General features: G+C 34.3%; 3 protein-coding genes across 15 annotated transcripts; 1 reads left to right on the forward strand and 2 right to left on the reverse strand.

Annotated features, from left to right (window-relative positions):
- Positions 1–5,275: 5,275 nt before the first annotated feature.
- Positions 5,276–13,213, reverse strand: LOC141667007 (uncharacterized). 13 transcript variants are annotated; one of them, XM_074473284.1, is made up of 9 exons: positions 13,057–13,213; positions 12,882–12,933; positions 10,972–11,101; positions 8,982–9,067; positions 8,453–8,625; positions 7,258–7,366; positions 6,483–6,704; positions 6,284–6,402; positions 5,276–5,732 (listed from the first exon to the last, which is right to left on the reverse strand). In XM_074473284.1, the coding sequence occupies exons 3-9, from the start codon at positions 10,993–10,995 to the stop codon at positions 5,404–5,406; spliced, it is 1,062 nt and encodes a 353-aa protein (XP_074329385.1). In that variant the 5' UTR covers positions 10,996–11,101; positions 12,882–12,933; positions 13,057–13,213; the 3' UTR covers positions 5,276–5,403. The 13 variants fall into 13 exon arrangements, with proteins under 13 accessions (XP_074329385.1, XP_074329389.1, XP_074329394.1 ...); XM_074473288.1 differs by having other exon boundaries at positions 10,972–11,129; XM_074473293.1 differs by having other exon boundaries at positions 6,483–6,692; positions 10,972–11,257.
- A 917-nt stretch (positions 13,214–14,130) lies between these two features.
- Positions 14,131–15,699, forward strand: LOC141663629 (CENP-B homolog protein 2-like). The gene has a single exon (XM_074469417.1). It carries the CDS (start codon positions 14,131–14,133, stop codon positions 15,697–15,699), a length of 1,569 nt encoding a protein of 522 aa, XP_074325518.1.
- Positions 15,700–20,572: 4,873 nt separating this feature from the next.
- LOC141667010 (C2 and GRAM domain-containing protein At1g03370-like) lies at positions 20,573–28,172 on the reverse strand. The gene is made up of 9 exons (XM_074473297.1): positions 27,326–28,172; positions 25,650–26,870; positions 25,096–25,278; positions 24,641–24,924; positions 24,428–24,544; positions 23,981–24,243; positions 22,959–23,202; positions 21,710–21,982; positions 20,573–21,595 (listed from the first exon to the last, which is right to left on the reverse strand). The coding sequence occupies exons 1-9, from the start codon at positions 27,672–27,674 to the stop codon at positions 21,401–21,403; spliced, it is 3,129 nt and encodes a 1,042-aa protein (XP_074329398.1). The 5' UTR covers positions 27,675–28,172; the 3' UTR covers positions 20,573–21,400.
- Between the last annotated feature and the right edge of the window lie 43,917 nt (positions 28,173–72,089).

The raw sequence follows: 72,089 nt of genomic DNA on the forward strand, positions 1-72,089 counted from the left end.
ATCTCCAGCAATGAGACATTGCGGGAGGTACCTACCACAATGAAACAATGCGGCAGAATTCTTATTTTTATATAATTTCTAAAATTCTTGTTTTTATTTAATTTCTAAAATAACAAAAAATCATATTTTAATGAATTAATTTTTTTCCCGATAATAACGGAGTTAGAAAATATATAATTAATTTTAACAACCATTTGTTCTATATTTTCTAATTTTATTACTACTTCCCATTTATTATCAATTGTATAATGAGTTAAAAATTTAAAAATAAAAAACCTAAGATAGTACTGAAACGTATGAATGCACTATTGCAATTATGATTGTTTATTGATCGAAAGATGTCATCTTTTCTAAAACTTTTTGAGTAAATTCTAATCAAATTATTTTAATTTGAATTTTAATTATGTCAAAATTATGTATAATAACACATTTGTACTTTTCAATGAAGTTATGATGAATTAAATATTTTTTATAAACAATTTTTAATTTTAAAAAAATAAATGAGGACAAAATAATAATAAAAATCCCTCCCGCAATGCGTCATTGCGGGAGGTGTTGGGCCTAGCCCCAACATATATAAAATATTGAGGCAGGTGGTTAAAGAGCCACCTACAACAATGTTTCATTGCACTAGCAGCAATTAGAGATGCACAAAAGGCCCACCGGGCCGGGACTTGACCCGGCCTTAAAAAACCCGGGCTTTGACCGGGTCGGGCTTTTCGGGCTTGACCGGGCCGGGCTGGGCCGGGCTTTCCGGAAATTTCAAAGCCCGTTTGGGCCCTCGAGGCGGGCCTAACCGGGCTTTTTTTCGGGCCGGATCGGATCGGATCGGGCCGGGCTTTTTTCTAATTTAAATCGGATCTAGTATTATTAGAGATTCCGAAAAAATGAAACAATGATGTAGGTCGCATAGGGTATTTTTTTTATTTGTTACGAAAAAATGTTTAGCATTCCGGGGTCTGAGTTGTTTTATATTTTTTATAGGTAACGAAAAATCGATAATTTTTTTTTTTTAGTTTTCCACATTTTCAATTTTTAGCAATATATTCGTTTACTATAAATTAAAAATTGATAAATTAAATTAGACAAGTACAAGAAAAATAAAAAAAACATAAAACTCACAATATTAAAAAAACATAAACTCACAATATTCCCTTATAATAAAAATTCAAAAATACTATTTCGAACAAATAATTAAAAAATAATTTTTCACTCAAAAATTTTAAATTCAATATTTAATTTAAATATTTTTGTTTAAAATATTAATTCAAAAATATGAAAATATAAGTTCGAAAAAATATTTAAAAATTCATTTTTAACAAAAAAAAATTAGAAAAACAAAGCGGGCAAGAACCGTTACATTTAAAACGTTCTCCAGCAATATTTTATTGCACTAGCCGCAATGAAACAATATTGTAGGTGGCACAGGATATTTTTTTTATTTGTTACGAAAAAATGTTTAGCATTCGAGGGACTGAGTTGTTTTATATTTTTTTATAGGTAACGAAAAATTGATAAAATCTCATTTTTTTAGTTTTCCACATTTTCAATTTTTAGCATTATATTCGTTTACTATAAATTAAAAATTGATAAATTAAATTGGACAAGTACAAGAAAAATAAAAAAATATAAAACTCACAATATTAAAAAAAACATAAAATTCAAAATATTCCGTTATAATAAAAATTCAAAAATACTATTTCGAACAAATAATTAAAAAATACTTTTTCACTCAAAAATTTTAAATTCAATATTTAATTAAAATGTTTTAGTTTAAAATATTAATTCAAAAATATCAAAATATAAGTTCGAAAAAATATTTAAAAATTTATTTTTAACAAAAAAAATAAATTAGAACAAATAAAGGGGGCAAGAACAGTTAAATTTAAAACAACGTCCTCCAACAATGTTTCATTGCACTAGCGACAATGAAACAATGTTGTAGGTGACAGAGATATTTTTTTTATTACGAAAAAATGTTTAGCATTCTTATAGGTAACGAAAAATCGATAAAATTTTATTTTTTTTAGTTTTCCACATTTTCAATTTTTAGCATTATATTCTTTTATTATAGATTTAAAATTGATAAATTAAATTGGATAAGTACAAGAAAAATAAAAAAAACATAAAACTCACAATATTAAAAAAACACAAAACTCACAATATTCTGTTATCATAAAAATTCGAAAATACTATTTCGAACAAATAATTAAAAAAATACCTTTTCACTCAAAACTTTTAAATTCAATACTTAATTTAAATATTTTAGTTTAAAATATTAATTCAAAAATATTAAAATATAAGTTCGAAAAAATATTTAAAAATTTATTTTTAACAAATAAAGCGGGCAAGAACCGTTACATATAAAACAGCGTCATCCAGCAATGTTTCATTGCACTAGCTGCAATGAAACAATGGTGACAGATGTATTTTTTTTATTTGTTACGAAAAAAAGTTTAGCATTCCGAGGGTTGTTTTATATTTTTATAGGTAACGAAAAATCGATAAAATTTCATTTTTTTTTAGTTTTCCACATTTTCAATTTTTAGCATTATATTCCTTTATTATAAATTAAAAATTGATAAATTAAATTGGATAAGTACACGAAAAATAAAAAAAACATAAAACTCACAATATTAAAAAAAATACAAAACTGACAATATTCCGTTATAATAAAAATTCAAAAATACTATTTCGAACAAATAATTAAAAAATACTTTTTAACTCAAAAATTTTAAATTCAATATTTAATTTAAATTTTTTAGTTTAAAATATTAATTCAAAAATATCAAAATATAAGTTCGAAATAATATTTAAAAATTTATTTTTAACAAAATAAATAAATTAAAAAAAATAAAGCGGGCAAGAACCGTTATATTTAAAACAGTGTCCTCCAGCAATGTCAATGCCTCAATGCGGCAAATGGTTGCTAGATCCACCTGGGGCTATGGAAGGGCACCCTATATATATATATATATATATATATATATCTTGACATACATATTGTTCGATCGTTGAGATATATTTAATAAAAAATCAGAAAAATATTCATAATAATACAATATATGAAATAATAAATTTTGAATTTGTTTAAGCTGAACCGAGCCGAACTCAAATCGAACATAGTCGACCGATTTCGAGCCGAACTCGAGCCGAACATGTTAAAAGCTCGGGTCGAGCTCATTTCCTTAACGAACATATTTTTGTGTTCGAGTTCAAATTCAAGCCCTTAACGAGCCTAGATCGCGTTTCTTTACGAACAGTTCTGCCTAAAGTAGTGTAAATATATCTTTTTACTCTTGGGTTACGAAAAAACCAATGTAAATCGAGGGGTTCGAGGACAAAAAGATCCGTTTGTAATCCTTGAGAAACAAAAAAGAGCGCTTTTGAACTAAATGACCATATTGATATTTTTGTGCAAATCTTAAAACTTAAAAGGTATTTAGGCCTAAAATATAATATAGTAGTAAATTATTGTTGAGAGTGTCCCACATCATTTATCCGAGAATGGGAGTTGCATATTGCTAGTTAAACTTAAAATATAATATAGTAATAAATTATTGTTAGTAGTTTACTATATCATTTGTGGAAGAGACATATTTCTAGTTACAACTAACTCCGTTAGCACGGAGTTAAAGCAAAAAAATTTTTTTTTGACGGTTGGAACTTTTTTTTTGAAAATGAGCTATCAAAAATTTGGTAAAAAATAGTTTTAAAATGATTTGACATGGGTGATGTGCCACTTTAAACTGTAATAATTAATAAAATTGATGTAAATGTATGGAAAATTCATCTTATTAATTATATGATAATCGATCAAAATATGTCACGTGATATTTTAAAATCATTTTGAAATCCAATTTTAAGTAGCTAGCATTTCCCTTCAAAAATAAATGGAGCAATTAAATATAGAAACTTACCTTATATAATCTTGAAACAACTTTTTGAATGTAAAACGGTCTTGATAATATAGGGAAAGACGTGGACAAGCAAACCACAGCAGGGATATGCCTCCTACCGGACGTTCCTGTGTAGTTTAGCTTTTACGTTTCTTTCTCCTCTGTTAACTTTTTTTTATCAGAACAAATGCGATCGAAAACTAAACCGAACTTTAATAATTTCGAAATTTGATTGACGTAAAAAATGACCTGACCAAGGAAAGAAAAAGTAGAATGAGCACTAACAAAACAAGTAATGTAGAGCCCCCATGTATGTTGGTTGTTTTGGAGGCCAGTAAACTTACCATCTTACTCGACGTCTCAACGTCGCAAAACCCGTGCACAATTAACCAATCCCTCACAAATGGTTCACCACCATACATACTCTCACTCTTCTTTCTCCTCTTGTTTGCTTCAAAATCAAATCAGTGTTCACTTCACAGTTGCTTCAACATGCCATTCTCATGTATCGTTGATTTGGTTTTGAGTTTTTTTGGGGTGAGTATGGTTAAAGTGTGACTTTTTGAGGAGATTAAGTATATTTTTTATTTTTGGTATGTTAAACTCAGTTTTTAGTTAAGGGCTCTTCATAGTTGGAGATGCTCTAAATAATTTAAATTTTTGATCTCTTATTATTATCGATAAAAGATAAATATTGTCCTTCAAAATTATAGATTACTTATTACGAGTTTTCTAATGTGTTTCCAAGTCCACACAATAAATATTAATTTTCATGAATTTTTTTCCATTTTGATTGATCCTTTAATTATAAATTCTGATCCTTGGACTTAAATAAAAGATTATAAAGTATTATTACTTGAAGTCTATGTTGACTATATGAGTTTTAAGACTAAATGATGAGTGCAATTATATTAGTTATCATTGCATCCTGGTTTGTACAAAATAGCCGGTGACACTGTAAAAATACACTACGATATAGCACCCAACACAGGGATTGATTGAATAGAATATGTCTCCGCATATTTAACAAATTCCAGGGCCTGTAATCTAATCATGATATTCTGCAGCATGATAGATAAAGCTATGTCCCTAGCTAGCTGTAGATTCATTATATTGCAAAATATGAAAAAGGACTAGTTACTGTAATTTGAATAAGTGGTGCCAAATAATGTCACAATTCGTTTTAACAAAATTAAAAAAAAAACTTGTAATTATAATTTGGGAGGGAGACACAAAATACCAATAGTTTCAATGAATTGAGAGGGAGACACGGTACCAAGTCACATGTCCATCTGCGCAATGCATATTAGACAAAATACCAATATTCAATAATATAATATAAATACTACTAAAATACTTACTATAAATACTCTTAATTAACCAAAGACACATTTATAATTTATAATATAGTACAAGTTACAATGATTTTATGATATAATAATTGCGATTCAACAAATAAACATTACTACTTAAGTCTGGAAAGAAAACATTACAATCTATAATTTTAACCGCCATCCTGGGAAATGTCGTTCATGTTAGAATCGATCCTAGGAACTTCAGCAGAATTGGAATTCGACATAGGTTCAGGCATAATATCATTTAGGTCAAAATCTCTAGGAACTACGTTTAGATCAAAATCTCTAGGAATTCTAGCAGAATTAGAAACTGATGACTGCATTGGAATAACGACATCAACCTGTCCTACAAGATCCCCGCCTACTATGTCGACATCATCAATATTCACGTCTTCACCTACTTTTTCTTCCATTGCATTTCTAAGCTTTCCATGACGATGTCGAAACATTCCCCACAAAAAATCGTGCCTGTACCACTCTGTATTTAATAAGAAAAAAAAAATCAATATAATCAAGCACTAGCTGTATATATGATCCAATAATTCATCAAATGAGTTTTTTACTTTTATCTTCCTGTCACATTTGAAGCAGTCGTACAACTGATATGATGATCCAAGTAATACTATAATACTATAACAGAGCGAAATGAAAGACGACCTTGCTCCCTTACGTTCAATATACTTTTGTTCGTTTCATAATCTTTGAAAATAAATCTACCAGTGCATATACTCAAAAAGTAAGCAAAACAAGTAAGCATGTGGAAAAAGTTACTATAGATTATATACGTGAACTGATTTTGGCATTAGAAAGGACTAATTTTGGCAGAAATACTGACATTTAAATGTTAAAATATAATGACCCTGTTGAATATAGTGACCACTAGATTAACTTAACACTAATTTGGATAAAGTAAAAAGTTCTCTATTTGAAAAACGGAGAGGATATCTCTTTAACATATAAGAAAAATGATGTAAAAAGTTGCATAACATAATTAATAGATGCAGCAGGATAAAGAAACTTGAAACTCACCAGAATAATCTTTGTGCAAAACTTTAGAAGAAAATACAAGCAAGTCCACTTCATCAATGCAGCTTCTCAGAAAAAACTGGTCAGATAACTGCTCCATGAGAAAAATGTACTCGTCCAACCTTCAAAATGAAAGAAATTACCAAGATAACTACTTGAAGGAAGAAATTCTCGAATAACATTACATGGTGTAAAAGCATACCTATTCTTGTTGTCAGGAAAAAAATAGAATCCCATGTCTCCCTCTCCAGGATCACATCCCTTAAAAGCAGTTCTCAAGAAATCCGCGTACAAGCAGGGCTCAAACTCGAGAACTTTTGGAATATTTTCAGAATATTCTTTCACCTTTGGAAGAGCATGTAATGTTGGATGAGCCCCAAGATAGATACTAGCAGTCTTCTCATATTTCAATCTGAAGGTTCCCCTGATTTTTTTAATTATAAATAATTATTCTAGATAATGGTTTAATATAAAGCGATATGACAAGGCTTAAAAACTACATATATACGGTAAGGACAATTAACTACTTGAGATACAATATATACATTAAATAGTACATGCAAATCTGCCATCCATCTCAGGAAGCAACATACAAAACATTAGGCACCCTTACAATAACATATACTAAGTTATTCAGATAATTACGTAAAAACATGAACCGTAACGGTATTTCACAATGAGCTAACAAAAATTTCTGAATAAAATAAAATGATTACTTCCTGAAACTGATAGCATACATAAGGGAACTCATCAGTATAAGAGGTCCTGAGAAAAATATCCGATCTTATCCAATGACTTTATCTTTAATCATTTTTATTTTATATGATGGAACTTTAAATTACTTTATGGAATTTAATAGTGTGGATAGACTTGGTGTGCCTACTGCATAGTACAACAAATTCTAGCATGAAAAATAGAGCCATCACAAAAGTATTGAGCCAAGGAATATGTGGCCGACATATAATAAAACTACTTACATCCAGGAAGGAACTGGAGAACAATTGCTGGGAAAAGTTCCCTCGACTGTATGCACATCATTCTCTGCAGACAAATTCTTCGGTTCAGCCTCTCTAGAAAACTCAACACCTGAATAATAGACATTGCCTCCAAATCATAATTCTAAGATGAATTTCAACAGAAGCAATTAATGTACTAAAATCATTATTTGAACAATTCATACTTTTGTGAAACTTTTTCTGTTGGAAACTAAAACCTCAATTGTCTTGGTGGTTTTTAAAAAAAATCCCGTACTTTTATCATAGTGTCTGGACTAAGGAAATAAAGAAGCTTGTACAAATCTAATATTCCAGTGGACATGCATTTGTTGTCTACAACAGAAGACTAAAAATTTAAAATTAAAAGCCTAATTATAATTTAGCTAAACATTTTATGTTGAGACCCCAACCATCCACTTAAGTACTCCCTTCGTCCCTTTTTAGTTGTAAAATTTGACTTTGTTTCGGTCAAATTGACCAAAGTTTGACCGAAGTTTATTACTCCCTCTGTCCCAACCATTTCTTTACACTTTCCTTTTTGGGATGTCCTGTCAAATTCTTTACATTTCAAAACTTACTAAAAATAGTAAATGGGTCCCACCACTTTCCCACTTTTTTTGTCTTTTCACACTATTTTTACTCCACTATCTCCATTTTATATATTAAAAATCAATGGGTCCCACTACTCCACTCACTTTTCTTTCTCTTTTTCACTACTTTATACATATTTCTTAACCTCCGTGCCCAAATCAAATGTAAACTATTGGCCGGGACGGAGGGAGTAATATTTTATAACTCGACCAAAGTTTGACTGAAGTTTATTAATATTTTATAACTCAACAAAATAAAAAAAAAATTACATCATTCGGAAGTACATTTAATCTACTTTAATATATAATTTTCAGTTTTTTTAGATAATATAAAACTAATGTTTAATCCTTGGTCAAAAATTGGTCAGTCTGACTTCTATAAAATGAAATATGACAACTAAAAAGGGACGGAGGAAGTATATTCCATCGGTTTTCTTTTGATCAACAATTATGGACCAATAAGACTATGGATCTGCATTTCATATGGCCTAATCAGGGATCTAAACAATTACCGGAGAGGAAAGGAACAAAGACAAACGTATTTCTCCCCTATACACGCAAAATAATACATAGGAAACATCCTGTACCTTTTGCTTTCTTCAACGATGTATCATTCTCGGTGTTCTCAGATCTAATAGGGTGTGATTGCTCAACATGTTTCGAAGGACAAGAAGAATCCACAGGAATATTATTTGGAGGTGAAGCCATATCATGGTCAGCTACGGATTTAGATGACCTGCTATGGTTTCTCGTGCAATAGCTGAAAACAAAGAAACATATTAAACAAATTCATGATAAAATTAATGCTACAAAAAAATCAATATAATTAATCAAAATGAAGTTATTACTAAAAATTCTCATGTTATAGCCATTTTATGAATATCTAAAATATAAACTATTCATTCATAAGGGATTAAGGGGGGTAAGCACAGTCAATAACTAAAAGTATGAACTTCATGAAGTAAAGTTTGATGTCACTCAACGAACTAGGACTTTCTTTTCTATTGAAACAAAGTTCATAATTCTTTCCCTTGAAGACAATTTCTTAGTATAAATAGTGTGTATGTATATATACACATATATATATATAAAGAGAGAGAGAGAGAGAGCACATACCGGTGCTCAACACCACATTTGCACTTATGGCAAGTAGTTGGTTCTTCCAACTGCCCTATATTACCAAATGTGCCACGTAGTTCACGCTGAAAGTTGGCCAGTAAATTATCAGCAACAATCAGATGACGTTAAAATCACAAATATATATATATATATGTTGCTAAATAGAACACAACAATAGCTGAATTGTTTCCAAACCATCACTCAGTTCGGACCTGTAAATGGACCGGGTTCAGATCAGATCAGCAATAATTCATACCAGAATCCATTGTCGGATTAATGATGGACCGATCCAAGTCCGGCCCACTAGTGTCACGGATCGAAGATCCTTTACAATTGCATTTTCAGTAAATATATAAACTTAAAATTCACAACATCTTTAATCAGAGCACTCATCAACAAACATTAAAAAATTATATGAAAATAAAAGAGGAAAACGAATAATGCAGCAATACCGAAATCTTAATAAGAACTAAAGTTCACATCCACTTTCGAAAATATGGTTATTCGTATGTAGACCTCGGCACCTCGCAATTTGATCATGTTGTGTACTTCCGTGTTTTGAAAGCTAGACACGAACACGACATGAAACGGGTCTATGCATGTCAAACCCAAATACAAACACGACACAAATAAAAAAATAAAAGACACTAAAGTACACGAACTTTGTCGTGCGTGTACACGAAACAAAGCGAAATGAAACAAACACGAAAAAAATTACCACGATACACAAATATGTTGTTTAATCATCACAATTTCAAACTAAAAATATAAGACAAAAAAAATAAACAGCAGTAATATAAAAATTTGCATCAATGAAACAGCTATGTCTTAAGATGGTCAATAACAAGAAGTAATCCACAAGCTAGAGTACACGATTATAATAGATACCGAATAAATGGACACTATTTAGTGCGATACAATGAAATGAGCAACAAATTTCACTCTAGATTACCAACAAGAACAAAATCACACCGAGAAATTAATGCGAGAACATAAAACTGAAGATTACCTCATTACGAGTTTTAGAATTGGAATATATAACTCAAGATGTTACTCAACAAATTATATTAAAATAAACTAACACAAGAAATTCACATTAAAATTAAAATCTAACTCAACAAACATGTTATTGCCGAAATATAACCAGTCAATATATACATACACTCAACAACGATATAATAAATATAATTCTAAACATACAGACCGGAAATTATTCCATTTACCGAAAATTTAGATTTAGGTTGTCCGGCCATCACTAATAATGGTTGTTGATATTTTGATTTTTGTTCTCGATTTGGTGAGTTCTTGTATGGAGCTAGAAAGGAATGGGAAGAATGTCGTGGCTGCGGCAATGTATATTATATATATAGATAAATAAAACCCTAATGGACTAATAACATACCAAGGCCCATAAACAATTTGGCTGATCATATATAAACTAAATCCTAACAGACTAAGGCCCAATAACAGCTGGGTTCATCATATATAAACTATATAACTAAAGGCCCAAGCCATAGAGGCAAGTGCAAGGCTAAGTCCCTGCATAACGGGATGCGTATGAGACCATGATAAAGAGAAATTTGATTGGTCAATTGATATAGATTAGGGCTAGTCATAGAAGGGGCCTAAATCACTATCTAAGGAATAAATCCAACTTGGAAATATGGATGAGTGTGAGAGGGAGCTCCAAAATCGCAAAATCTTGGGGACACATTGTATAAGAATCCACACTCTGATTTGGACATAACAATCACTTATTACTAATATTATTATACATAACTTTTACTTGATTCAAAAATAATAGTTTGATACTAATGTAAACGACAAGCACAATTAAAATATAAACAAAACAAACTTAAACTTTATTTATGTCCACATTATTGATAATTTTACAAGACTTTAACCCAAACAATTATTCCTTATTACCAAAAAATAAGAAAAAAAAACAAAACTAACAATTTGTTTTAGTTTGAAATATTATTCTTACCAGCGTCCGGTAACCCTTCTGCATCCGGTAACCCTTCTGCTTCTTCTTCTTCTTTCTATCACAGTTATTCTCTTCTTTCCATGATCAATGACTTCAATACAATCTTCCGTAGAAAGATAAACCCGATCCACTTGAAAAATAGTTAAGAAGTTAACTTTCTGAGGCAGAGAGAGAGAGAGAGAGACTTCATCCACATGACAGTAGATTCAAGTTTTTACAAAATTGACATGATATCATTCCACTTTAAGCTGCTCCATTAGCAATCTATCTTCAGAATTGTCAGAGTCTACAGATGGACTCAAAGTAATAAAAAAAAGTTATAGTTAAGGCTACTTTACGCCAATCAAAAACTTGTTTTTGCATATTGGGAAAGTAAAAAAAAAATGTTTAGTTTGGGCTAAGAGACACTTGCATATATATTACCTACCTTAATGGTTTCTATCTCAATATAAGAAATTGCTATATAATTTTACGAGGAGATTTATACGGCACATGTTTTCCTTCACTAATCTTAGTTGTTCATAATTAAGTTTTTAAATCCATTATTTTAAAAAAATTAGAACACGGCGACACCATTTGGCACATATACAAGTACACGACATTTTTTATTTAAATTCATTAAATATGTAAGTGAATTTAAGGGGCAAGATACTGAGCTAAAAAATGAAAAGAGAGCGAAAATTTAGGGGCTATGAATTGAGCTAAATGACTCTGAAGCTCTTAAATTATTAAACCTTTTTTATTGACGTTTCATCATTGACATTTTTATTAGGTTATATATGCTCCCTATCATGTTTCAATGTTTTATTTTCTTGTTATATTTCCTTTACTTATTTATTTCCAAGTATTATTTTCCTGTTAAATTTGTTTTCTTTTAATCAAAAAACACGCAGCAAAACCCGGTCTTGCCCTTTTTCAGAATCTGCGCCTTCAAACAGCATGCGTCATATGTATTTCTTTAATAATGGAAACAGTTTAATATTCACATTTATATTCCAAATTATAAAAATTTTATGGTCAGAAATTTAGATAGTTCGACTGGCTCCATTTAAACTGGAAAAAATAACCAGAAAATAATGTGGACTGGATACCCTCTAGATTTCGTTTTATACACCATACATACACACATACACATCTACAAATATACTTGTGGTGTTTTACTTTACTATCTTCCATCCCCCCTCCATCTGTCCACATCCCTTCCATCGTCTACTCACATATGCTAACATATACAAAGTCACCTTCAAAGCACCGATAGATCTGCAACTATTACTGCAGGGATGCTTTCTGCGGAGAACTTCTAATATTTTTTGGCAGGCTAAAATTAATTTCAAGCAACAACAAAGTATTCGGTTTCAAGACCAAGAATCGGGCACAGTTTCACGTCGTTTCCCAGGTACTGCCTCTTTAATAGCTGAGTCGGAGTAACACAGCCAGCAATGGATATGAATCCTTTTTAAAGGATTAGAAGTGGCTCAATCGATCATTAATCCTCATCCCAAATAATCCAGTACAGTTGAAAATATGATACATGAGGAAACGTACAATATATAGGGGTGACTTGCTCCTTCAGAATATATGAGTTTCCACCAGAATCATATACGGAAAAGGTGATATATATCCCAAATTACATAAACTCTAATTTCCCCAAAACCGACGGCAACGGTTATTTATGCTTCTTTTAATCTATAACAATAAGTTTGATGTCTTATCTATGATGAACAACATTTGGACCAATCTCGTGTAATGCTGGGTAGTATTTCAATTAAGCGAAAATTGTAATGGATTTTTAGTAGCATGAGTTTCTACAATAAAAATAATATCAAAAAAATCATTATATTTATTTAAACAACAACAACAAAAATAAATATCATAAATCTGGCATTAAAAAAAGAAGAAGGAAGAATTACCTTGAAAGTATATGTGGATGGGGCGATTCATGGAGCATTTTCTTCATTGTTTCTGCAAGTATCAGTTAGATTTTACAATTAAAGAATTCAGAGATCAAACTTAAACAGACATATGTATAGAGACGCACATGAAAAATCCAGATTATATAAGTGAATAGAGTCTCGAAATTGACACCTTATATATACATTATAAAAAGGTGAGTGAGAGACTGAAAATTAAGCGTCGGCGACGGGGACGGCGGCGGCAGCAGCATCGTATACAAAAGAGAGAACATCTATGATCTATCCTCGACAAACCCTATGTATGTTTGATGTTTTCATTTATATGCAGCCGCATACATTCATGTTTTCACCATTTTGTTTAAAATGAAGGCCAAAAATACCCTTTTTTTTAAATTTGTGACCAAAATATCAAATTTGAGAAATGCGGCCAAAAATACCGACGGAATACCCTTTCTCAGATTGGGTATTTGAAATACGCTTTCTCATACAGTTATACGCCCGATTACCCATTCTCATATTGGGTATATGCCCGATTACCCATTCTCAGACCGAGTATTTCAACCAGTTTTTTTTAAAAAGTTGAAATACGTTTTCTGAGATTGGGTATATGAAATACGCTTTTTAAGATTTAGTATATACCCGAATACCCATTCTCAGATTGGGTATTTCAACTAATTTTTTTTTGTTTTTCTTTTTAAAATGTTTTTTTACAAAAATAAAAATAATTTTTTTTTTGAGATACCCAATCTGATAATGGATATTTGATTGGTAAAAATGACCAGGATATTGAAAATACAGTAAAACCTCTATAAATTAATATAGTTGGGACCGAAGAATTCTATTAATTTAGAGAGGTATTAATTAATCGATAAATTAATAATTATTAATTTATAGAGAATTTTCGGTAGCAAATAAAATTAACTTTTGATTAAATTTTTATTCACATAAATTTAAATAAAATGAATTGTACAATTTATATTTTATACTTAATTCAATTAATTCAATGTATATGAATTTAGAAAGTCAATGTAATGTACAATATATTAGATTCAAAGTCCATGTAGTGTATAAGTTAAATTCGTTTTTACATAGAAAATATTCAATTTATATTAGGAAAATTCAAAGTACATAAATTAATTTAATTCATTGTATTTTACATAGAAAGTATTCAATGTATGTGTAGTCATAAAATATATTATATATACCGTATATACTAGATTGGGGGGAAAATTATACAAACAAAACAATGGCTTCTCATCTAAAAGGTGTCACAAAATCAACAATGACGGATGAAGCAAGAAAAGCATTATGTGAATATAAAAGAGAAAATTCATCATGCACTCAAAAAGATCTCCAGTTGTGGCTCGAGAATAAGTTTCATCTAAAAGTTAGTCAAGGTACAATATCAAATACACTGAAAAGGTCAGCAGACTATCTTGCAGCTAATTACTTGGAGAAAAGAAAAGATATTAAGCGACATAAACCAGCAAAATATCCAGATATGGAGAAGGTTCTCTATGAATGGTTTCTCCAGTACCAAAATCGTGTTAATATGACAGGAGAGCTAATTTTAGAGAAGGCAAAAGAGACCATGAAAATTTTATACCCTCAACAAGATCAGGAGCACACTTTTTCTCAAGGTTGGCTTGAGAAATTCAAGTTAAGACATGGTATTAAGTCATTTCGTCGCTTTGGAGAAAGTGGTTTTGTTGATGTACAGGACATGGAGAAGAAACTGGAGTCCATAAGGGAAAAAATAAACCAGTTCCCTATGAAAGATGTTTTTAACATGGACGAAACTGGTTTGTTTTACAGGTTACAAGCTGATCACTCTCTTGCTACGAAACAACTTGAAGGAAGAAAACAAGACAAAGAAAGGCTCACGGTTGTTATATGTTGCAATGAAGATGGTTCTGAAAAAATTCCTTTATGGATTATTGGAAAGTATGCAAAGCCACGGTGCTTCAAGAATGTTAACATGGGCAGCTTGAATTGTCATTATCGTGCAAACAAAAGAGCTTGGATGACTAGTGTACTTTTTGATGAATACATTCGTTGGTTTGATAGCCAAATGCAAGGCAGAAGAATTTTGTTTGTGGTAGATAACTGTCCAGCACATCCAAAAAATATTGAAGGACTACAAAATGTTGAGTTGTACTTCTTGCCACCTAACATGACATCAAAAATCCAACCTTGTGATGCAGGAATTATAAGAGCTTTCAAGATGCACTATCGCATGAGATTTTATCGTGGGTTATTAGAAGGTTATGAGTTGGGACAATCTGATCCAGGAAAGATTAATGTTTTGGATGCTATCAATTATGCAGTCGCGACGTGGACGACAAATGTAAAACAAGAGTCAATAGCAAGATGCTTTCAACATTGCAAAATTCGTTCCATAGATGAAGTTTCGAGCAATTTAAATGAACATACAACTCCGGAAGAATACATTCATGAACTTGAGGTGATGATTAAGGATCTAGGTTATCGTAATAAAATGGATGTTAATAACTTCTTAGATTATCCGGGTGAAAATGAATCATGTTCCGAGGTCCAGAGTATAGAAGAGATTGCAAACACCATCCTTGAAAATAGTGTTGAAGATGATCTTGAAGACGATACAACACCGTTGGAGCCGGTTACACGTAAAGAAGCACTCAAGGCATCAAAAATGCTTAATAACTTTTTGATGCAACATGAAAGCACCACACCCGAGCTTTTGGATGCAATAAGGAAGATTAGAGATGAGTTTCATGTTGATTTAAATTATATGAAAAAGCAAACTACAATTGAATCATATTTTACAAAGATGTAATAGCTATATTTTTATGAATATAAGGGAATTATTAATTTATAGTTTTATTGGGACCATATTTTTATACAGGGTTTTCAAAAAAATTATTATCTTATTATCTTATCGAAATTGATCATTTTTTGAACTGGCCCAAGTCGGGACCGGACAAAATTATTAATTTAGAGAGATTATTAATTAATCGAGTATTAATTTACAGAGGTTTTACTGTAGGTATTCTTGTCACTTAGTCCTAAAAAAATGTTATTTTTGTCATTATTTCTTTTGTTTACTACTGTTTTGTTGTTTAGATACCCACAATTTTCATTTACTTTAATTTTACCATTTTACATGGAATAAAAATTATTATATTTATCGTAGACTGCAGTTAGGTTACCGAATTGATTTTCCCATCTTTTTTCAAATGATGCCCACTGAAATTCGATACATTTTAATTTTTAAAAGCATAAATATGCATCCATATTGTGTTACAAGCATTCCAGAAATCGCTAGGCGTGCCAGGGCGGTGAGAATACATTCGAGAGATTAATCGGCAAGTCGGAGATTAATCGGACCGATTAATCAGAATATTAATCGGAAAAATATAAATATTTTTTTTTAATTTTTATAACTATATAATGATCAATATGTCAAATATTTATTTGAAAAAAGAAATTATAATGGTATTAAACAATATCTACACATTTGACATGCGTTATATACTAATTAATATTAACTATATTTTAATTCACATTTTTAAATTAATTATAATATGTTATTTTTATATTTTAGGTGAGAAAATATATATATTAGATTATTTGTTATTTCTTAGCAATACTTTATATTATAAATTGACATGATATTGTGTGAAATTATAAAATTAATGAATTAAAATTATAAAAACGTAAAAAAATATTTTTTTAATTATTTTCTGCCTAGACCGTCTAGTACCGATTTTTGACCGCATAGTCCGCCTAATCCCGATTTTGACCCGATTTTTTGTAAAAACGCCTAAATCACCGCCTAGGTCCGAGTCGGGCCGTTTTATCACCGCCTAGCGCCTAGGCGCCACCTATACCGATTTTTTAAACACTGGTTATAAGCGATGTTATTAGTATAATTTATGTTTATATGAGATATTAGTATATTTTATCATATTCATTATAAATTCTAATTTTGATTATATATACCTCTTAAAAAATATTATTTTTTTATAATTTTATATGTTACTTGCAGGATTCGAACCTTATAACTCTTAAATAATACTAATTTTACAAGTATCCTATTTTAAATATAATGGAATTGATAGAAGATTAATTTTAGGTGTCATATTTTAAATATAATATTAAGTGTCATAATATAAGTGTCTTATTTTAAATATAATAAAATTGATAGGTGAGTAATTTTAGGCGTATTGTTTTAAATATAATATTAAGTGTCCTATTTTAAATATAATAGAACGAACAACAACCAATAACCGAACTTTTAATATTTTGTTTTTAATATAATAATATAGATATCTTCAATATTAATTCAGGTATCTTGTATTTTTCTATACTATAACATACTACGTTATTTTAACCCGTATATAGATATTCATAATTATTTTTTTCTATATTAAAATAATAAGAAATTTGATAAAATTTAATATAAATGTTTAATTTAGTTAGTAATTGGTGAAATTTGAATAAAAAAATTTGATTGGTCGAATTTAAGATAAATGTTTAATTTAATATATATTTGGCTAAACATATAATTTAAGAAAAATTAAAAGAAATTGTTGTGTCCCGACTATCTTCTGTGACGCTATGTGAGGGGGTCTTGTTACGAAATTAGGTGGTTTGGCTAAATGGTGCTAGGCTTCTTTTTTTTCTTTCACCTCATATTTTGAAAACACTCTGAATTAAATGGGACAAAATCCAGCGGATATAACTCTAGCCGCCTCCCTTTTTTCATCCTCTCTCTTAGGATTTGTCTATTTTCAAGTAAATCGAGGGGTTTCCACTAGTTTTCTCCGATGGAAAGCCCTAACCCCTTCATTCTCTGTTATTCTCGTTTATTTCCTTTCAATAAAATCCAATTTTTTGGGTGTTTGTGCGTATCTTCTTTTGGAGTGTGTGTTTTGTCTCTCATTTTAGAGTGTTTGTTATATTTTTATTTAGTCATGCTTGGGTTTATCTGGTGATGGATCTGTTGAGAACGAATTTATTGATATTTTTGGTGATCTGCAAAGCCTGCATCAGATCTGGGACGGTGGTGATTATTGTAAGAGCTCATCTTTCACAACTAAATATTGTTCATCTTTCATGGGTTTATACTTTCAGCATGTCTATAGCTGGTATCCGACATGTAGATAGCTGGGGTGTCTTCGCAATGTCTATAGCTGGTGGCCGGCATGTAGATAGCTGGGGTGCCGATTCTCCAATCTCATTTTATGCGATTGGTGTTTCTGAACACTGGGTTAACCATAATTTTTATGTGATATGGTCAATTGCGATGTTGCTATTTTCAGAGATGCTGCTGCAATTTGGATCGCTTGGGATGTCTTTGATTTCGTTTTTAATTTCAAGAATTTTTAAATTCTATGTGTTAAACGATCAGGAAACAAATCATCTAATTATTTTTAGTATGTTATTTATTTTATCACCTGGTTGTATCGACAGTTGTGGCTTTGTCCCGACTGTACTATATTCAATTTAATAAGAATTTTCTGCATTTGTAAAAAAAAAAAGGGACAAAATCCATTTTTAGGCCATTTTCAACGCCCACTTCAAACATAACATGTGACAAAATTACCTTTTAGGATATTTTCAATATCCACTTTAAATTTTATATTACTTTATTTTTAATTTTTTAAATAGAGTAATATAGTATCAACAATACATATAAATTTATCTTAAATATAAAGAAAAACTTTGAAGATGCGCCATAGAGATAAAAAAAAGTATGCAAGTACATGCCGGTTTAAAAAAGAAAAAAAAATTTATTTAATAATATACCTATTACATTTGCAGTGCGTCTATTGTATGGAACAATATATATAAATTATGCATGAAGAAGAATTTGTAATGACCGGCGATGAAATAGTAATTATTTTTCGTGGGAACGATGAAATAGTGATTTGAATTCAAAGAAAATGTGAAATTTGTAAAAAGATAAAATAAAGTTATTGTTGGAGGCACGGGCACGGGCACCCCTAGTCTTCTAGCCATTCAGGTCACACACGGTTTTTGGAAGAGAAAATTGATAGAAAAACTAAGACTCTATTCATTTGGGTTGGACATTAGGAGCTGTTCAAATTTCACAACCTGGGCTTGAGGGGCTTCTAAAAGAACTAATATTTAATAGGCCTATTAAGTTCTAATGTTTGGGTTAACTTCAAAAAACCTTCCCAAAAATTTCTTAATTTATTTCTTATTCTTGCACTATAATTCTAAATTTGAACGGTTCTAATTTTCAAAAGTTTTTTATTCTAATAACACTGAATCATACCCAAATATGATAGAGCTATGATTTCTTGCCATTAACAAATCTTGATGCCAGGTATTGTAAAGTATTAAACCTTCGGTTAAGGTTGCATACAACAACCAAAAGCTAAGTGCACACAAGAAATAAATTTCGTCCATATAGTAACATAGCAATAACTAAAGATAAAGAAAAGTAATAAAAGGGAGGAAAATATCAACAAAAGGGAGGGAAATGATACAAGATTTTAGAGGGAAACTTTATATAATATAAAATTCACTTAGCAAATGAGGAAAAATTTAGAATTCTTAAATTTTTAGGGAATGATGAGTGTGTTAGAATTAGTTTTTGTTGTAATTTCTTTAAAATTTAACTTAAGAGGGTAGATAGAGAAGTTATTAGAGTTGCTTTAAGATGGAGAATTAGATTTTTAAGGGATAACAAAGGGTTTAGTAGGGTTTCATCCAATTCAAATTGGGCACTATTTCACCACCAAGTGTGCCTGATACCTTGTATGTTATTTTTCAACTCCTATAGCCCTTTTTTTCTAGTTTATTTTTTTAATTTTTATATACAAATTGACGTCTCAAAAAGTTATATTTCATAATTTTTATTCATCACACTTACATATTTAATTTAATCACACTTATATCTATAATAAAATATTATTTTTCTAATCATGCATTTGGCCTCATGGTAAAGATGAATGAATTCATAGTTTCAAATTTAATATATTTTAAAATTAATTGAAATACAATTTTAAAATTTAATTTATACTCCCTCTGTCCATTTATTTCTATACACTTTCCTTTATGTTATATCCCATTTAATTCTATACATTTCAAAACTTACCAAAAATAGTAAAAAAATTATAATATAGTAGTAAAAATTAACTACACCTACTCACATCCAATAATTTCCTCCCCTCCACTAACTTTATACATTAAATATTGATTAACCTCACTAATTTACCTACTTTTTTTACTTATTCTCTCAACATTTCACTTTTTATTAATCTCCGTAGTCAAATCAAATATATACTTCTCAATACCGAGGGAGTAAGTAACTTACTTTTAATTGAAAAAATATTTTGTTAGAAATCTTACCACCTCAACCTTCATCCACACCTCAACCTTCATCCAAACAAGATGATAGACTTGCCCTTTCTTTTCAATCCATCCCTTAACAATCCAACATTTCCCATACTAACCCAACTTAACCCTTAACATATCCTAAAAGAAAAATGAGCAATAATTTATAGTCATAAATTCTAAATAGAACGGAGGAAAAGTATATAATCATACATCTTTTACTTGATAGAGCATTCAAATTCCTTTCTATCATTCCAGTTTCATTCTTCTCAACCAAATAGAGCACTATGATCTCTATTTCTTGTTGTGTGTAAACGTCATCCGTTCTTGATGCTCTCAAGGAAGACCAACAACATAATGGCTGTTGCAAAACACTTAACAGTAACATACAGAACTGAAAGAGATGTTCAAAAATCTTACAAGCATAAACTTCTGAATTTGTGTAAAGTCAGCCAAACCCCAATAATTAAAGGAGAAGGCCTCAGCTCCATGCCTGAACTCAATTTTGCATCACAACCTATACATATTGCAAGAACTAATGCGTAATGTCACCTAAACAAGTATACTCAATATCTGCGCCTGTTGTGTAAATAAAAACAAAAAAATTATAACCACTGTAATGTATTGAAATGAATATATACTCTACAACATGAACTACATGGCTGACCATAATCAAGGCCAAAAGAATATGCACACGTATGTATCTGTGTGATTGTTGCTGTTTTTGTGTGTGCAAGGTTTATTTGATGTCTCATATGGCCTTGCACATCTGTAGAGCAGAACACGAGAAAAAGTTCAGACTTCATGACAGTACAGACCCTTCAAGACCGAGCTAGATGATCAACTATAATGCCGAGAAGTGCTGCATTATTGTACTTCCTTCTGATCAAGCTAAATAAGCTCTCTGAAGCTCGGCTGTGAAGTTTCACTAATATAAATAGAAGCAACACACATGTCTGGCATTCTGTACCGCAAAATCGAATTCTAGTTCAAAACCATGCTCTCTGCCATTAAACATTGATCCAGCAAGATACCATCCGACACCAGTCACGTATATTAAGGCAGATGCTTCTCGCTTCAATTCTAGTGTTAGTTTCACTAGCAGAAGACATGGATACATTGATTACTAACTCCTCCCCAATCAAGATCACAGATCTACATTAAATTATCTACATTCCTGATACAAATTCCTTCTCGACCGTACTAAACATGACTGTTAGACGCCCTTGCAGAGTTGTGAGGATGTTCTTTGTGATCCTGTTCTTATATTTGGTACTTTTCAACCATGCGACACCAATATAGACTTGAACATTGCATCCCATGGATCTTGAGGGAAGATCCTCGAGTTGGTACCTCAGGTTAAGCTGCAAATGGAGATCACATACGACTAAATTATAACAAAAAAGTTTTTTGCTACATCCATAAGGGGATTGTAGCACAATCTGAATACTTTAAGTTGTCATGTAACAGATTCTTACATTGAAATAGTCACCCAACGGAACTCCATGGAGGGTCATTATTTCTTCAATAAGCCAACCTTTTCTATCAAGCAGGCGAGTTTTTTGTTGTGTACTTGTCACTTCTCCTCTATGTCGAGTGATACCTTTATTAAACTTGTAATAAACCTGCCTCATGAAAACATCAAGCTTTTCATTTTCCCAAGGAGTATGAGAATAATTTAGACAACCAGCTCTCTCCATAACTCTTTCATCCAGATCTCCCCCACCGAATATCTCCATGACATAAGCAGTCTGCAGAGACCAATAACATACAAAACTATGGTGAAATTCAGAAAATGTTAACAGATACATATAGTAAGCAAACACCTTGTACCGCAAATTGACACATTATACACCCCCACAACGTAAGGAAATTACACAAATTGGTCATGATTCTAATCACTAATGTCGATTGTCGACTACTTCAATCTGTACTTTGAACCAAAAAAAAAGTTGAACATTTTAAACAATCATATATTACGGGGCCACAACTCAGAAGTCAGAACCTCTATTGCTCCAAAACTCCGACTCTTCGATCAAAATGGTATTACCCTGTTGACATGAAACAACAGAGATTCCGTATCCAGTCCTTAGATGGGAGATTGGACACTTTCCCCCAGTGAAAAGATGATTTTATAGATGAACCAGGGATCCTAAAAGATGAGGAGAAGAAGCGTCGGCATTGGCATAAAACTGTAAATGAAAAAGTGTGAAGGTGTCTATTGATGATAGACTGTAGTGGCAATGGGTCGTTAATATTTAAATTTATTTTAGGCTAAACCACTAAAGTAAATAAGTAATGTGTTTTTCTATATAATACCTATTTGTTGCTAATTTTTATGTATCGTACTACATTATTATATTGTATAGAAAATGGTTATATGAGCTTACAAATTATATCAAAGTATTAGGCATTGAAAATGAAAATTTTATAGATACCTTAGGTTTTAAACTTTTTTTTTAAAAAAGGAACATGTTGTGGCTCCATATCTGTTAAAATCAAGGACGGGCTCGTGGCATCAGTTTTTAGAAATCTCGAAGCTGACATTCGGATTATAATTGACTAGTAAACCCAGGTGCGAGCAACATAGGTCACAACTAAATAGCTACACACAAACCACACCAGCTAAAATGATGAATATGGGGGGAGAGAGAGAGAGGGGGGGGGGGAGGGAGAGAGAGAGAGAGAGAGAGAGAGAGAGAGAGAGAGAGAGAGAGAGAGACTCACAGGAACTGAGAGAACCGAAGAATAAACCACAGACATGGGTGTGTCGACATCCACAAAGCCTAAGAATGACCCACTCTCCTCACTCTGAAGACTTCTGGTATCAGATTCTTCCTCAGATGCATCCATGCTTTTATCAGCAGGTTCTTCTTCAACTAAGAGACTACTAGTTTTGTTTTCCTCATCAACTATTTGTACCTTCTGCTCTGGACTCAAGGCTCTTGCTTTCCAGAGGGCCATAATTGTCCTATCATCAATAATTCCTCACATAGTTATTACACGTGTGTGTAAATTTGCATCAATACTTTATCCAAAAAGTTTAGAAGCAGAAAATGCAATTACTTCATAATGTTGCATGCCCTTTCACTATTTCAATCACCATGAGTTTAATGAGGATCTGGTTAAACATATATGACTACCTTTTTAAAATGGGTAGTGTTCCAGGAGTGGCACCAGAGGACAGGAAAGGAATATATACAACATGAAGTCTTAAAGAAGATTCTTAAAGCACAAAAGAAACAGACACCGGACTAAAATGTTTTACAAATAAGATGTAAGCTATTAAATACTCTGTTCCAAAATAGAAGATCAGTTAAACTTTTAATGCTGACATATTATTCAAATTGAAAAATTAATTCCTACTAAAAAATTTCAGTAGTCACAAATAATACTAGCAGCTACAGCATATATTTCCTTCAAAAATCATAACAATCACTTTAGGTAAGAATGAAACTGTCTCAAATAAATAATTCTTCACGGATATTATTTTCCAGTTAGAGTACATAGGACAACAGTAAATGACGCAAGTTCGTTCAGTAAATTGTAACCTACTATGATAGCCCTGTGGATACCCCTCAGTTAAGGGTTCGACCCTCCATGGATTGTGGAGGCATGTGTGGGGGAGTATTTAAATTTTTGCAATTGCCCATTATCAAAGAAATGATTTTTTTTTATTTTTGCAATTGCCCTTTTATCAAAGGAAGGAAAATATATCAACAAAAAAACTTGTAATATGAACCATTTACCTGTTTGCTACACTGAAAGACACAAAAGACTGAAAATGGAACTTCAGTCTGCCTTCACTATCCTGTAATTTTGCACCATGTTTAGCATCTAAGCCTTTTCCAGGCCGTAGGGTGATTACAATAATTGGACTGCCCATTGATGACAGAGTAGGCGGAACCACCTGTATGGTTTCTATATCTTCCCAGAGAAAAAAGAAAGTTGTCTTACGTCCAAAAAGATCAGCATGGAAACCAATAATCCTTGATGATAAAAACAGACGGCCCTGAAGAGGAACACATTTACATGTTTGTCAGGAAAGCCGACGCAAAGAACAAAATAAGACCTATGTTAAAAAAAAAACATATGGAGAAATTATAAAAACAATTCATGAGCTAAATCTAGAGGCTCCAGAGTGTCCAAATTATTTTTCACAAGAATAAAACCAAAAAGTGAAATGTTTAAAGTACCTGCAGAGGCATTTTACGTTTCAATTGGCATGTAAAATCATTTATAAGAAATTCCTCTGATGGAAGCTTGAACAATTTCTGAAATGCCGAATTTGTCTGAGGAGACCGCAATTTTATCTATAACATCATACAAAAAATTATAACAACAGAATACACTGTCTCGAAAAATTATATATAACCGGCATTCCTTTAAGAGAGTTGGGTGGTCCTTACCTTCTTCCCCACCTCCTTCTCCATCTTCGTCAAGTACTCTTTAACAGCATTACTGCCTCTTGTGTCATTCAAAAAAATTCGTAAATGCAGTCTAGATTGACAAGTCTGTGCTAACTTTCCCTGAAGAGGAATCCAAACGTCAGCTAACTCTGATATATTACTCTTCACAAAATTAATTTCGGCATGTCCCAGTGAAATAGCTTCATCGAATGGCCCATCAAAATCATAAACATCAACTTCCAGCGTAGACGGAGGTTCATCCATTGCATCAAATTCAAATATTTCTGAAAAGTTCACGCCAGAATTTTAATCAGATAACAAGGCTAATAATGTTAAACTAGTCAAGGTATAGGATATTAAGTTCCATGTTTGAGAAATTTTCTTTTCCCGTGTAGCAATTCGAAGTAACACCAGAGTAACATGCCAATTGTTGAATACAGAAACCAGCAACATACCGTTCCACAGAGGATCAGATTTCTGGAACTTGATTGAGCTGGTTTTAGTCCTACCATTGCAGCTAAACACTACATAAACATCAGAGAACCCAGTTGACTCAACAGTGGCCAAGTTGTTCCCTTCAAGCAAGGCAACGGTTAGTAACCACCCTTCCCCCTGTGCTTTAACTCCATGGTCACTGCCTATGTTTTTAATTATGAAATGATGAGATACGTTAACAGAAAAAGATTGATGCAACAACACAATAAATTGTACGGCTAAATACAAACAAATATTATCTAGTTGGATTGGATGAGAAGCAGTAGGAATCAATAAGAACGTAGAAAGTACAAAAATATGCATCTCTTGATTTAATTTAGGTTAGAAACGCAAAATCTGAATATGTATAGCATGTTGGTCAGTACCAAACTCAAATTATTAGTACCATACCACAGTTAAATATATAGGAGACTGTACTTACAAAATCACCTGGTTCTTAGCAGGAGAGTAAAGAATTTTACTTCAAATTAATTGCAAAATAGACTTGAAGAACATACATACTATAGATAAATACCTCTCTTAACCCTGGCATGCATAAAACGTGATACAAGTGCCAGCACTCGTTGACCTTGAAGAACTAATATAACACATGCAATAACTTCCCCAACAGAATCTGGCAAGTCCAACCCAACAAATTCAAGCCCTTGAACTGTGTTAGACATGGTTAAGCAGAGGTGCAAAAGCAGATAAAATCCCATAAAAATGGTAGATATTGTCGTAAAATTAGCAAAATACTGGATACCCAGTTTCCAGTCCGACTGTGGCTCCACCTGTAGTGATGCTAAAACTTGTTCCTTGTCGGAAGCAATGTCCATAGGATCAACTAGGCGTGCATTTTGAGCCAACAAAGCAGCATGCTGCTCAACACTTTCTCTTACACCTTGTCTTGCCCCATTTTCTATCATACCTCGCATCATCGTACTCTGCAAAAAGTTCATCCTCCATGATATTACTACTCGAGATGACAGTTCCCCTGATGGCAACTCAGGCCCCGGAGTAATGCAGTAAAGAACTTCTACCCTAAAACTGCTCCCATATGGCGCATCTGGTGTGCTGGCACTCGATAAAACTGCAAACCCCTTTGAATCTGCTTTCAAGTATGTTTGCTCCTCAGTGGCTTTTAAAGCCTTAATTAATTTACTAGCAGCTTTGGTGTAGGAAATCACTCTTCTTAGACTCCCATCATCCTCGAATTTCCAAGGTCCTAGTTGCAGTTCTGTGTTCCGCTGTATGTCTGCTAAAGACCTGAGCAAGTTTGACTCTGGTGAAAAGAGTAAAGAATTCATCTCAGGTGATGCAAGAGCATACAATTGATCTATTATTACTCCTCCGGGAAGATTGTTAGGCATATCATTTTCTTGATATCTCAATTCCAAACTTTTCATTGCATCACTAAAAGAGGCAGATGATGATTCTACAAAACTGTCCACAAAAACCTCAGTTGTGGCTATTTTAGGTATCTCTGGTATCTCCATGATTTCACTTGTGGTAGGCGTGTACTCTACATTTCTGTTGAATAGTTGAGCAACCCTGCTTACAAAATTCTGCATTTGTGACTTCTCCTCCTTAAAAGGGGCAACCTCCTCTAATCTGTTTGGAGAAGAAGAGGTACTGAAAGATCTTGATGGTGATTCATAAGCCGTGTCAGTAGAATTTCTGGATGGTGCTAAATCAAGATCCTGTTCATCCGTGAACGGACTGTTTTGCAAAAAACGTATAGTGAGAAGAATTTCACCTATAAAAAAAAAGATGGAAGACGAAATCTGAGTCAGGTTACACTACAGCACACATAAACAGAATCACAGAATAATTACAGGTTTCCTTGATTCAGAAAAGGTAACAACCTAGAAGATGAAACAAGTTCATGAAAAAAATTATCACTTCAAGAATTTTAAAAGCATAAAGTTCTCATTTTGCATTTTCTTCAATATATCAAGTTACCGCATAAGGCGACCAGATACAACGTCAAGGTCAGAACAAAGTCACAAAAATTGCATTTAAACCATTAGTAACATTCAGCAAGGATATCATTATATATACAGGTTTCTTGTAATATTCAATAACAATACCAAAATTGGCATCTAATCGTATTGACAACTAATTTAACACAATCACCATACCAGCAAACATAATTACCAAAATTTGTACACAGAAAACATAGATACTCAAAAAAAACCCCAGTAAACATACCGCAATCCGTGATCTTGGACTTATTATTCTTAGGCTGCAACGTGTACCAAGCTGTGCCAAGTGATTTGCCATCAGCATCCAAAACCCGAGAAACCGGAATATTAGCAAGGCCAACAAAATCATCTTTACAGTACTTATCTTCATCAAAAACAGAAACCACAAGCTCTTCCTTCAAGTCTTCAACTTTAAAAGAAAATTCTTCACACCAAGAGGGAGTCAAAGATTTCTTGACCACTTTAGTTTTAAACCTCTGTCTACCTAATTTCAACCTAACAAAAGGATCACTATAGCCATTTGGATCCATTGCTGGTATATTTCTAGCTTCAATTACACGCACTACAAGCTTCATAACTTCAATTACAATGACAAAACAATACACCCCAAGTTGTTAAAAAGATAGATTATGCCAATTATAGGGCATGAGTTGAGTGAGTTGACCGAGTCAACTGAGTTAAAAGATCATTAAAGCAAGCAGAGAATGAGAATATAATTGATGGGTTTTTACAAATGAGCAAAAGGGTGTCATAAAAATCAAAACTTTAAGATACCCTTTTGTTTGAAAAAGAGATCTGGGTGAATTTTTAGAAAGATGACCAAGAATGAGAAGCAAGAACTAAAGTGGAATGCTTACATATATATATGGATCTAAAACATGAGGACTTGGGGGGAAGTTGAAATTAAATATGGAAAGAATGGAGACAGTTAATTGATTAAACAAGTTGAGGTAAGTGAAAGCAGGCAGACTTTTGAACCAACAAGAAAGAATGCGCGTATATGTTATACTTAGCATTCTATCGACAATATTGACTTTTTTTTCTGAGCAACAAAAACAAAACAAGAACTCGCAGTGTCATCAAATGAGGCAGACTGTTCAATGGTTACCGGCGGGTACTATTGGGTTTAATCCAAGGAGTTTAAACTGCTGTGTTTTTATAAAATCGGGATATAGATATCAAAAACTTTACTGTATTTTTAAAATGGGTACATAGATAGCAAATTTTTGGTTTTAAATAGTATTTTGTTGACTTAACTGATTGAAAATTTAATTGGGTTATTAAACTCACAAACATTATGATAATACTTCCGCTATCTCAAAATACACGACTCTATATATTTTACGAGTATTTTAAGATAACTAAAAAAATAGCTTCATAAATCACATAGAAATTTTAAGTGCTAGTAAATCTTAAGGATCTTATTAGAAAGGAGACAAGCTATGAGAATTTTATATAATAAATGTACTTATCAAACTCATGTAATCACTCCATGTATAAAAGATGTTCTTGTATTTCTGTCAATCGTAACCTTTATTGTCTCGTTGCAACCCGGAGTTAGTCTTGTTACCACACATGAATTTGTGATAAACAATCTTTTCACAAATTGGGGGAGATTGTTGTGCAAGACATGTCTGTACTATAACAAGACTAAGTCATATTGACAACCCTAAGATTTAGTTGTATGATAGTCAAAATCTGTATTTTGTATTGTATTACTCGAGTCTGTAAAAATGTTAAAGATCAGACTGAAGTATTTTTCCGTAAACAGTCTCAAGTCTAAGAATAAACTCTGAAAGAAGATCAATAAGATCACGCCTTAGAGAAAAGGTGAAGAAGCTTGGAGTTGAATAAATTTATTTTAGGAAAAATGTACTAAGTCAAGATATCTACAAGTCACAGATCAAGTCATATAGAGAAGTCATTTGAGAACTCCAGAATGACTTATCGAGAAGTCCAAATTGGCTTATAGAGAAGTACTAGAGATATCGATAAGTCAAATGAAGATTGGAGATATCGACAAGTCAATTTTTCATTAGAGATCTCAGAGATATCTACAAGTCAAAATGTATATAGAGATCTCTGAGATATCGACAAGTCATTTTGCATATAGAGAACTCAAAGATATCGACAAGTAAAATGAAGATATGAAGATTAGAGATATCGATAAGTCAATCTCTCATTAGAGATCTCAAAGATATTGACAAGTCAAAATGCTTATAGAGATATCGACAGATCATTTCTACATGCAGAGTTTTGGAGATCTCGACAAGCCAGGTTCACTTATAGAGAACTCATAGACCTCGACAATTCAAAGACACTTATAGAGAACTAAGAGATCTCGATAAGTCATTATACTAATCGAGATGCCAGTTCTTTATACAACAAATTGGAGATCTCGAGATAAATCTCAAGTACATAATACGGACAAGTTAAATATTCCAGATTACCAATCAACAAATGATCTAATCATTTAAATTGAAAAGTCTACAAAAGTAGATTGAAGAGTGCAAAATTAAGGGGCAAGATCAATTGACAAAGGAAAGTCACAGACCTACACGATTTGCAAAGATGCACTAAGCCAAAAATAGAAAGCTTTAGAGATAACTTAAAGTAGGGTTTAGTACATCTTATTGCATGTTGTGTAAACATGTGTTTACTAATCTATAAAGTAAACATTGGTCCTTTATTTTAGTTATAACAAACATATCTAGATTTTCTTGTAACTCTCTCAAGATAGACGCTGAGTTCTTTACTTACAAAATAACCCAGAAAATTGTAACAAGACATACGTAATTTTAATACAAAGTTAAGTGACTTTTGAAAATATTGTGTTTATTGTGCATGCTTTGTTAATTCTGTTAAATACAATATCTCTACAAATTAATCTATTTTGTTCACCATCCAAAATAGTTTGAAAAAGGCTAAATATCCAAAACATATTCACCCCCTATGTTGTATTCAATATCTAACAAGTGGTATCAAATAAAAATCTGAAAGTAAACAGATCAAGATCTTGGAAGAATGAATACACAAAAGATAAGTAGTATAAAGATACCAGCCTTTGACAAGACTAAGGATGACCAATCTCTTGTACATCCAGATTCTGAAGAATAGACCTTTCACTCCTATGGAAATGATTGAAGAATCTACATATGGAGACATGGTGATCCCATCTCATTATGGTCCTAAAGATCCTTCAAAATACACAGACATTGAGAAAGAAAAAGTCTCTCTTGATACTGGGCTACAACTAATTTTGATAGAGTAACTTGACAATATTATGTATAACAAAATTGTCAACTGTGACACAACCAAGCAAATCTGGGAGAAGATTGAGATATTGTGTGACGGTACAGAGGAAGTTGGGTCAAAACAAAGAAGAATACTGGTGTCTCAGTATGAAAGTTTTATGGCAAAACCAAAGGATAGTGAGTGTTACTGATGTGTTTGAAAGATTCAATAAGTTGATCAATGACTTGCAACTTCATGACAAGTACTATGAAGCCGAGGAGGTTAACTTGAAGTTCTTGCTTACCCTTCCTGGCCATCTTGAACAGAAAATATCAGCCATAAGAGAAGAGAGATACTTGAGCAGGATAACACTGGAAGTCTTATATGGGATTTTGAAAATATATGAACTTGAAATGATTCAAAGAAAATCCTTAAGAACTGGTCAAGGGCACATTGTTTATGGAACAAATGCACTAGTTGTTAATGACAAAAATCCATCTGATGATGAATTAGAGATCTAGACTTCAGCTGTCTCAAGCATTGAGCAAAAGAACAATAAACCAATGAAGCAAGTCATTCTGAAACTTGAAGAAGATTAGTTTTATACATTGGATGAACTGGATGAGTTAGATCAATCCATGTCTTATCTAGCTAGGAAATTCTCTATTAGAGTGAAAAAGCCAAAGTTCTTCAAGAGTAAAGGACAAACATTTAACAAGGACAACAGATGGAAAGAAAAAGGACAGTACACTTCTGGTGGCAAAAGTGGCTACAAGACTGGATCTGTTGACATATCAAAAATAAGGTGCTTCAATTGTGATAAATTGGGCTATTTTGCTACTCAATACAGGAAGTGTTAGGAAATGAATAACACACAGAGGGGGTGAATGTATTTTACTATTTTTGGGCTTTTCTTGAATGTTTATGGTTGAACAAAGTAAATTAAATCTTGTAGTAAAATGTGTTCATGCAGAAATTAAGTTTGCAGAAAATAAAGAACACAAATCTTTAAAATTTACTTAATTTTATATTAAAATTAAGAATGTTTTACTATAAAATTTCTAGGCTCTTTGTTGATAAAGAGCTTAGTTTCTCCTTGAGAGTGTTACAAGATTTTCTATCTAGATTGTTACAACTGACTGAGGGACCAATGTTAACTTTATAATTCAGTTAACTGTTGGTTTACACAGTATACAATTAGACATGCTATTAGCTTTTCTAAACTGTCACTAGTCATTTCTATTTATAGAAAAGTAGATCTTCTTTTTCTGGATTAGCATATCTTTAGCATTCTGTGATAATTTTAATCTTCCTCTGTCAGTTAATCTTCACCATTGATATTGCACATTCTTCAAGCTGCTTTTTGTAGACTTGTCAATCCAGCTGTTTGGATTGTTTGTTGATTGTTAATCTTGAATATTGAACTGGTCTGTGATTTTGTACTTTGAGAATTTTACTCGAGATCTCCAATTAGGCATATAGAGATCTTGATATCTCGATAAGTATAATGACTTATCGATATCTCTAATGCTCTAGTGAATTTGACTTATAGAGGTCTCTGAGTTCTCGAATGAAACTTTAGATTGTCGAGATCTCTCAGCATCATGTCTTCACTTTGTCTTGTTGACAACTTAGAGTTCTCTAGTGAATTTTGACTTATCGATAACTCTGAGTTCTCTAGTGGACTTTGACTTATCGATAACTCAGAGTTCTCTAATGAATGTAGACTCGTCGATAACTCTGAGTTCTCTAGTGAAGAAATGACTTGTCGATATCTGCAACCTTCATGTCTTCTTGACTTGTCGATATCTCTCAGAGTTCTCTAGTAGCTTTCCTGACTTCTCGATAAGTCATTTAGAGTTCTTGAATGAATTCTATATAACACTAAATATGTGACTTGAAGAGATCTTGATTTAGAGTATTTTTATCCAAACAGATTTATTCAACTCCAAGCTTCTTCAAAATTCTTCCGAGACATGATCTTCTTGATCTTCTTCTAGATGGAATCCTTAGGCTTGATACTATTTCAGGAAAAAGACTTCAGTTTGCTCCTTTACATTTTTACAGACTTTAATGTTACAAGTACAAAATACAAATTAAGATAACAATATAACTTACTTAGGGTTGACAAATTATCTTAGTCTTGTTAAAGTACATGCATGTCTTATGCAATAATCTCCCCCAATTTGTGAGAAGATTGCTTAACACAAATTCATGCCTGTTAACAAGACTAACCCCAAGTTTAAAATAATGGAAAATAACATTTATACACAAAGCTTGATGAAATTACAACTTTTGTTCGACATAGGATTTACAAGATTCAATGGTGACAAGTATCAGGTAAAGACAATTATTGTGTCTGCTTCTTCTCTAAGTTGATCCTTTAAGTGGTCAAGAAGTTCAAGTTCTTCTATAATAGGTGTTCCACTTAGAGCTTCTACAAGTTTTTGTCTTGCTGCTTTAGGATAACCACTGTCTAGAAATTCTATGCAGAATCTTGAGAATCCACCAACTTTGATGTTTAGAAATCTTCCATCTTTGGAGATTCTGCTCATTCCTTTTGCTTTCAACTCTTCAGATCTTTTTATGTACATCTCAATCTCTTCATCATACCTTCTTCTTCTTTCTTCAGCTTCAGCCTCATTTCTTTTCTTTGTTTCCTCCCTTTCAATCAACCATTCAGCAGAACTGATCTCCATTCCCTTGTAGTAGTATCCTTGTCCTTCAACAAACTGATCACTCTCTTAATTTATGTTGGAGACAAAAAATCCATTAAGCCATTGCCAGGAAAAGTGAAGGTCCCATCTTCAAAATAAATTCTAACTTCTCTCAGAGATACAACCCAGAATCTAACAATTTCCTCAGCTAGAAGTTGGGAATAGTCTTCATCTGAGGTGCACCAATTTAGAGGTAGAAAGTCAGACTCTTTAAAGCAATTTCAGATGGCCCTTTCAGTGACTTCTTCTTTCTTTGTATACTTGAATTTCTTAGGTTTTCTCCCAACAAATTTGTGCTTGAATTTTAGTGAAGGTTTGGCTAAAGGTAGGGTTGTCATTTTCTTAAGATTAGTTTGGCTTGAGGTGATTGGAATTTTTAGGAATGAGTTGGCTGTTTGTTTGTTCGACAACTTTGGATTTGAGGTTTGAGGTGGTTTTATGTTTGAGATAGTTGATGTTTTAGGTTGAGCTGAGGTTTGATCTAGTTGTGTTTGGATTTTTAGGGTTTGATGTGGTTCTGAGCCATCATGAAGCTTTTTGCTTCTCCTCTCACTTCTTCTCTTCTTTTCTTCATCTTTCTTGTCATCCTCCTTCTTCTTCTCTCTACTCTTACTGCCAGATGGCTTAATGGATTGACTTGAATTTGAGCCAGAAAGATTTTGATCATCTTTCTTCTGCTCATCATCATCCAAATTATCCTTGTTGAAATGTATTTTGGGCAAGTTGGCTTATGCATTATCCAAATATCTCCTCAGTAGCTTTATCATTTCCATATCATCATTGTTCTTGTTCTTCTTGGTTTTTAAACCAGTTTTAAGGATCATGATAAGCTTCTTGTTACTCATGACACACTGTTTGGGGATATTAAAATATTTGAATTGTTTGGTGTTTGGACAGATGTATGTTATGCTTCAGGAAAGGCAGCCACTTGAGCATCTTTCAATTTAGTTAATAGCATGGTATCTTCACTAGTTATAACTTTAAATTTGCTGATGAAGATATCTAACTCAGATGCCCTCCTTGAGACAAGGTAATTGAGGGACACCTGCATACATGTGTCTGTCCCTGAGTCATTTGCATTGATCACTATTCTCTTGTGCAAAAAAGTTGTCCTGATTGACCATGATCACTCTTATGAAATTTATTGTCTTGTCCAGGGCCTTTTTGTATATGAAGTGATTGTTGTTGAGAGAAGCTTTTAAGGCTTTGAGTAGTTCATCAAACTCTCTTCTTAGACTAGGTCATTCAGCAGCCCTAATAAGTCTCTCCATGTCAAGATCAACTTCTTTAGAAAATTTCTTTTCAACACCCTGGACTTATTGTTGAGATGACCTTGATTGTGCCTATCTAGCCTTTATCTCCCCCTTAGTCTTGTTGACAGGCATGAGGAGGGGAGTAGGAATTTCAGGCCTTACTTGTTCAGGTAGAGAAGGTAGTGGTATGTTGAGTTTGGCCATGATGGCTCCCAAAGCTATAGAATTTTGCATTTGAAGATGCTTATGGGAGTCCACCAGGGTTTGGATATCTGTTTGTTGTCTCTTGACAAGAGATGTCAAGGACTGAACTTGTGCAGTGAGAGAAGAGTTGGAGTCTTGCAATGCAGTGACTTGACCTTGTAGAGATTGAATCTGTAGATTTGTTGATGTAGATGCAGGTTGATGGGAGCTTGATGTAGAGACAGCAGTAGAGGACCCAAATGTAGCTTCCATAAATTTCTGAATTTCTTCCATGACCAAGGGAGAAGAAGTGTATCTTGTAGTCTGCATCTGATCTAGTTTCAAGCTTGTGTCATTAGAGTTAGTGATATGATTTTGAACTTGCTTGTGCAAGGCAACAAAGGAGTACTTGAGTTGTGTCATGCCTTTATCTACCCCACTGAGATCATATCTGGACATTTGGTCTGAGAAGTGTTTGAATTGATTTTTGATCTCAGTTTGAGAGGGAATGATTTCATCCAGCTTTTCCCTCACCATCTTCCTGATCCTGTCTTCATGACCAGTCAATTTGACTTCAAGAGCTTTACCAAAAAGGTGAAAAGCCTTGAGTTGAGCTTTATGCACTTCTGTGACTCTAACATATACCTCTTTTGAAGTCAAGACCTTTGCATTGCTTCCAAGGATAGTAACATACTCTTCCCTGAATCTGACCAAGACTTGATCCATTTCCAACACAAAGTAATCAGATAGTCATGCATCCACATTTCCATCTTGCTCTGCATCATTTACAATTTTCTCTTTCTGCTTCTCAACTTCTTCATTGTATGTAAACATGATAGCTTGATAATCTTAATTGCTCATGTTGGAAGTCAGAAGATGCTGAGAGATGTTGGTCGGTCCAGAAATCTGCTCCACTAGTAGATCATCTACAAAAGTTGGTTGAGAGCCAGATTCTTGCAGCCACTGAGAAAGAATGTGAGGTTGTAAGGAGAATGGTTCAGAAACACCTGTGACTAAAGTCACAGTTTGACTCACAGATTGCTATGTAGTTTTGACAGAGTGTTTTCCTCCACCTGTAGTGGGAACCTCTAATTGAATCAGAGGGGATTTGACTGGGTTACTGTCATGTACACCAGCCTCAAACCCTTGTGTGTCTTGCAATACTTGCCTCCCCTATGACAGGATCATGGGCAATTGTACTCCTAGCTTCAACTGCCAAGGCAATTTCTGCTAGAGTTGTGAGGGGAGTTGCCCCTTCATGAAAAACCTCCAATTGAATTGGAGAGGATTTATGTAACACCCCCAAATCCGGGGTCGGGGATCCGGGTTGTCACGAGTTCCATTTCCCTTAATAACACCCAATCTTAATAAATAATCAACTACTTTGTACTGTGACCCTACAATAAACACACTCACCACAAGTTATAGTCTCAGAGATGAATATCCAAAAATAATCACAAGTCATTTTATTCCACAATTATATGCCAATACACCTTAAAAGGGTTTCTGAATAAATTTACATTTCTTTGCCATTATTACAATTGATAAAGATACATAAGTCTGGTACATCAAAAGTTGAAAGCCTAGCCTATTGGTAGTTCCTACCTCAGCTACAGCGACATCAACGCCTATAGGAAACTGCGGAACGTTTCCTAATCGCTTGCGAATCGGGAGCTTGGTCCTGTTCATCTTTTCTATCTGTTGTTGTGTAATGAAAGAAGAAAGCAAGGGTGAGCAGCAAGCCCACCAAAATAATATGTATAATGATTAACAATATATGAGCCTTCTCATAGTACTCATGAAAGCCTTGGTCAAAAGAAATGAACCAAGTTTGATATCTTAATGCGATGAAGTCGCATAATATTCAGTATATGTACATATATACTTTTCACAATCTTTGAAATCCTCTGACGTGTATAATATACACAGAGTTCCAGTTTATAACTGTATAAAAATATCGTTGCAAGGTGATCTCATATATCTAACCTTGTCTCAACGTTTTTCCGAAAATCTTTGACATGCACAAGATAATCATTTACTAGATATAAGTTTAAAAGATAAAGTTACAAGATACTCCAATATACTTATATCCGAATACTACTTGAACTACCACCGTTCAAGTTATAATCAGTTTCAAAAGTTCATCACCCAGATAAGACTACAAGATAAGACTTGAATAGATTCAATCCTTGAAATATCATTATAAATAATGAAGTTACGAGATGCTTCATTAAGTCCCGATATATAAATATATTCATATATATATATATATCTACCATACATTTCCTGAAAACCTCTGTCATGTAAAGTATGAACAGAGTTGCAATATTCCATAAATTTGGAAAGGAAAGAATTTTGGCATAAACACGATATCTTGCTGATCAGGCAAAGATACCAATAACTAACCTTTTCTACTAGTAGATGGACGAATTCCCCACTGGTCATCACCCTGGTCGCAATAAGACCTTATGCTGGACTGCCACTCAGCCACTTACGCATTTGATGGACTCCCACTGAGCCACTTACACTATCATGGACACCCACTGAGCCCATGTTGCTTATGTCGACTCGATAGATGGACTTACTTCCCGAACGTTGGGTAAGTAATCAATTAATTTACCAAAACAGCAACCTTGTTGCGAATATAAAATACACCACAGAGCCGGATCCCTCCGGTTTTGAGCGAGTATTTAAATCCCCTTTAAAAAGGAAGATCTTAAATATATAAAAATGAGTTTTGGGATCCGCTCTAACTTTTAAAAATCATTTTAAAGACTCGAAAACACTTTAAAGAGTGTTTGGAGTAATGCTCATTTAATAAAGTAAATCAGTCCCAATATATTAGAAAATATCTGAATATTATTATTTAAATAATATTCCTATAAAGAATAATCTTTATACAAATAATTGAGGTAGAAGTTGTAAAACTTATACTTAAAGTGAGTATTAAATAACCAAAGATATACTTATACGGAAGTACTATCTTTATTTGAATAATCAAAGATAAGTTTGATTATCGACACCTTATTCTTTAATAAAATAAAGAATATATCTCAGCAAATAATCGGAGTCATAGATCCTCAAATGAATATTCAAATAATATTCATTAAATAATATAAACTGAGTCATAAGCCCTCGAATGAATATTCGTAATAATATTCATTAAATAAAATAACATGAGTCATAAGTCCTCGAATGAATATTCAAGTAATATTCATTAAATAATATAAAGCTATCGAATAAACCTTATTCGATTAATAGTTTTGAAACTATATCAATATATATATAAATATATATATAATATACTCGGGAACATCGACTCCCGGTTTTAGAAAATGTTCAACTTTGGGTCCCCTATCCTAAGGGTATACGCAACTACTGCTTATCTCTAGCATAGGTATTATGCAACTTATAAGCATTGAAATCAACAGATAGATAACCAGATTACGAAACAGACATGCATATATATACTATCTTAGCATGCTTCAATATATCGCAAAATTTGCTAATTAACCAACATGCATCTATCACAAGATAATGCATATACATATATACATCACCACAACCGTATAACGGGTAGAAAACTTGCTTGAGTGACTGGGGGTAATAAAAGGCCTGGGACGAGTCTGGCAACCTATAAACAACATATAAGTTGCAATTAACGCTTCACTTAAGTCGCTCGAGTACCCTCAGCTCCACCATTTTTAATAAATTAACCATTAAGAGTTTTAAGGCGATTTTTTCGCGAGTGCCTTACCAACTGCCTATTACACTTTACATAAATGTTTCATACTCCAATTAGTCATTTAGGGTCTTTAACCAATGTTTCAAAGTAAGGCGAGGGGTAATGGTTCGTTCGCGAAACGCCGTTACTTAAAACGGTCGTTTCTCCTAAACCGTACATCGGAATCAAACGAACCACATATCAAAACGAAGCTCATAACATGAAATATCTAAATATGGCAATGGTCAATACCTAGCAGGGAGTTCTCGGGTCCTAATGTTATGAACAAAAGCAGTCTAAAGTAAATCGGAAATTACGACGACTATGTTTACGCGATTTCCCAATTTTATACCATCCCAAATCGACCACCAATCAATCCCAATTCATTCATACAACCATCATCCCTCCAAAACACACTACAACAGTCCCAACACCTCAAGTTCTTCCAATTTATGTTATTCTCATCATGAATTTAAACTATACTTAATTCCTTTAACAAATCAACAAGATTCAACATTCATTTCACTACCATTCCAACACAAACTCTAAACAAACAAGCTTCATGCTTTACATATACTATATCAATCATAACCATTCCTAAATACTCAAAACTAAAGCTAGGGTTTGGAGTTTATACCTTCTTGAAGCTTCTTAACACAACACAAGAGCTTTGAATGCCTAAAGAACCTTGATCCTTGCTTGTATAACCTTAAACTTTCATAAAATTCAAGAAAACTAAAGTTATTTTTTTGAAAGTTAATATTCACCATCTTCTTCCTTGAATTATTGGAAGAGATTGTGAAGGAATTTGAGGCTTAAACTCATGGGATAGCTATATCTATGCATAAGGAGTACTAGATAATTAACTTACCAATTAAGGAAGCTTGGAACTTGAATTTTGAAATACTTCTTCTTGAAAATGGGGAAAAGCCGAGAGCAAGCTTGGAAGAAAGAAAGATTTTTGTGTTTGTGATTTGTTTAGCTTAGCTTGGTTGGTTTTGTTTTGATTTTTGGTTAATTACCTTATTAACCTTATATTTATGTGGTTATCAACCAACCACACCTCCTCTTTCCCTATGTCATGCTTGCATCACCTTATTATGTCATCATCTCTTACTTGACCTCTCCTTATTGGTTGGATGACCTCATCATCCCTAACCTCCTTGATTAACTTCCTAATTGTTTGCCTAATGACCGCTGATCTGTTATACGGTTCGCTTAACTTTCGTTTTCGTTTATCGTTTGAGGGATCATACCCGAGATCTTATTACTGGGGTTTCCTTAACCTTTCTAAATACATTATAATCCTTTTATGATCCTCTCTTAAAATACTTGAATTTAAATCCTTTTTATCCTGTTACCTTATATTCAATTCTTTCGGTATCTGGTGGATTTTCAGGAAAAATCAAAGTGTTCGGATTTGGATTCTGACGATCTTTACATACACTTATATCCCATATAAAGTACTAATAAGATCTCAGAATAACAATAGAAGAACCCCTACATAGTGTGGCATGAAAAGTTTTCTCATTCAGCATAATCTGCAAAATCACTATTCATAAAGGTTTCAAAAATTCCAAAATTTGGGGTTATTACAGTCTCCCCTCCTTAAAAGGATTCCGTCCCGGAATCAGATAGAAAATGAATAGGGATACTCTCTTAACATTGCACTTTCTAACTCTCGAGTAAATTTTCCCACATTGTGGTTCTTCTATCAAACTCTGAATAGTTTGATAACCCTTCTCCTAAGCACTTGTTCCTTTTCACTCTATAATCCTTCCTGGTTGCTCCATATAGGTTACGTCGGGTTACATGTCTATGTGCTCATATGCCCCTATTTATCTGGCATCCGAATCACACTTCCTTAACATTGATACGTGGAACACGTTAAGAACTTGCTACATGTTCGGGGGTAGGGCTAGCTCATATGCTAGCTTCCCAATACGTCTTAATATATCCAAGGGTCCAACAAATTGTAGACTTAGCTTTCCTTTCTTTCCGAACCTCATCAATTCTTTTCAAGGGAATACTTTTAAGAATACAAGGTTCCCTCCTTCATACTCTTTGTCCTTTCATTGTCAAATCAGCATACTTCTTATGTCCATCTTGGGCTACTCCCAGCCGTCCTCTGATTAGATCTATTATATCCCTGGTCCTTTGGACTACTGCGGGTCCGAGCATCTTGCGCTCTACAGCTTCATCCTAACATAAGGGAGATCGACATTGTCTTCCCTCAAGGATCTCATATGGCGACATCTCGATAATGACATATGATCTATTGTCGTAAGAAAACTCAATCCGTGTTAAGTGATCATTCCAATTTCTTTTAAGTCTATTGCACAGACTCTCATTATAGCTTTTAGCATTAGAGCTTTTGCTTCTCAATACCCATTCTTTTCCAGTTCGTAATCGCTACTACCTTCCGTTCCTAATATTATACTGGTTATACTTTTGCTCGTTAGCGTTCTATAACCTTTTAATAACCACGTCAACCTTAGTATCACGAACGCGTTATAATCGGAATATCACCGTACTGATACTACTTCCTTTAGCTGCTTCCATTTTTGAAAGCTTGATCCATCATATAGAAGTAAAGGAATTTGTTGAGAGATCACTATGATCATGAACACTTGTTCTATTGCACAGTTAGTACAGAAGGTGGCCAGCCTTTAGTACTTGACAAGCAATTAAACAACATGTGGTATCCTACTAGGATTCTATCACACAGATAGATAGTCATTCGGCAATACCTCCCCTTCTGGAAGGGTTGTTCTTCTCAGCTTATATGAAATGAAAAGAAGAGAAAAGAACGAATTGAAGAGAATTGTATATATGAAAAAAATATACCGCCACAAAATATCTGGCTTGGAACCTACCTCTGAATTATAGAGGTTTATCATAGGAGAACAAAACATATGCGTATATATATCAACATCGGGTATTATAACATCGTATTTCACCTGCCTAAATATTTTTGATATTCTGTCCATCATTCTATGGACCCATGTTCTTGCTCAAGCTTATACACAATCACCTTTGAAACTCCCTCGACATCGAAAATCAAATCTGGGATTTTATTCTAGACATCATCGTTACTAGAATTCTATGCTTGTACCGCAACCTTCCTCATATAGTAATACCACTCTCTTTTCATAAGAGGGAATAAATATTTAATAGGTAGATACTCTACTTAATTAGTCTATCAATGATAACTTATACACTATCATGACCCGATTAGTGGTACTCAATCTCAACATCCATTCCAATACAACTCTCACGGTTGTAAGTAATCGGCTCATTACTCGTAGAATCATTCCTGCATTACTGTGGTCCACCGTTGACCTACTGTAGTCATTCATTTTCCATGAAGTCTTAATAGCTAACCATACGGAGTCCATACATATCGTATCGAATTCTTCTAAGGAGGTAACATGATCACCGTTCATGATTCATGAAGAACACTCCTGAACTTGACGTACATATGACATGAAGCAGATAAAATTGCAGAAGAGTTTCAATGAAAGCAACGATAGCAGGTTAATACCATTATTAACCATATGTCTTTATTAGGAGACATGAAGCTCAAAGGTTCATTTAGTCCTTTCGTAACATGGTCCTGGCTTATCTTAAGATATGACCCTCTAAGATAGATAGCCCGCTCATGGCGATTATACGAATTAAACCTTTACCAAACTACTATTACAGTTGGGTATTGCACAGTCATCAGAAGGAATGTCAATCTTTCAAATCATAATACAATCTTCACGGCTTTAACCATTATCATTGTATTCTTTTGGCACGAGCGCCGATAATTGTCTTCTTACTCTTAAAGTGTCGGCCACCTCTTTGGCCCTTCCTGATAGTAATATTTCCTTACAATCAATGTCATTTTAACCACCTTCACTAAATTTTCTACCTCATTTCCAATCACTGCTTGTGTGAAGATGTTTTCCTTAAAATATGATGAGTAAAAAAAGTATCACCATTTTTCCATAAGTTATTGCCTCAGTCTTTAGAGGTTAATCATTGTCACGACTGACTCTCGATCATACTTATGACATCTTTTATCTTAGGTCCTAATTGCCCTGAACAATTTCGACCTTTACTGGTTCGATCCATACTTTCTTGTGGTTTAACACGTGCCCCACTTGGCATTATTATAATTACGTCACATTTCCTTTATCAAAATTTCTATTCTTGAGAACTTTGAATATTACCTTTCTCCTTGTAAAACTTCTAAGGTTATCCTTGAATCGTTCCTCATGTATTCCCTAGATATAAGGCATATCAAGATACCATTTATTAATACCAGAATCATTGTCTATATACTTCTGAAAAATTTCTCCACTGATCCTTAAAGGTTGTTATTACCTTTATCCTTTCCAATTCATACTGTCAAAACTCATGATGTCCCTATTAAGGGCGAAATGCCAACCTTTATGCATTCTTCTAGGATTCATTTCAAGTTATCGAGGTTCTATCCTTACTTCTACCTTTAAAAAGGCACATGCATCCTTCCATGGATAGATCTAGTCATATATCCTTGATAGATTATCTTATTCAATTATTCCCACCTCGATAGTATATGCCTAATTTTCACAATAACACCTGTATTCAAAATGAGGTCAATCGATATGGCCTCCAAAAGATAACAACGGTTATCCGCTTTTCTTGCCTAATTTGGTAACAATAACAAGGATGTTCTGGAAGATATTGGTCGTGTTCAACGCGAACTTCTTCTAAATAATTCCTTATTTACTTTTGTTGTTTATCTCAACAGTCATCTCAATGTTGGGATATCTTTTATACCTGGCGTCTCCCTTTCTGGGTATCAAGCCACTGGTCTTACACTTCATATTCTTGAAGGTCACTTCCTTCATCCAATTTTCCTAATTTCTTACTTCCTTGTCTCCTCAGTCTATCCGCGTCTTATTATTTATCCTTCGAACTATCTCAAGGTTTCCTCGAATCCTCCCAACTTACAGGGGATAAAATATATGTATCTCTTATGCCTTCCACCATCAATTTTAACTCATGGTGAATCACCCTCATCCTGACGATTACATACTTTTCTATTTCTATTGCTACGAGTCTTTAGGGTTTCCTCATACCCAACTCCTTTATCATTCCTCACACTCTACTGCCTTTATATTCCTTTCCACTTCAGTTTCTTTTTATTTTCCTTTCTCTTATCATTATTTCATGAACCAACACAACATAAGTATTGATTTCAAACATCCCGTCATTCTGGATTCGTGCCCTCAGAACGAATCTTGACAACTTTTACAACTTAGATTCATAATTCATCATACTCGTCTGCCTTTGATCTGGCTCTAAAGCTTTTACAATATCTCCATAACCTTGGGAAGTACTTTCTTGAAAACAATTGACTGAACTTAAATCAGTTTATTATAATCTCTTGCTCCGTGCCTTCCTTGGCCTTTCCCCAGCGGGTGGTCTCTCTCATAGGAGGGTAAGTGACAAAAACAGTCTTTTGTGGTTCGTCAATCATTTAGAATCTCAAATGATTCCTCTATTTCCTTTAGCCAGGCTCTTGCCTCGGCTGGGCCAGCTTGTTCCTTGGAACTCTGAGAGCTTAGCGACTTAGAGGTCCTGAAAGAATTTCCCACTACATTGTTTCCCTCAAGGTGGTGGTTGGAAATAAAGTATAAGTTCTGTTTAGACAGGTCCATGAATTTCCGTATAGGAGTACCGTCTCGGGTCTCCTGATCTCGCTCGACTTCTATTTTCTCAGTCTAAATATTTCTTCCTACTCCCCATAATTGGGGTCATCTTTTAATTTAAACTCCTCATTTTCCACTTTAGTATATTCTGGGTTCCTTATATCTTAATTGCGACCTCCCTGATTATCACATTCAAGGTTTGCCCCTAATCTTATTCCTTGTGGGGGCATATTAGTTGGAAAAATTTTGAGAATCTCTGGATATTTGTCTTACTTACTTTGCTTAAGTCTTTCCCTCGTTCAGTCCTTGCACGATTGCAAATTATGAATTCTCAAGTTCGATAAACTTCATGACACTCTCTTAAGTGTTAATAGAGCAATTAACGATGTGATCTTATCACAAACAAACTGATCTGAACTGAAATTAATGAATATATACATAACCATTTGTTCGAGGGTACAACAACTGAACACATTAAAGAGAATTACATCATTGGATCTGATCGCTTCCATCCCAAAAGTACTACCATAGATAATCATCTAGTCATTAAAACTAATCATCCATAACTTAGGCTAATCCTCCAAAAGCGGTGCTGCATGAAATTCTTGTCAGATTGCTCAGACTCTGCACACTATCATGGATCAAGAATTGCGGGCACGCACAACATCCCTAACCTGCTCCATTAAAGCGTTGATGAGGTCTAAGATAGTTGCAAGTAGAGCTGGATCAATCTGACCCTCAAGATGGCCTCTAGCTGTAACATGGGTGGTAGCCTCAATCCTTTCCATGCTAAAGCTAATCCTGCCGGAAGTACTCCGCCCTCAATCCTTGGTGCAGTAAGTCGGTCCAACAGATCACTTCTAACATTACGGGCCTCAGACAGGCCACCCAACGTCATATGATAATTGGCGATAAGAGAAGCCTGAGTGGTAGCATCTAGCAGTCCATGGGGTGCAGGTGGCGCAGACCTAGGAGATCCAAATGGATACCCAAGCACGGTATCAGGTGACAATGATGCAGGAGATAAAGGTGGCATTTCCTCATTAGGTGATGGGCTCTGTACCAGGGATGGAACAGGAATTGGTGGAACCTCATGGATTTCTACAGGAACCTCTGGAAGAGGGTCTGATACTGGTATAATTGGTGCCGTGGAAGGCCTTACTCCTTCTGCCCTCATTAACCTTTGTGCCCTTGGTAACTCTTCATCCTCTAGTGCCACCCTCGCGACCATTCTTGCTCTGGTAGTCGCCCTGTCTACGGTCATCAATTCCTCAGCGGTCCGCTCTTCATTCTCATCAGGATCCTCCATGAGATCCTCCTCAGCCACAATCCTTTCCGGAATAACATCCTCAACCGCAACATTCTCAATATGAATCTCATCCGGTCCCTCATTAGGGTACTCTATCGGATTCACAATTTGATCTCCAACTTGTAATAAAACATCCTCATGCTGATGCTCCTGAACCTCAGGGTTCGGTGCCCCGCTGCCCTATACAAGAACGAACCATGTTACTATCACGATATTTATAAGGGTTCCCGTAAGGGTTTTGACTGTCAGTACTACGTTAGGTAGCCCGACTATGAACTTGGCAAGAGTTCTTATTATCTTTGTGAGTTTAATATTATATCGTCGCATCATCTCTGAGGTTTATAACGCTTAGCTCTGATACCACTTCTGTATCACCCCCGAATCCGGGGTCGGGGATCCGGGTTGTCATGAGTTCCATTTCCCTTAATAACACCCAATCTTAATAAATAATCAACTACTCTGTACTATGATCCCACAATAAACACACACACCACAAGTTATAGTCTCAGAGATGAATATCCAAAAATAATCACAAGTCATTTTATTCCACAATTATATGCCAATACACCTTAAAAGGGTTTCTGAATAAATTTACATTTCTTTGCCATTATTATAATTGATAAAGATACATAAGTCTGGTACATTAAAAGTTGAAAGCCTAGCCTATTGGTAGTTCCTACCTCAGCAACAACGACATCAACGCCTATAGGAAACTGCGGAACATTTCCTAATCGCTTGCGAATCGGGAGCTTGGTCCTGTTCATCTTTTCTATCTATTGTTGTGTGATGAAAGAAGAAAGCAAGGGTGAGCAGCAAGCCCACCAAAATAATATGTATAATGATTAACAATATATGAGCCTTCTCATAGTACTCATGAAAGTCTTGGTCAAAAGAAATGAACCAAGTTTGATATCTTAATGCGATGAAGTCGCATAATATTCAGTATATATATATATACACTTTTCACAATCTTTGAAATCCTCTGACGTGTATAATATACACAGAGTTCCAGCTTATAACTGTATAAAAATATCGTTGCAAGGTGATCTCATATATCTAACCTTGTCTCAACATTTTTCCGAAAATCTTTGACATGCACAAGATAATCATTTACTAGATATAAGTTTAAAAGATGAAGTTACAAGATACTCCAATATACTTATATCCGAATACTACTTGAACTACCACCGTTCAAGTTATAATCAGTTTCAAAAGTTCATCACCCAGATAAGACTACAAGATAAGACTTGAATAGATTCAATCCTTGAAATATCATTATAAATAATGAAGTTACGAGATGCTTCATTAAGTCCCGATATATAAATATATTAATATATATATATATATATATATCTCATACATTTCCTGAAAACCTCTGTCATGTAAAGTACGAACAGAGTTGCAATATTCCATAAATTTGGAAAGGAAAGAATTTTGGCATAAACCCGATATCTTGTTGATCAGGCAAAGATACCAATAAGTAACCTTTTCTACTAGTAGATGGACGAATTCCCCACTGGTCATCACCCTGGTCGCAATAGGACCTTATGTTGGACTGTCACTCAGCCACTTACGCATTTGATGGACTCCCACTGAGCCACTTACACTATCATGGACGCCCACTGAGCCCATGTTGCTTATGCCGACTCGATAGATGGACTTACTTCCCGAACGTTGGGTAAGTAATCAATTAATTTACCAAAACAGCAACCTTGTTGCGAATATAAAATACACCACAGAGCCGGATCCCTCCGGTTTTGAGCGAGTATTTAAATCCCCTTTAAAAAGGAAGATCTTAAATATATAAAAATGAGTTTTGGGATCCGCTCTAACTTTTGAAAATCATTTTAAAGACTCGAAAACACTTTAAAGAGTGTTTGGAGTAATGCTGATTTAATAAAGTAAATCAGTCCCAATATATTAGAAAATATCTGAATATTATTATTTAAATAATATTCCTATAAAGAATAATCTTTATACAAATAATTGAGGTAGAAGTTGTAAAACTTATACTTAAAGTGAGTATTAAATAACCAAAGATATACTCATACGGAAGTACTATCTTTATTTGAATAATCAAAGATAAGTTTGATTATCGACACCTTATTCTTTAATAAAATAAAGAATATATCTCAGCAAATAATCGGAGTCATAGATCCTCAAATGAATATTCAAGTAATATTCATTAAATAATATAAACTGAGTCATAAGCCCTCGAATGAATATTCGTAATAATATTCATTAAATAAAATAACAGGAGTCATAAGTCCTCGAATGAATATTCAAGTAATATTCATTAAATAATATAAAGCTATTGAATAAACCTTATTCGATTAATAGTTTTGAAACTATATCAATATATATATATATATATAAATATATATATAATATACTCGGGAACATCGACTCCCGGTTTTAGAAAATGTTCGCCTTTGGGTCCCCTATCCTAAGGGTATACGCAACTACTGCTTATCTCTAGCATAGGTATTATGCAACTTATAAGCATTGAAATCAACAGATAGATAACCAGATTACGAAACAGACATGCATATATATACTATCTCAGCATGCTTCAATATATCGCAAAATTTTCTAATTAACCAACATGCATCTATCTCAAGATAATGCATATACATATATACATCACCACAACAGTATAACGGGTAGAAAACTTGCCTGAGTGACTGGGGGTAATAAAAGGCCTGGGACGAGTCTAAAAACCTATAAACAACATATAAGTCGCAATTAAACCAAAGTCGCTTATGAATCTATACTGTAACCACTCTAGACTCTAATGCTCGCTTTGCGCTTCACTTAAGTCGCTCGAGTACCCTCGGCTCCATCATTTTTAATAAATTAACCATTAAGAGTTTTAAGGCAATTCTTTCGCGAGTGCCTTACCAACTGCCTATTACACTTTAAATAAATGTTTCATACTCCAATTAGTCATTTAGGGTCTTTAACCAATGTTTCAAAGTAAGGCAAGGGGTAATGGTTCGTTCGCGAAACGCCGTTACTTAAAACGGTCGTTTCTCCTAAACCGTACATCGGAATCAAACGAACCACATATCAAAACGAAGCTCATAACATGAACTATCTAAATATGGCAATGGTAAATACCTAGCAGGGAGTTCTCGGGTCCTAATGTTATGAACAAAAGCAGTCTAAAGTAAATCGGACATTACGACGGCTATGTTTACGCGATTTCCCAATTTTATACCATATCAAATCGACCACCAATCAATCCCAATTCATTCATACAACCAACATCCCTCCAAAACACACTACAACAGTCCCAACACCTCAAGTTCTTCCAATTTATGTTATTCTCATCATGAATTTAAACTATACTTAATTCCTATAACAAATTAACAAGATTCAACATTCATTTCACTACCATTCCAACCCAAACTCTAAACAAACAAGCTTCATGCTTTACATATAATATATCAATCATAACCATTCCTAAATACTCAAAACTAAAGCTAGGGTTTGGAGTTTATACCTTCTTGAAGCTTCTTAACACAACACAAGAGCTTTGAATGCCTAAAGAACCTTGATCCTTGCTTGTATAACCTTAAACTTTCATAAAATTCAAGAAAACTAAAATATTTTTTTTGAAAGTTACTATTCACCATCTTCTTCCTTGAATTATTGGAAGAGATTGTGAAGGAATTTAAAGCTTAAACTCATGGGATAGCTATATCTATGCATAAGGAGTACTAGATAATTAACTTACCAATTAAGGAAGCTTGGAACTTGAATTTTGAAATTCTTCTTCTTGAAAATGGGGAAAAGCCGAGAGCAAGCTTGGAAGAAAGAGAGATTTTTGTGTTTGTGATTTGTTTAGCTTAGCTTGGTTGGTTTTGTTTTGATTTTTGGTTAATTACCTTATTAACCTTATATTTGTGTGGTTATAAACCAACCACACCTCCTCCTTCCCTATGTCTTGCTTGCATCACCTTATTGTGTCATCATCTCTTACTTGCCCTCTCCTTATTGGTTGGATGACCTCATCATCCCTAACCTCCTTGATTAACTTCCTAATTGTTTGCCTAATGACTGCTGATCTATTATACGGTTCGCTTAACTTTCGTTTTCGTTTATCGTTTGAGGGATCATACCCGGGATCTTATTACTGGGGTTTCCTTAACCTTTCTCAATACATTATAATCCTTTTATGATCCTCTCTTAAAATCCTTGAATTTAAATCCTTTTTATCCTGTTACCTTATACTCAATTCTTTCGGTATTTGGTGGATTTTCAGAAAAAATCAAAGTGTTCGGATTTGGATTCTGACGATCTTTACATACACTTATATCCCATATAAAGTACTAATAAGATCTCAGAATAACAATAGAAGAACCCGTACATAGTGTGGCATGAAAAGTTTTCTCATTCAGCATAATTTGCAAAATCACTATTCATAAGGGTTTCAAAAATTCCAAAATTTGGGGTTATTACAATTTAGATAGCTCCCCCTCAAGAGTACTACCCTCAAACCTTTCAGTCTGTGAAGACTATTTTACACATGAAGGTGCATTAGAAGTATCCATGGGGTCTTCAGTAACAACTGATGAATCCCCCATATTTTTGATGGTGTCATCAAGGTCTACCCCGACATGTAGCCTCTCACCATCTAAATGGAGTGTCTGGGTGGTGAGCAAAGCTTCTTGAGCTAAGTCACTTGATTTTTGTTGCACTTGAGAAGTGGATTCAAGTGGAATTGGAATAGAAGAAATTTGAGTCATAAGAATTTGGTGCTCAGTTGTGAGTGTTGGCAACTCCCCCTAAATGAATGAGGAAGCTTCAAGAGATGTGTCCTCACAGTGTGTGCCTTCCTTGCTTCTCCTACCATACACTTGAATTGCTTCTCGTGCAGGATGTGCAGACTCACTACTGGTTGTTTTTACAACTGCATCCTGTTGGGAGGATGCAGAGGTGGCTAGAGTGGTCAGCTCAGTTTGTTTACTCCTTTTGGATCTCTTGACCAAGGGTGACTCTTTCTCAGCTATGTCCTCACCACTCTCAGTTACTACAGTTAAGGTTGCCCCATTTCTCTTCTTTTTACTCACCTCATCCTTTTGAGAAGATGAGGTGGTTGGTTGCCTAGCTTCTAAGGGTTTTGAAAGAATGGTTGCAACTTGGGAAGATCTCTGTGGGTACTCCTATGTTTGTACTTCCACAGGTTCGGGGATCATAGCTGTGCTAGATTGATTACCAATACTTCTCATGTCCGACATAGAATAAGGATAAGTCTTAAATCTTTCAATCATTAAAGGTGTTAACTTAAGACTTACTGGACCTTATTCTTAGTAAGAAGTGATCCAAATAGAATTTTGGATACTTGCTTATAATTGCCAATTAGTGTTCTATTCACACCTTCTAGCAGGTGTATGTCATTCACTTTATAATTTAAAACTGACATACTAAATCTAGGCATAACGATCTCCTTACCTCTTGATTCCAATGACATAGTCAACCTGGTGCTCAGCTCCTCCAGTATGTAATGTCCTATATTTATCTGTTTGTTGTGAGCCATGGAGTAGACATCTTCTGGACAACACTGGATATGTTGTCAAATCCTGACTTTCTGCAAGTAAATGCCCTTATCACATAGTCAAATTGGAATGACCATTCCCTCCTTAGATACTTCTTGTTCATGCTGGCCTGATTAATCCTCTCAGAATAATTTATGAAGTCCATGAACTCATGCAACTCATCCTGAGTTGGAGCCTCCACCAGATTGTCAGTGGGAAAGCCCAAAGCCTTGTTGACATCATCCTCAAGAATCTCCACTTGCTGTCCCTTAATTGTGCAGTTTATCACTATAGCTACAGCTTGATTCTCATGCACAACTGTCCTGGTTGTTGCTGTGTTCCAGAAATCACCTAGCACATCTAAATACAGCACAAGATTAGCAGTTAGAGCACCTACAAAGTAGGTCTCAGAAAGGAACTTAACAAAGCACTGAAAATCTTCAGGTGCTTGATTTACATCCAGAAATGCAAGAAAGTTGGTTTCCTTGGGGAGAAAGGGTACAATATTGTTAGCTGCCATTGATATGAGTATGAATTTTAGTGGTAAAAGAGATTTGTGAGAAAGAAGAAAAAATTAGAGAGAAATCGGTTTTGGATTGAAAGCTAGGTCACTTTAGATCTCGAAAGTTGTAAGTAAGTGTATGTATCGAGAAGTCTGGGTATTTATAGTAAAAGCAAATGACTTGTCGAGAACTCAAAAATGGATGTTTAGAATTGGCCTATCGAGAAGTCATTTTTAAGAATTGAAATACATATCGAGAAGTCATTTTAAATTACTCTTATAGAGAACTAAAAATTGACTTATCGAGATGTCAAATAAATACCCAGTTTGTCCAAAAATGGACTGAATTAATTCCAACTTTTATTTGAATAAATTTGAAATAAAATTATAATAACTTTTCCCAAAAGTATTTTACCAAAATAATTTATAAAATTAAATTATTCCAGTTCTGAGTTATTGATAAGTCAAAAATTGTACTTGTAGAGAACTCTATGAAATAACACTAATAGAGAACTCTACAAGGACTTATCGGTAAGTCATTTTTAAGCCTATCGAGAAGTCAGTAAATTGACTTGTCGAGAACTCACTCCAGAAGTCCTAAAATGACTTGTCGAGAAGTCACTTAGACTTATCGGGAACTCAGTTCTTTATATACTTTTGATTATTGCAATTATGCCTTATGTTAATTTTACATATTGTTAGATATATTTGAGATGCCATGTCTAATCTGATTTATATTTAGTTTTCAGAACTTAACAACAGGACTTATCAGGACTTACTGGAAATCAGAACTTACTGAAGTCAGAACTTAATATCAGAACTTAAGGCGTCTGAAGATATATATATCAGGACTTAAGTGCAGGAAGATTTCAGATAAGGAATGCGGCTGATTTACAGGAGAAGATCTGGACTAAAACAAAAGAAGATATGCTTGAAGAGTTAGAGGACTAGAAGACTTGTAGAAGATATCTGATTGATATATTTTAGGAGACAAAATTATATTCTATATCAATTAGAAGATATCTTGTAACTGTGTACTATATAAACACAGCTTAGGGTTTACACTATATGTGTAATCATTATCGAGAAGATTATACATTGTAACCTAGCAGCTCTTAGTGATATTGTTCATCACTGCGAGAGAACAACAATTCTATTGTAACAAAGTTTATTTGAATATACTTGATCTTTGTTACATACTTGTGTTGAAATCAATTTGATTGTATAAACACTATATTCAACCCCCTTCTATAGTGTTGTGTGACCTAAGTGGTGTCAGAGCTTTTTTGTTAACACACATACAGTAAAGATCCAAATAACAATCATGTCTGAAGAAACACAAACCCCAACTAAGCCCACCAAAACTCAAGAAACTCAGAACACTCAAACCCACAGTCGATATGAGACTATTAGGGTTCCCATACTGAGAGCATCTGAGTATCCTATATGGAAAGTGAAGATCGCTATGTTTTTGGAAGCTACAGATCCAAAGTACCTTGACAGAATTAATGAAGGGCCATATAAGCCTACCAAGATCTCTGTTATAGTTGCTGATCAACTAGCAAAGACCAAACCAAAGGAGAGAGGTGAATACACACCTGAAGATATCTCATCTATTGCCAAGGATGCAAGGGTAAGGCATTTGCCGTATAGTGCAATTGATAATGTCATGTCAAATAGGGTAATTGGATGCAAGACTGCAAAGGAGATATGGGATGCTTTGGAGACAAGATGCCAGGGAACTGATGCAATCAAGAAGAACAGGAAGACTATACTCACTCAAGAGTATGAGCACTTTAACTCAAAAGCTGATGAGTCATTAACTGATTTATATGACAGGTTTGCCAAACTCTTGAATGATCTTTCACTGGTGGACAAGGAATATGATCTTGAAGATTCAAATCTAAAATTCCTTTTAGCTCTTCCTGAAAATTGGGATTTGAAGTCTACTACCATAAGAGACAACTATGACCTTACTGAAACTACTCTTGATGAAATTTATGGTATGCTCAAGACTCATGAACTTGAGATGGATCAAAGGAGCAAGAGGCATGGAAGAAAGTCAAGGATAATTGCTCTTAAAGCTGAGGAGAAATCTCCTAAAGTTGTTGTCTCAAAGAGGGGCAAAGGAAAGGCTCTCATCATAAAATCTGATTCAGAGTCATCAAATTCTGATGATGACGATTCAGAAACTGAAAGTTTATCTGAAGTAGATGTTAATGCAGAGATGATGCAACCGTGTGCTCTTATGGTGAAGGGTATCACAAAGATAGCCTACAAGAAGTTCAGAAAGGGCAAGAAGTTTTCCAGGATAGGTGGAAGTTCTGATAAGAAAGGGTTCAGAAAGTGTGAAGGCAAAGGAGGAAAGTCTGACAGAGGAGACAACTCAAATGTCAAATGCTACCATTGTGGTGAAAGATGCCACATAACTCCTGCCTGCAAGAAAGGAAAAAGTGATAAAGGCAAGGCTCTTGTCACAAAGAAGAAAAACTAGACAAACACTTCAGATTTTGAAGATGAGGAGAACTATGCCTTGATGGCAAATGCTGATAGCAGTACTGACACTGCTAAATTGAAGGTACCTCAAACAATTTTTGCTTTTCATACCGATGATATTACCGAATTGAGATTATATCTTAAAATAATGTTCATTAGTTTTAGAGATCAGACTTTAACATGTGAAAGATTAACATCTAAAAGTCTTGCTCTTAGAAACATAAATGACTGTTTAGAAAAGGAGTTAGTTTTTCTTCATCAAACTAAGAAAGAAAGAGATGAGGCTTTGTATGTTAGAGATGAAGTGCTAAAATTGAATGAATCTCTAAAAACTGATTTAGAAAAGGAAAGAGAGATCATCAGAACTTGGACTAACTCTGGTTGAACAACTCAGAATTTACTAAGTAGTGGAAACTGGAAAGAGGGCTTAGGTTATGGAGATGATAAAAGTAAGAAAGGAACTGTGCAAATTGAGCCAATTGTTGTTAAACAGACTGCTAAGCCAAAGGTAAATCCTGTTAAATTTATAGCAAAAACTGTTATATCTGATTCTAAAAAGATGAAAGATTCTAAGATAGAAGTAAATGAAAAGTCAACTTCTGACAAATTAAAACAGGATAAACCAACTGAAGTAAACATAGACTTAATAACTAAGAAGCAGCTTAAGCATAAGCTGAAAGAGATTAGAAATGTGAACAAGGTAAAGAAAGCTAGGAAAAATAGGAATGGAAAGGAAGGTATGAATAAAAGCAATAATTATATGCCTGTTCCTAATGCTCCTAGAAAGAAATGTTATAAATGTGGAAACTCTAACCATCTTACTTCTTTTTGCTGGAAAAATAAAGATATAAACTCTTTACCTCCTAAATCAGGAGTTAAGAGTCAGTCTGTTAGGTTTAAACCATAAAATCCTTATTTTCATTGTGGTAGTTTATTGCATTCCATTTATACTTGTAAGGAATATCATAGTTTGTACTATGATTATTATCAAATAAAACCTTCTTTGAAGAAAGTTAGTGTAATTCCTTCTAGTGTAAATTCTGATGAAAAGTCTGATATAAAGTCTGATAAACAACATGTTAGCATAAACTCTGAAATTAAATCCGTTGCAAATGCTAACAAACTTAAAAAGTCCAAAGGATCCAAGCAAGTCCGGGTCCTCAAAACTAACCAATAGTGGTCTTTGTGATTGCAGGGCAACAGGAAAAACATCTTAGTTCTGGACAGTGGATGTTCAGGACATATGATTGGAAATAAAGCCCTGCTATCAGACTTTATGGAGAAAGCTGGCCCAGGAGTTTCTTATGGAGATGGCAACATGGGAAAAACTCTGGGATATGGAAATATCAATCTTAGGAATGTCATCATTGAATCAGTAGCTCTTGTCTCAGGACTTAAACACAATCTGCTAAGTGTGAGTTAAATCTGTGACAGAGGTTATCATGTGGATTTCTTTGATGAACACTGTGAAGTTGTAAGTTATTCTACAGGCAAAGTAGTTCTGAAAGGTTACAGGCATGGCAACATATATGAAGCCAGACTTTCAACAAATTCTGGTGATTCTGCAATATGTCTATTGAGTAGAGCATCAATTAAAGAAAGCTGGAATTGGCACAAGAAACTCTCTCATTTAAATTTCAACAACATAAATGAGCTAGTAAAGAAATATCTTGTGAGAGGACTGCCAAAATCAGTATTTGCTCCTGATAGCCTTTGTGATTCATGTCAAAAGGCAAAATAAAGAAAATCTTCATTCAAGAGCAAAACTGAATCCTCAATTCTTGAGCCTTATCACATACTGCATGTTGATCTATTTGGTCCAGTTAATGTCATGTCCATTGCAAAGAAGAAATATGCTATGGTTATAGTGGATGAGTTCACAAGATACACTTGGGTGTATTTCTTGCACAAGAAGAATGAAACTGCATATACTCTAACTGATCATGTCAGACAGCTGGATAAGTTGGTCAAAGATTCTGTTAAAATAATAAGAAGTGATAATGGCATTGAGTTCAAGAATTCTATCATGGAAGAGTTCTGCAAAGAGCATGAAATAAAGCAGGAATTTTCTGTACCTGGAACTCCAAAGCAAAAAGGAGTTGTAGAAAGAAAGAACAGGACTCTCATTGAAGCTGCACGAACTATGCTTGATGAAGCAAAGCTGCCAACCTACTTTTGGGCTGAAGCTGTGCAGACTGCTTGTTTTACACAGAATGCTACACTCATAAACAAGAATGGAAAAATACCATATGAGATGGTGAAGAAAAAGAAGCCAAATCTGAAATACTTTCATGTATTTGGATGTAAGTGTTTTGTTCTTAAGACTCATCCTGAACAGCTGTCAAAATTTGATCTAAAAGTTGATGAATGAATTTTTGTTGGATATCCACTTTCCATAAAAGCCTTCAAAGTCTACAATTTAAGAATATGGGTTGTCATGGAATCTATCAATGTATCTTTTGATGATAAAAAAGATTACTGGACTTGAAGATTTCAATGATCATGATCAGCTGAGATTTGAAAATGAAGATTTAAATTCCGATTTTGTAAATTTTGATGGCTTAAATTCTGATCCTGTAAGTACTGACGGCTTAAATTCTGATGTCATTGAAACTGTGGTAACTACTCCAAGGGAAAATGCACCTGTTCAGGGGGAGCAAGCTGAAGATCCTATCACAACTCAAGACTCTCAAGAAGCATCAGAACCTGTCACTGGCTCTTCAAGTTCTGATTCATCAAATTCTGATGAGCCAAATTCTGATAATTTTAGAAACTCTGATTCTTCAAATCCTGAAGGATCCAACTCAAATTCTGAAGACTCAGAGAGCATAACTACAGGGGGAGCATCAGAAAATGCTGATGGAGACAACATGGATCAAGGGGGAGGATCCAGTTCTAGAGAACAACTTCCATCTGTAAGGAAGTGGACTAAAGCACATACACCTGACTTAATAATTGGAGATCCTGAAGCAGGTGTCAGAACTAGAACTGCAACATCAAATGAATATCTCTATCATTCCTTTCTATCTCAGACTGAACCAAAGAAAGTGGAAAAAGATCTTCAAGATGCTGATTGGGTGCAAGCAATACAGGAAGAGTTAAATGAATTTGAAAGAAATAAAGTCTAGACCCTAGTGCCAAGACAAAAGAACAGATCAATTGTTGGCACAAAATGGGTGTTCAGAAACAAAACTGACAGTGATGGTATAATTACAAGAAATAAAGCAAGGCTGATTGCTAAAGTTTACTCTCAACAAGAGGGTATTGATTATGATGAAATATTTGCACCAGTTGCTAGATTGGAAGCCATGAAAAGGCACAATTGATAAAACAATGGTCTACCTCAAACATGGAAAGGACTTAGTTTTGGTACAGATATATGTTGATGATATCATCTTTGGTTCTACAAATGTCAAACTCTGTAAAAGGTTTACAAAGCTAATGCAGTCAAGATATCAAATGAGTATGATGGGAGAACTTAGCTATTTTCTGGGACTTCAAGTCAAGCAAAATGAAGAAGGTACTTTCATAAATCAATCCAAGTACACCATAAATTTACTCAAGAAATTTGGAATGCAAGACTGTTCAACTGCATCCACTCCCATGGCCACTACAACCAAGTTAGATAAAGATACAGGATCATCAGTAGATATTACTAACTACAGAGGTATGATTGGCTCTTTACTCTATTTAACTGCAAGTAGACCTGATATCATGTATGCTACCTGTCTTTGTGCAAGATTTCAGGCTGATCCAAGAGAACCTCATCTAATAGTTGTGAAAAGAATTTTCAAGTACCTCAAGGGTACAACTGATCTAGGATTGTGGTATCCTAGAGAATCAGATTTTAAGCTAATTGGTTACTCATATGCAGATTTTGTAGGATGCAATATAGACAGGAAAAGCACTAGTGGAAGCTGCCAATTTCTTGTAGGCATATTGGTTTCTTGGTTTAGTAAGAAACATAAATCAATTTCCACATCAACTGCAGAAGCAGAATATATTGCTGCAGGAAGCTGTTGTGCACAAATTCTTTGGATGAAGAATCAGTTACTGGACTATGGGTTAGAAATTTCTAAAATACCCATTTACTGTGATAATCAAAGTGCTATTGCTATGACAGGTAATCCAGTTCAACACTCAATGACAAAGCACATCAGCATTAGGTACCATTTCATAAGGGAACATGTGATGGAAGGTACAGTGGAATTGCATTTTGTTCCAACAGATCAACAACTAGCAGATATCTTCACCAAACCACTATGTGAAGCTACTTTTACAAGACTGGTAAATGAACTTAGAATGGTTTCAGGTTCTTTCTCAAAATCTGCTTAGTCTTTGTTCTCATGCATCAGACTTTATGATCAGTGTTTACAGACTGTCTTATCTCCATGTAATTTGTGCTTAAACTGTACTATATTAAATTTTGATTGTTATCTGATGTGATTCTATATACTATGATAGTGTTTTGAATGTTCTGTGACTATTCAATCTAATGAGGATTACTGTGCTAGAGCTGACCTAGTAGTTTTTAACATACTAGAAATCCCATGTTTGAATTAGTTATTTATGTGGAAATCAATTACATTGAGCTTAGTCAAATTTACTTTACGTATCTTATTACTAAGTCACAAACTAGATTTTTGCTTCTCATCTGTCAAATTCTGATGTCAGTAAATCTTAAGGATGAACCACATGCTTGATAAGCCTCACTTATCTGAAGAAAAGAAAAGAAAAGAAATTGAAGTCAGGTACTCCTTTGAGTTCTAGATTAAATATGTGAAAGGGAAGACCCAAGTGCATTGCTGGTATTAAGTTATATGCATTAGAAAAGTAAATAAATTTTTCTTGGTGACTTTTCACATTCTCTGATTACTGGAGAAATACTTTGATAATAACATAAATTCTGATAGCAGTTGTGACTCACTTACACTGAGAAGCCACTGTAAAAAGAATGTCAAAAGATGCATAAAATAAGCACAATCAGTTGAGGTGAAATCTTGCATAAATTTATTCTATAGTAAACTTCAAAATTAAAGACACATTTTAAGCATTTTTCTTAGTTATGCCTTATTTCTAAGATATCTGAAGTTTATCAGACTATAATCATTTTCTGATCATTTGCAAATGCACACACTCTCACTCTAGATGAATGATGAAAATTACTGTTGTAACACCCCCAAATCCGGGGTCGGGGATCCGGGTTGTCACGAGTTCTATTTCCCTTAATAACACCCAATCTTAATAAATAATCAACTATTCTGTACTGTGACCCCACCATAAACACACACACCACAAGTTATAGTCTCAGAGATAAATATCCAAAAATAATCACAAGTCGTTTTATTCCACAATTATATGCCAATACACCTTAAAAGGGTTTCTGAATAAATTTACATTTCTTTGCCATTATTACAATTCATAAATATACATAAATCTGGTGCATCAATAGTTGAAAACCTAGCCTATTGGTAGCTCCTACCTCAGCTATGGCGGCATCAACGCTTCCAGAAAACTGCGGAACATTTTCTAACCGCTTGCGAATTGGAAGCCTGGTCCTGTTCATCTTGTCTAGCTGATGTTGTGTGATGAAAGAAGAAAGCAAGGGTGAGCAACAAGCCCACCAAAATAATATGTATAATGATTTACAATATATGAGCATTCTCATAGTACTCATGAAAGTCTTGGTCAAGAAGAAATAAACCAAGTTGATATCTTAACGCGACCAAGTCGCAAAATATTCAGTATATATACATATATACTTTTCACAATCTTTGAAATCCTCTGACATGTATAATATACACAGAGTTCCAGTTTATAACTGTATAAAAATATCGTTGCAAGGTGATCTCATATATCCAACCCTGTCTCAACATTTTTCTGAAAATCTTTGTCATGCATAAGATAATCATTAATAGATATAAGTTTAAAAGATGACGTTACAAGATACTCTAATATACTTATATCTTTTCCGAATACTACTTGAACTACCACCGTTCAAGTTATAATTAGTTTCAAAAGTTCATCACACTGATAAGACTACAAGATAAGACTTGAATAGATTCAATCTTTGAAATATCATTAAATGAAATGAAGTTATGATATACTTCATTAAGTCCCGATATATATATCCACATATATATCTCTTTATACATTTCCTGAAAACCTTTGTCATGTAAAGTATGAACAGAGTTTGTAACATCCAATGAATTTTTGGAAAGGAAAAGAATTGTGGCATAAACCCGGTATCTTGCTGATCAGGAAAAGATACCAATAAGTAACCTTTTCTACTAGTAGATGGACGAATTCCCCACTGGTCATCACCCTGGTCGCAATAGGACCTTATGCTGGACTGCCACTCAGCCACTTACGTATTTGATGGACTCCCACTGAGCCACTTACACTATCATGGACGCCCACTGAGCCCATGTTGCTTATGCCGACTCGATAGATGGACTTACTTCCCGAACGTTGGGTAAGTAATCAATTCATTTACCAAAACCGCAGCCTTGTTGCGAATATAAAATACACCACAGAGCCGGATCCCTCTGGTTTTGAGCGAGTATTTAAATAACCTTTAAAAAGTAAGATCTTAAATATATAAAAAAATTGAGTTTTGGGATCCGCTCTAACTTTTGAAAATCATTTTAAGGACTCGAATACACTTTAAAGAGTGTTTGGAGTAATGCTGATTTAATAAAGTAAATCAGTCCCAATATATTAGAAAATATCTGAATATTATTATTTAAATAATATTCCCATAAAGAATAATCTTTATACAAATAATTGAAGTAGAAGTTGTAAAACTTATACTTGAAACGAGTATTAAATAACCCAAGATATACTTGTACGAAAGTACTATCTTTATTTGAATAATCAAAAATAAGTTTGATTATCGACACCTTATTTTTTAATAAAATAAAGAATATATCTCAGCAAATAATCGGAGTCATAGGTCCTCAAATGAATATCCAAATAATATTCATTAAATAATATAAACTGAGTCATAAGCCCTCGAATGAATATTCGAAATAATATTCAATTAATAAAATAAACTGAGTCATAAGCCCTGGAATGAATATTCGAAAAAATATTCATAAATAAAATAAAAGGAGTCATAAGTCCTCGAATGAATATTCAAGTAATATTCATTAAATAATATTAAGTTATCGAATAAACCTTATTCGATTAATAGTTTTAAAAACTATTCGTATATATATATATATATATATATATATATATATATATATATATATATATATATATTATACTCGGGAGCCTCGCCTCCCGGTTTTAGAAAAAGTTCACCTTTTTATCCCCTATACTAAGGGTATACTCATATACCGCTTATCTCTAGTATAGGTATTATGCAACTAATAAGCATTTGAACCAACAGATATATAAATCAAGAATACGAAACAGACATGCATATATACCATATCACATGCTACAATATATCGCAAGAATTTGCTAATAACAAATATGCATTTATCACAAGATCATGCATATACACATATACATCACAACAACAGTTATACGGGTAGAAAACTTGCCTGAGCGACTGGGGGTTATAATGGCTTGGAGCGAGTCTGGTAACCTATAGACAACATATAAGTTGGAATTAAACCAAAGTCACTTGTAAATCTATACTTTAACCAAATTAGACTTTAACGCTCGCTTTGCGCTTACTGATTCTCTTAAGTCGCTCGAGTACCCTCGGCTCCACCATTTTTAATAAATTAAGCATTAAGGGTTTTAAGGCAATTCTTGTGCGAGTACCTTACCAACTGCCTATTACACTTTATATAAATGTTTCATACTCTAATTAGTCCTTTAAGGTCTTTAACCTATGTTTCAAAGTAAGGCGAGGGGTAATGGTTCGTTCGCGAAACGTCGTTACTTAAAACGGCCGTTTCTCCTAAACCGTACATCGGAATCAAACGAACCACATATCAAAACGAAGCTCGTAACATGAACTATCTAATCATGGCAATGGTCAAAACCTAGCAGGGAGTTCTCGGGTCCTAATGTTATGACAAAAGCAGTCTAAAGTAAATCGGACATTACGATGGCTATGTTTACGCGATTTCCCAAATTTAAAACACTCCAATTCACATCAATCCAACTACCAATCAATAACAAATCAAGATACACATCAAAGATACTGATTTTAGTCATAATAAGCTCAAGGATCTCAATCCAATCATATATTATAACATCTCCAAATTCAACTAATACTACTTAACAATTAAGCTCGAATCATGCTTATCATTCAATTTACTACTCATCCATCCAAACCATCTCCAAACTTCAACATTCAAACTTATTAATAAAGGGTGAGAAGATTTATACCTTTCTTGGAGGGTGGAAAGTTACTAGGGAGCCTCAAAGAACCTTGATCTATCCTTATATAACCTTGATCTTGCAAATGAAATCAAGAAACACAAAGTTAAAATTTGAAAACACTATTCACCCTAATCTTTGGTGAATTAATTAGCTATGAAAATCATGGAATATTGAGCTTAAACTTATGGCTCATCTAATTTATGAATTATGGAAGCTAAAGAAACAAACCTCTTGATTTTTGAAGGTGTGTAGCTAGGGTTTTGAAATTTTCCTCCTTGGTTTAAGAAGAAAAAGCCGAGAGCTTGTTCTTGAAGAAGAGACGTCAATTTCTATTTTTGATGAAATGAATTCTTTTTGGCTTGGTTGATTTTGATTTATTTTGTTTTGCTTCTTACCTTTTTACCATGGTAATTATTGTGTGGTTCACAATCATCCAACAATTCCTTCCCTTATGTCATGCTTATGTCATCATGTGATGTCACCCTCCCTCCTTTGTCCTCTTCTCATTGGTTGTATGACATCATCCCCTTTAATCTCTTTGATTAGCTTCTAATTACTTGGCTAATGACCGCTGATCTGTTATACGGTTCGCTTAACTTTTGTTTTCATTTATTGTTTGAGGGATCATACCCGGAATCTATTACTTAGGTTCCCTTAACCTTTCTCAATACATTATATTCCTTTTTATGATCCTCTATTAAAATCCTTGAATTTAAATCCTTTTATCCTGTTACCTTATACTCAATTCTTTCTGTATCTAGTGGATTTCCGGGAAAAATCAAAGTGTTCGGATTTGGATTCTGACGATCTTTACATACACTTATATACCACATAGAGTACTAATAATATCTCAGAAGATCAATAAAAGAACCCCTACATAGTGTGGCATGAAAAGTTTTCTTATTCAGCAAAACACTATTCATAAGGGTTTCAAAAATTCCAAAAATTGGGGTTATTACAGTCTCCCCTCCTTAAAAGGATTCTGTCCCGGAATCAGATAGAAAATGAGTAGGGATACTTTCTTAGCATTGCACTTTCTAACTCTTACGTAATTTTCCCACACTGTGGTTCTACCATCAAACTCTGACTAGTTTGATAACTCTTCTCCTAAGCATTTGTCCATTTTTGATCTATAATCCTTCCTGGTTGCTCCATGTAGGTTACGTCTGGTTGCATGTCTATGCACTCATATGCCCCTATTTGTCTGGCATCCGAATTACACTTCCTTAACATTAATATGTGTAACACGTTATGAACTTACTACATGTTCGGGGTAGGGCTAGCTCATATGCTAACTTGCCAATACGTCTTAATACCTCAAAGGGTCCAACAATTCGTAGGCTTAGCTTTCCTTTCTTTTTGAACCTCATCAATCCTTTCCAAGGGATACCTTTAACATTACTAGGTCCCCTATTTCCTATTCTTTGTCCTTTCGTGTCAAATTAACATATTTCTCATGTCCATCTTGGGCTACTACCAGCCGTCCTCTGATTAGATCTATCATATCCTTGATCCTTTGGACCACTGCTGGTCCGAACATCTTGCGCTCTACAACTTCATCCTAACATAAGGGAGATCGACATTGTCTTCCCTCAAGGATCTCATAAGGCGACATCTCGATACCTGACATAAGATCTATTATCGTGACAAAACTCAATCCGCGTTAAGTGATCATTCCAAATTCTCTCAAGTCTATTGCACAGACTCTCATTATAGCTTTTAGCATTAGAGCTTTTGCTTCTCAATACCCATTCTTTTCCAGTTCGTAATCGCTACTACCTTCCGTTCCTAATATTATACTGGTTATACTTTTGCTCGTTAGCGTTCTATAACCTTTTAATAATCACGTCAACCTTAGTATCACTAACGCGTTAGAATCGGAATACCATCGTACTGATACTACTTCCTTTAGCTGCTTCCATCTTCGAAAGTTGGATCCATCATATATAAGTAAAGGAATTTGTTGAGAGATCACTATGATCATGAACACTTGTTCTATTGCATAGTTAGTACAGAAGGTGGCCAGCCTTTAGCACTTGACAAGCAATTAAATGACATGTGGTATCCTACTAGGCTTCTATCACACAGATAGATAGTCATTCGGAAATACCTCCCCTTATGGAAGGGTTGTTTTTCTCAGCTTACATGAAATGAAAAGAAGAGAAAAGAACGAACTGAAGAGAATTGTATATATGTAAAAAAAATATTGCCATAAAATATCTGGCTTGGAATCTACCTCTGAACTATAGAGGTTTGTCATAGGAGAATAAAACATATATGTATTTATATCAACATCAAGTATTATAGCATCGTATTTCACATGCCTAAATATTTTTGCTATTCCGTCCATCATTCTATGGACCCATGCTCTTCCTCGAGCTTATACATAATCACCTTTGAAACTCCCTCGACATCGAAAATTGAATCTGGGATCTCATTCTAGACACCATCGTTACTAGAATTCTATGCTTGCATCGCAACGTTCCTCGTATAGTAATACGACTTTCTATTGATAAGAAGGAATAAATATTCAATTGGTAGATAATTTACTTAACCAGTCTATTCAACGATAACTTATACATCACCACAACCCGATTAGGGGTACCCAATCTCAACATCCATTACACTACAACTCTCACGGTTGTAATCGACTCATTATTCAAAGAATCGTTGCTGCATTACTATGGTCCACCACTGACCTACTGTCATCATTCATTTTCCTTGGAATCTTAATAGCTAACCATACGGAGTCCATACCTGTCGTATCAAATTCTTCTAAGGAGTTAACATAGTTACCATTCATAATTCATGAAGAACACTCCAGATCCTGACGTACTTTCATGACATGAAGCAGATAAAATTGCAGAATAGTTTCAATCAAAGCAACGATAGCAGGTTAATACCATTCTTAATCATATGCCTTCAATAGAAGACTTAACTCAAAGGTTCGTCTAGTCCTTTTGAAACATGGTCCTGGCTCATCTCAAGAGAGTACCTTCTGAGATAGATAGCCCGCTCATGGCGATTACACGAATTAAACCTTTACCAACTACTATTACGGTTGGGTATTGCACAGTCATCAGAAGGAATGTCAATCTTCCAAACCATAATACAACCTTCACAGCTTTAACCCTCATCACTGTATTCCTTTGGCACAAGCGCCTATAATTATCCTCTTACCTTTAAAGTGTCGGCCACCTCTTTGGCCTTTCCTGATAGTAAAATTTCCTTACAGTCAATGTCATTTTAACCACCTCCAAATAAATTTTCTACCTCATTTCAATCACTGCTTATGTGAAGATGTTTTCCTTAAAATCTAATGAGTAAAAAAAATATCACCATTTTTCCATAAGTTATTGCCTCAGTCTTTAGAGGTTAATCACTGTCACGACTGACTCTCAATCATACTTAGAACATCTTTTATCTTAGGTCCTAATTTCCCTGAACAATTTCGACCTTTACTGGTTCGATCCATACTTTCTCGTGGTTTAACACGTGCCCCACTTGGCATCATTATAATTACGTCATATTTCCTTTATCAATATTTCTATTCTTGAGAATTTTGAATATTACCTTTCTCCTTGTAAAACCTCTAAGGTTATCCTTGAATCGTTCCTCCTGTATTTCCTAGATACAGGGCATATCAAAATACCATTTACTAATACTAGAACCATTGTCTATGTACTTCTGAAAAATTTCTTTACTGATCTTTAAAGGTTGTTGTTACCTTGATCCTTTCCAATTCATACTTGTCAAAACTCATGCTGTCCCTATTAAGGGTGAAATGCCAATCTTTATGCATTCCCCTAGGATTCGTTTTAAGTTACCGATGTTCTATCCTTAATTCCACCTTTAAAAAGGTACATGCATCCTTCCATGGATAAATCAAGTCATATATCCCTGATGAGGGTGTCCTTATTCAATCATTCCCACCTCGATAGTATAGGCCTAATTTCATAATAATATCCTTATCCAAAATGAGGTCAATCCTTATGGCCTCCAAAAGACAATAACGGTTATCCACTTTTCTTGCCTGATTCGGTAATGATAACAAGGATGTTCTGGAAGATATTGGTCGTGTTCAACGTGAACTTCTTCTTAATAATTCCGTATTTAATTTTGTTGTCTATCTCAACAGTCATCTCAATGTTGGGATATCTCTCATTCCTGGCGTCTTCCTTCCTGGGTATCAAGCCACCGGTCTCACACTCCACATTATTGAAGGTCACTTCCTTCATCCAATTTTCCTAATTTCTTACTTTCTTGTCTCCTCGGTCTATCCGCGTCTCATTATTTATCCTTCGAACTATCTCAAGGTTTCCCGAATCCTTCCAACTTGAAGGGGGTACAACATATATGTATCTCTTATGCCTTCAACCATCAATTTAACTCATGGTGAATCACCCTCATCCTGACGATTACTTACTTTTCTATTTCTATTGCTACGAGTCTTTAGGGTTTCCTCATACCCAAATTCCTTATTATTCCTCAAACTCTATTGCCTTTATATTCATTTCCACTTCAGTTTCTTTTTATTTTCCTTTCTCTTATCATTATTTCCTGAACTAACACAACATAAGCATTGATTTCAAACATCCCGTCATTCTGGATTCGTGTCCTCAGAACGAATCTTGACAACTTTTACAACTTAGATTCATAATTCATCATACTCGTCCGCCTTGTTCTGGATCTAAAGCTTTTACACTATCTCCATAACCTTGGGAAGTACTTTCCTGAAAACAATTGACTGAACTGTAATCAGTTTATCATAACCTCTTTCTCCGTGCCTTTCTTGGTCTTTCACCAGTGGGTGGTCTCTCTCTTAGGAGGGTAAGTGACAAAAACACTATTTTCTAATTCGTCAATCATTTAGAATCTGAAATGATTCCTATATTTCCTTTAGCCAGGCTCTTGCCTCGGCTGGGTCAGCTATTCCCTTGGAACTTTGAGAGTTTAGCGACTTAAAGGTCCTGAAGAATTTCACACCACATTGTTTCCTCAAGGTGGTGGTTAGGGTAAAAGTATAAGTTTTGTTTTAGGCAGGTCCATGGATTGCCCAATAGGAGTACCATCCTGGTTCTTCCTATCTTGATCGACTTCTTTTTTCCCAGTCTAAATATTTCTTCCCACTCCCCATAATTGGGGTCATCTTTAATTTAAAATCTTCATTTTCCACTTCATTATATTCTGGGTTCCTTATATCTTAATTACGACCTCCCTAATTATCACATTCAAGGTTTGCCCCTAATCTTATTCCTCATGGGGGCATAATGCTCGGAAAATTTTAAGAATCTTTGGATATTTATTTTACTTACTTTGCTTAAGTCTTTACCTCGTTCTGTCCTTGCATGATTGCAAATTATGAATTCTCAAGTTCTATAAACTTCATGACACTCTCTTAAGTGTTAATAGTGCAATTAACAATATGAACTTATCACAAACAACTGATCTAAACTGAAATTAACGCATATATACACAACTATTTGTTCGAGGGTACAACTACTGAACACATTAAAGAGAATTACATCATTTGATCTGATCACGTATATCCCAAAAGTACTACCATAGATAATCATCTCGTCATTAAAACTAATCATTCATAACTTAGGCTAATCCTCCAAAAGCGGTGCTACATGAAACCCTTGTCTGATCGCTCTGGCTCTGCACACTACCATGGATCAAGAAATGCAGGCACACACGACATCCCTAACCTGCTCCATCACAGAGGTGATGAGGTCTAAGATAGTGGCAAGTAGAGCTGGATCAATCTGACCCTCAAGATGGCCTCTAGCTGTAACACGGGTGGTAGCCTCAATCCTTTCCATGCTATGAGCTAATCCTGCCGGAAGTACCCCGCCCTCAATCCTTGGTGCAGTAAGTCGATCCAACAGATCACTCCTAACATTACGGGCCTCGGACAGGCCACCCAAAGTCATGTAATAATCAGCAATAAGAGAAGCCTGAGTGGTTGCATCTAGCAGTCCATGGGGTGCAGGTGGTGCAGGCCCAGGGGATCCAAATGGATAACCAAGCACGGTATCAGGTGACAATGGTGCAGGAGATAAAGGTGGCATTTCCTCAGTAGGTGCTGGGCTCTGTACAGGGGAGGGAACAAGAATTGGTGGAACCTCATGGATGTCTTCAGGAGCCTCGGAAAGAGGGTCTGATACTGGTATAATTGGTGCCATGGAAGGCCCCACTCCTTCTGCCCTCATTAACCTTTGTGCCCTTGGTAACTCTTCATTCTCTAGTGCCACCCTCGCGGCCACTCTTGCTCTGGTAGTCGCCCTGACTACGGTCATCAATTCCTCAGCGGTCCTCTCTTCATTCTCGTCAGGATCCTCCACGAGATCCTCCTCGGCAACAATCCCTTCTGGGATAACATCCTCAACCGCAACATTCTCAATATGAATCTCATCTGATCCCTCGTTAGGGTACTCTATCAGATTTACAATTTGATCTCCAACATGTAATAAAACATCCTCATGCTGATGCTCCTGATCCTCAGGGTTCGGTGCCCCACTGCCCTATACGAGAACGAACTATGTTACTATCACTATATTTATAAGGGTTCCCATAAGGGTTTTAACTATCATTACTACGTTAGGTAGTCCGACTATGAACTTGGAAAGAGTTCTTATTATCTTAGTGAACTTATTATCTTAACGTCACATCATCTCTGAGGTTTATAACGCTTCGCTCTGATACCATTCTGTAACACCCCCAAATCCGGGTTGTCACAAGTTCCATTTCCCTTAATAACACCCAATCTTAATAAATAATCAACTATTCTGTACTGTGACCCCACCATAAACACACACACCACAAGTTATAGTCTCAGAGATGAATATCCAAAAATAATCACAAGTCGTTTTATTCCACAATTATATGCCAATACACCTTAAAAGGGTTTCTGAATAAATTTACATTTCTTTGCCATTATTACAATTCATAAATATACATAAATATGGTGCATCAATAGTTGAAAACCTAGCCTATTGGTAGCTCCTACCTCAGCTACGGCGGCATCAACGCTTCCAGAAAACTGCGGAACATTTTCTAACCGCTTCCGAATTGGAAGCTTGGTCCTGTTCATCTTGTCTAGCTGATGTTGTGTGATGAAAGAAGAAAACAAGGGTGAGCAACAAGCCCACCAAAATAATATGTATAATGATTTACAATATATGAGCATTCTCATAGTACTCATGAAAGTCTTGGTCAAGAAGAAATAAACCAAGTTGATATCTTAACGCGACCAAGTCGCAAAATATTCAGTATATATACATATATACTTTTCAAAATCTTTGAAATCCTCTGACATGTATAATATACACAGAGTTCCAGTTTATAACTGTATAAAAATATCGCTGCAAGGTGATCTCATATATCCAACCTTGTCTCAACGTTTTTCTGAAAATCTTTGTCATGCATAAGATAATCATTAACTAGATATAAGTTTAAAAGATGACGTTACAAGATACTCCAATATACTTATATCTTTTCTGAATACTATTTGAACTACCACCGTTCAAGTTATAATTAGTTTCAAAAGTTCATCACACTGATGAGACTACAAGATAAGACTTGAATAGATTCAATCTTTGAAATATCATTAAATGAAATGAAGTTATGATATACTTCATTAAGTCCCGATATATATATCCACATATATATCTCTTTATACATTTCCTGAAAACCTCTGTCATGTAAAGTATGAACAGAGTTTGTAACATCCAATGAATTTTTGGAAAGGAGAAGAATTGTGGCATAAACCCGGTATCTTGCTGATCAAGCAAAGATACCAATAAATAACCTTTTCTACTAGTAGATGGACGAATTCCCCACTGGTCATCACCCTGGTCGCAATAGGACCTTATGCTGGACTGCCACTCAGCCACTTACGCATTTGATGGACTCCCACTGAGCCACTTACACTATCATGGACGCCCACTGAGCCCATGTTGCTTATGCCGACTCGATAGATGGACTTACTTCCCGAACGTTGGGTAAGTAATCAATTCATTTACCAAAACCGCAACCTTGTTGCGAATATAAAATACACCACAGAGCCGGATCCCTCTGGTTTTGAGCGAGTATTTAAATGCCCTTTAAAAAGGAAGATCTTAAATATATAAAAAAATTGAGTTTTGGGATCCGCTCTAACTTTTGAAAATCATTTTAAGGACTCGAAAACACTTTAAAGAGTGTTTGGAGTAATGCTGATTTAATAAAGTAAATCAGTCCCAATATATTAGAAAATATCTGAATATTATTATTTAAATAATATTCCCATAAAGAATAATCTTTATACAAATAATTGAAGTAGAAGTTGTAAAACTTATACTTGAAACGAGTATTAAATAACCAAAGATATACTTGTACGAAAGTACTATCTTTATTTGAATAATCAAAAATAAGTTTGATTATCGACACCTTATTCTTTAATAAAATAAAGAATATATCTCAGCAAATAATCGGAGTCATAGGTCCTCAAATGAATATCCAAATAATATTCATTAAATAATATAAACTGAGTTATAAGCCCTCGAATGAATATTCGAAATAATATTCAATTAATAAAATAAACTGAGTCATAAGCCCTCGAATGAATATTCGAAATAATATTCATAAATAAAATAAAAGGAGTCATAGGTCCTCGAATGAATATTCAAGTAATATTCATTAAATAATATAAAGTTATCGAATAAACCTTATTCGATTAATAGTTTTAAAAACTTTTCATATATATATATATATATATATATATATATATTATACTCGGGAGCCTCGCCTCCCGGTTTTAGAAAAAGTTCACCTTTTTATCCCCTATACTAAGGGTATACTCATATACCACTTATCTCTAGCATAGGTATTATGCAAGTAATAAGCATTTGAACCAACAGATATATAAATCAAGAATACGAAACATGCATGCATATATACCATATCACATGCTACAATATATCGCAAGAATTTGCTAATAACAAATATGCATTTATCACAAGATCATGCATATACACATATACATCACAGCAACAGTTATACGGGTAGAAAACTTGCCTGAGCGACTGGGGGTTATAATGGCTTGAGGCGAGTCTGGTAACCTATAAACAACATATAAGTTGGAATAAAACCAAAGTCACTTGTAAATCTATACTTTAACCAAATTAGACTCTAACGCTCGCTTTGCGCTTACTGATTCTCTTAGGTCGCTCGAGTACCCTCGGCTCCACCATTTTTAATAAATTAACCATTAAGGGTTTTAAGGCGATTCTTTCGCGAGTACCTTACCAACTGCCTATTACACTTTACATAAATGTTTCATACTCCAATTAGTCCTTTAAGGTCTTTAACCTATGTTTCAAAGTAAGGCGAGGGGTAATGGTTCATTCGCGAAACGTCGTTACTTAAAACGGCCGTTTCTCCTAAACCGTACATCGGAATCAAACAAACCACATATCAAAACGAAGCTCGTAACATGAACTATCTAATCATTGCAATGGTCAAAACCTAGCAGGGAGTTCTAGGGTCCTAATGTTATGACAAAAGCAGTCTAAAGTAAATCGGACATTACGACGGCTATGTTTACGCGATTTCCCAAATTTAAAACACTCCAATTCACATCAATCCAACTACCAATCAATAAAAACTCAAGATACACATCAAAGCTACTGATTTTAGTCATAATAAGCTCAAGGATCTCAATCCAATCATATATTATAACATCTCTAAATTCAACTATACTACTTAACAATTAAGCTCGAATCATGCTTATCATTCAATTTACTACTCATCCATCCAAACCATCTCCAAACTTCAACATTCAAACTTATTAATAAAGGGTGAGAAGATTTATACCTTTCTTGGAGGGTGGAAAGTTACTAGGGAGCCTCAAAGAACCTTGATCTATCCTTATATAACCTTGATCTTGCAAATGAAATCAAGAAACACAAAGTTAAAATTTGAAAACACTATTCACCCTAATCTTTGGTGAATTAATTA

This window comes from Apium graveolens, chromosome 6, assembly GCF_009905375.1.
Source record: "Apium graveolens cultivar Ventura chromosome 6, ASM990537v1, whole genome shotgun sequence".
Classification (NCBI taxonomy): domain Eukaryota; kingdom Viridiplantae; phylum Streptophyta; class Magnoliopsida; order Apiales; family Apiaceae; genus Apium; species Apium graveolens.

Excerpts from the sequence above, each read along its gene's own strand:
- LOC141667007 (XM_074473284.1), bottom strand. The coding sequence starts at position 10,995 with ATGCAGAAGGGTTACCGGACGCTG. Across the intron at positions 9,068-10,971 it reads AGAAGGGTTACCGGACGCTG|CGTGAACTACGTGGCACATT; the intron begins GTAAGAATAATA and ends GCCAACTTTCAG. Across the intron at positions 8,626-8,981 it reads AAATGTGGTGTTGAGCACCG|CTATTGCACGAGAAACCATA; the intron begins GTATGTGCTCTC and ends CTTTGTTTTCAG.
- LOC141663629 (XM_074469417.1), top strand. The coding sequence starts at position 14,131 with ATGGCTTCTCATCTAAAAGGTGTCACAAAATCAACAATGACGGATGAA.
- LOC141667010 (XM_074473297.1), bottom strand. The coding sequence starts at position 27,674 with ATGAAGCTTGTAGTGCGTGTAATTGAAGCTAGAAATATACCAGCAATG. Across the intron at positions 21,983-22,958 it reads CTTCGGTTCTCTCAGTTCCT|ACTGCTTATGTCATGGAGAT; the intron begins GTGAGTCTCTCT and ends TGGTCTCTGCAG. Across the intron at positions 21,596-21,709 it reads CGTTGGGTGACTATTTCAAT|CTTAACCTGAGGTACCAACT; the intron begins GTAAGAATCTGT and ends CTCCATTTGCAG.